This window comes from Eleginops maclovinus, chromosome 9 (assembly GCF_036324505.1).
Source record: "Eleginops maclovinus isolate JMC-PN-2008 ecotype Puerto Natales chromosome 9, JC_Emac_rtc_rv5, whole genome shotgun sequence".
In the NCBI taxonomy this organism is placed as follows: Eukaryota; Metazoa; Chordata; class Actinopteri; order Perciformes; family Eleginopidae; genus Eleginops; species Eleginops maclovinus.
The window spans coordinates 13,825,145-13,896,292 of record NC_086357.1 but is presented as its reverse complement, the minus strand read 5'-3'; the positions used below and the strand labels follow the sequence as shown (position 1 = coordinate 13,896,292).

The following is a 71,148-nucleotide window of genomic DNA, read 5'->3' as shown; positions in this document are numbered from 1 at the left end:
TAGCCGCACGTGTTGACAGCCGTGGCCCTGAACATACTTTTTCTTCATCTACCTGAGAACTGTCTCAGTGTTCAAAAGTGTCTCTCTGATTATGTTAATGTTTGCTCAGAGATGCTTTCACCAGACATAATGCATGGTATGTTGATTACATATCACTGTATCCTAACATGCAGATATGCTACTGCAGTAATTCAATTTAAGAACAGCCCTCAAGTGCACAGCTCCCTCCTGGGTTGTGAGTTGTGACCTTATTTCAAGGTTACATTACTGAACTATTTGCAGTAAGTCTTTCAAAAAGACAGCTCAGCTCTGGGAATTGTAAGGAAAAGCCTGTCATTTAACACACATCCCTGAAAGAATTGTTTTACCTTGATAGACCACATCCCAGGCATTGGGTCCTTGATGTTGACAACTTTGGCGGAGTTGGGAATGTGCAGGAGCTCAGTCAGGCCGTCACTCTTCCCCACGATCTTCCCTGGAGGCCAAACATTAACACTGAGACATATTTTCACCTTTCCTGCAGCCTTGAGTGAAACAAATCAATTCTTAACACTCCTAGGATGCTTTCAAGTTATCTTAAATATTTAACGTTGGTTGTCAACATATAGAATCCACCCAGTCCCATAACAAAGATTTTTTTCCCCCTTAGTACTCACTGTTACTCTTCCTCTCTACTGTATTTCAGCTTCTACAATTTCCTTTCTTCTTCACTCCCTAAATGGTAAAATGTTACTGTATGATTATCAAATGCTTCTCATTGATTTAGAGAGACTAACACCAAGACATTAAGTTCTGTTAAGTTCACACTAGGCTTTCATATAGTTTGTCTGCTTTCAAAATCCACTGTAGCTATACTGGATGTAGCTGCATTTTAACTTTTGTTTCAATATTCATGTACACAACATTAACAATGGGGGAATAACCACTCACTCTGTTTCTGGTAAACTGTTTACATTTAGTTTTATTTTATAGGGATTCTTTGTATGAAAGGGCTAGAACTAAATGTTGGGGTCTTTCCTTTTTAAATGTCGTCACTCTTTTGGTTAATTTTTATATATAAAAGACTGACACTTTTTGTACATAGAGTTGCTTCTGCTGCTTGTCATAAACTCTTTCACTTTAAAATGATTTACTGGAGCAAAGGAAGATACTTTTTTCAAAAAATATTTCTTCATCAGATGTTATTACAATGTGGTGGGAGCGCTGTGTTACATTATAGATGTTCAGATGGAGAGCGGCTGCACATGCCATATAACATCCAAGGGGTTGGATTCCACCTTTGGGACCATTGATTCATGTCTTAACCGTTCCTCTATTTCAACTATTTCTACCCTGTCATTTTTCAAATAAGGGCCAAATGCCAAAAAACAATCAAAGATAAATGAATAAAAGATTTTCATATGGGTTGAGATCTGGATTTTATGATGAACATAACATATGATTTGTGTTCTGTTGGTTCTATTTCTTTGTCTACCTGCTACAGCATATTTGCTACAACATACACCAATCTAAAAAAGGAATAATCTTGACTGGCCATCGGGCTTATGTATGGTAACACATATCATACCCTGAGGGTTTTTTATCTCAATGTTAGGTGCTAGGCCACTGAGGGCCACAGTGACTTCCTTCAGGCTTGGGTCAAAGGGCATCTGCCAAGTGTTGCTGGCCCCACTAACGTGATCAGTTGACAGCAGGTGGACCTTGGATGACTGCACCGCCTCCTCCACCCATTTCAGAACCTACAGCAAGGGGAGAGAACATTCAGGAAACACACATCAGTTATAAGGTGTGAAATGAACACATCTCTATTATTGTATAGAGGCTGTAGACACAATGTTAAACAAAGGAAAATAACATTTAAGGAAGTTAAGTTTAATTGATACAATAAATCTGCAGACTGAAAGAGGCACACACACAAACACACCCACCCTCAGCTGCACACAAGGTCATCCCCTCAACATGTGCAAAGCTTTTTTCAGGAAGTTTCTAAAATTCCCCCATGCCCTGCCCCCCCGTTTCCCCCCTGTACCTATATAGAACTGAACAGCTACTGTGTGAGACCCTGACCTAGACGCGATCCAACCCAAAATATGTAAAAAAAAAGGTTTTTCTGATGTGATGGTAATATCACACAGCACATGTAAAGTCTCTGGGCAAAGCTTGGTGCGGAGGGAAAAACAGTTAAATTCACTCAAATGTCATAAATAAAATAAAACACTACAAACAAACAAAACCATGGTGAACAAAACAATAAGATTAACGAGCACATGAGTGTCATGCAGATTTAGATTGTATCTTTAACAGCAATACTTCTTAAAACTTTAGGTCTTAGACTGCTGATTTACATTTCTTGGAAACGTAGAAAAGAACCACGGTTTGCATTAACTGATCAAATGTAGTCTTGCATATTTGATCTGGATTCCAGACATTCTCAGCTAACCTTCCACTGCAATTTCATTTACACAGCTTAGGAGTAGAAACCAGGCCAAGCTGAAATAATTTAAATACTGTGACCAAAGCATGTCTATTACCAGAAAATTGTTCTTCTTGAACAAAAGTGCAGCTCCAAATTTTTGTTCAGTGATGCTCTTACCTCATTGACCTGCTTCTTGTCTAGATGGAAAACCTGCCCAGAGCTGGTGGAGGCAATCTCCTCGTAAGCCTTGTAGCCGATATGAGTCCTGTCATCACAGTCCCCAGTCAGCACAAACACCACCTAAACAGACATACATAAAAAACTCTTCAAGCTATTTCTCGCTAAATCTGTGAACAATATACTGTATATTGCAATGTTATCCAAACCTGTGACTGCTTCTGCTGAATGAGCTGCAGGACTTCATGGGTCAGCTTGTAATCTTTGGAACGGGCGTCCGTGAAGACATAAATAAATGATCCTGGCAAAGATATCTCCAAAGCAATTTTAATGGCGCCAATGCTCATCTCTGGACAATCCCCACCTCCCTGAGGAAGAAAAGGATCTCATCAGAAAATGGTGTGCATGTATCCATGTATGATTGATTTGGGAGCATCTAACACAGTCTTTTGAGTTGTACTGTAAATAAGCTTAGTTAAAGTATGCAGTATAAGGTAATGCATGGCCATGTTATTAAATATACTTGAACAATGATCATTTCTACAAAAACTGAAAGTTACAGAAGTATCATACAAGTACATTTAATGGCAGTACAGTTGAATTGTATTGGAATAAATTATACAGATACTTAATAAAGTTGCCATCAAGTGTATGTCATATATAATGATGATGCATTGCTGATGAATGGCTTGGATTATTATTCAAGATTAAAACTATAGGTAAAACTATTATTTTGAAAAACTTGAAAACTCAGAAATGGTATATTCACAATTAAAATGTTAAATAAAAAGAGAGTCATTTCCAGGTAATTTAGTTGCATCCTTTCATCAGAAACCCATAACATAAATACCACCAACATTTTGTCTTTAATGCGACAATAAACTTTGTAGTTTTAAAGATAAGATGCCTACAAAATCGTCCAATAATACTGACAATAATACTACAGTCTAAAAAACAATGTGATTGTATGTTTATTTGTTGGGGTATAAAACAAATGTTGTCTGCAATATTGCAACAGACACATGAGGGGTTCAATAACCAGCTAGGATTCATCAACCCAACTTTAACATCAGGAATGGAGTGACCCATCAATTTAGGACAACAAGGGTCGTGGGGAGTGTTGAGCGAAGAGACAGGAATCCTCTGTCTCCTCTGAACCCTAACATCGCCCCTCTAGACAATACCCCACTACCCCCCACATTAAGCCTGATAAAAAATATGGCTTAAAAATATGAAGTGTTTCTTAATATTTTCCCAGATTAAAGCAATGCTCGAAGAATTTCCATTGCAAGAAAAGTGCAATGTATATTTTCCATGCTCTCGGCCTAAAACTTCCTCAGGGGTTGTCCAGGTGAAGAGGTGAAGGGATGAAAAACAGACCTAGGAATGAAGCAGCTAGTGAGAGGAAGCTGGATGTCTTCCATCCTACACACAACACGCTCGCACACAAGATTAAGCGTAGCGCATGCCAAGGATGCACACAAACTTGCCAACATTTTTTCTTCAAAGGACAGAGCGCTTCTTATCTCTGTCCGTGTCCGTCCATCTCTCTGACATACTTAGGCATGAACAGAACCAGCTTTGCATTTTTTCTGCTTTGCTACACAAAAGGGTTTCAGCACAGCTTCCTTTCTTTCTCAGAGTGATTACACAAACATTTGAACTCTGTTTAGCTGTCTGGCCATTGTATGTTTTTGTTTATACATTTGTTTGTAATGGTGCAGAAAGGCAAGTTAACTTGGCCAAAAGTTTTTTGATTTGCAACATAAGGGCAACATATGACCAATGCCAAGTGTGATAGTTGAAGCCATATAGCTACACTATATGAACAAGGAAAAAACTAGGAACATTCATACCAAGTACAGTATATTGTAAAAATAAAGAGAAAGAAATGTTGCTTGAAATGCATTCAATGTACTGTACACTAACCAATCTGGTTTGGTCTTAATCAGCTAATACATTTTTCACCCATATATCTTGAATGGTCAAGGCCAAAGTACTTAATGCTACAGCGATAGCATCCAGGCTACTACTGCTGTTTCCTTGGACGAATGTGGTCTCAGAACACACCTGAACGTACAGCTCTCTCAGCTCATACTGGAACTTCTTAGGGTCTGTTGTGATCGTTACGGGTCCAATCTCTGCAAAAGAAACAACACAAATAGGCTGTGTGATTAATAGGGCCACAGGCTGAAGTCTGCATCAGATGAATAACTGAAAGCATTTTTGTTTCCTACATTTTTGTCCTTAGCCAAATATTGCTTTTGGCAGTTGTGGACCAAACCAGATTAAAAGGTCACAACATAAACTGCAGTGAGGAAAACTTCGGAAAGGAATTATCTTTAACTAACAGAGCAAGGAAGACAAGGAAATGTGAGAAAGATGCTTATATACAGATACTGTACATTAAAAATACAAACAGAAATGGCAAGGAAAGTTGGAATTATAGTCTTAAAATGTTTGTCAATACAGATTCAGATTCACAGATTTCATTTACACAGCTACGGTGTAGTTGTGTAATGAAAAACGTGGGTCACAAGTTCCTCAAACAATGCAACATTTTAATAACTAGAAAAATAGAGCAAACGCAGGAGTTTAGCAGTCTTATGGCCTGTGGGATGAAACCGTCTCTGAGTCTGGTGGTTTAAGTCCTGATGCTGCGGTACCGCCAGACAGCAGCAGACTGTTTGTTGCTAGGGTGATGGGGTCTTTGATAATCCTTTGGGCTTTCTTCCTGAATCGCTTGGTTTAGAGGTCCTCGATGGATGGCTGCTCCGTCCTGGTGATGTGCTGTGCATTTTTACCACTTTGTAGAGCTTTACAGTTGAGGGCAGTGCAACTCCCGTACCAGGCCATGATGCAGCCGGTCAGGATGCTCTCTATGGTGCACCTGTAGAAGATCAGGATGCTCTCTATGGTGCACCTGTAGAAGGTCAGGATGATCTCTATGGTGCACCTGTAGAAGGTCAGGATGATCTCTATGGTGCACCTGTAGAAGGTCAGGATGATCTCTATGGTGCACTTGTGCAGTTGCAGAGTATCCCGGGGTCCATGTTGAACCTCCGCAGCCTGCAGAGGAAGAACAGCCGCTGTCGAGCTGTTTTGGTGATGGTGTTTGTGTGATGAGTCCAAGTCAGGTCCTCAGTGAGGCGAACACCAAGGAACCTGAAGCTGCTGACTCTCTCCACAATGCAAATGTGAACATCTGTACTGACTAAAAAAAAAGACCTACAATTCATTATGTCACCAATGCACCAAAGCTGATATCATATACATGCAATCAGACTAGATATTAAGAAGATAGAGGAGACAAAAGTGCTTATTGATTGACCACCTAACTATCCTGTTGCTGGTTTTCTTTGGTTGTAGACAAAATAATATTGTATTCATGTATTGTATTGTATTGTTGTTATTTCAAAGTCTGCTTTAGATTTTTCAAAGTGGGGCCATATTCCACTTTACCATAAAAGTAGAGCCCCCACCTCTATATAGGGACGACATGGCCTCTGACAGTGTTTCTCAACTTACTTTGTTCTTCTCCTTAATGAGCTGCTAAGCCCCTTCTTGAGTGAAACTGTGTGACTTCAGCCACTGCAGCTGTGCTGTGGAATGAGCCTGATGAGGGACTGCACGAAGCACACACACATACGCACACAAACATACAGACACACAACCACACACACATACTTCAATTTTGCACATGCAAGCAGATTGGGCAACAAGGTTTCCCTTGTTGAAGAGAGGGCAATTACAAAGGACCCCTGACTTTTCAAAAAGGATATTGAAGTTGAACTGTTTTACAACAGCGTTAAACTTTGTCTTGAGGCCAGGGGCTAAATTATGAAGAGTGCCAAAACTCTTTCAACATACTCAATGCTGAGAGCTTTTTATTTTCCTTCTGTCTTTAAAGTAAAAGATTTGAGGCTGTTGAGTTTGACATAATTTTACACCACAAGCAATGATGAATCAGAAGACTTTTCTATTTCTTTTTTAAATGAGCATCACTTCACATTTCTTCTTGAAAAGCACTCCACAGGCACCTTCAATTTCTATAATAACATACACAAAGAGGCAAGATCATTTTTCCAAATGACCCACATTTTGGCATCCTTGTAAATCCTCAAGGTGGAGTGAAGGAACATTTGCTGCGATCAGAGGAGCTTTTTAAACTAACATGGAAATGTGTCTGGCCGCTCTGAATGGAACATGAATCTCTAGCCAAACTTTTCTGAAATGGAAAATCTGACATCTCTTTCCTTATGGGAGAAGTTCCCATGGCTTTTGTAAGTATTCTTTAGATCGATTTTGCAATGCTGATCCTAACCACAGCCACCATTTTTGCACCAACACCATGGAAAACCAAAGCTAATACTTATGAACTCTAAACAGCATCAGTGAACAAAAACTTCCCACAAGAAAAGCCAGGGGTTAAGTGCCTTTCCCAAGACCACCTCATGCATTTTGTGTAAGACAAGGGAGCTCTTGTTTTTTTCCAAAAAACTAACAGAACCCTTTTAGGAAGACTAACTATTCCTTGTTTACCACCTGAATATTCTAAATTAAACATGTTTGAGGACACCTGATGCGTAGTCCTCGTACATGGCTACCCACAAAATGGAAATCATAATGCTGTTTTCTGGTTGCCACACAGGAAATAGTTGTAATGCTTTCTGTGATGACAAAGAACACATAAGTGGCATGAACATGGCCAACTGAATGAACTCAGTGAGAAAGAATGCTCTAAAGTCTGACAAGAGGGAACAACAAAAGAGAGGAACAGACCTGCACCTCATCAGTTTTTTATAATATGTTGTGTGTTAACAAAAAACGGACTTGAAATAAACGATCAAAACAAATACCCTCACTTTGATATTCCACCAGCATTCGTCCGTAATGCTGGCTGTAAAAGGACGCATCTGCACATCACATGCAAGCTTAAACACAGACAGAAAGTCTAATGGGATGGAACATACTGGGCATCTGTCCAATGGCTAACTCCCTCTTACCTCCACTGACATCGGGCTTAAAGTAACTTTCCTGGGAATCAATCACGAATTCGTAACGGAGTGTTTCTCTTTCCTCAGAACATCAGCAGCAAGGAATCCCAAGGCCAATACAATTGAAGGTCACAGCCGTTTATGTCTTCCAACCAAATACATTTGGGATTTTGGCACCCATTCATAAGACAGGAGAGCTTTGCAAGCTGCCAAATGACAGGTGATGGAAAGAGACATCGTACTGACATGTCTTCAAAGTTGTGACAATGAGAGGAAGCACTTTGGAAAAGATTAGTCTTTATATTCCCTGTGCTTCCAAGACCTTCTGCCAAAGTTGGGAGTTAGTTCAGCAGTGGCAGAAATTACACTTAGGCTACTGTCATTTTTTCATTCCTGAAGGCAAAGAGACAATTACCCTGGTTTGAAAAAGCCATATTATAAAAATCCCGAAAACCTGTACTGTAAACAACAGCTAACGAGAGTACCATTAAACTCACTCTTCTGTTCATCAATACCAGTAGCAACAGTCTCAATGGCAGTGATCTTTTTTCCCCATTTACAGGGGCAGATAAACACAATTCATATTATTTGGCTGAAGCTTTTATCCAAAGCGACTTACAATAACTCCAAAAAACATAGAGAATCAAACTCCGAACAACAACGAAAGTGCAGATATAATCACTTCAAGCAAGTCATACCATTTAGATACCAGAACTAACTAAACAGACCCATTATGACAATTTTTGCAACTGATTCAATAACACACTATGTATGGTATTAACGAAAAGATGGTCGGGTAAGGAAAGTTCTTTGGCCCCCCCACCGTCCAAAGAAACCCAACAGGTTACACAACATGTAGCTGTTACAGCACTTAACAGCAACACATGCTGTAAACACACAGTGCTTTCTGTCATTCTGCTGACTCAGGGTAAAATCTGCCAGAAAGAGAGTGGCTGTAATTCTGTCCGTCAGCTTTGAGGCATAATTCACTTAATCAGCTCAACTGAGAAAACACATGTGAAACAGCACACAGTGCTATTAGTTTGGCGCAGTAAGGAGTGTGTCCAGCACCAAATGTGCTGCATAAAAAGGGTTAGGGTTAGCCTACATGTTTTTAGACACATACTGTATGTGAGGTAAGGCATGCAAGTCCATTTACACCATTGTCAGAAATGAACACACTTACAAATGATTTGTGGATAAAAGGTTAAAGACGTTATGCTATTAAATTACCTCATTATGAGCAGCCATCACTCTTAATAGAGTGCACACATATTCCCTCTTGGGAATAAACAAAACTAAATAGGTCTCCTAACACTGTATGCAAACATGTGCAGCACTTCATTCAAATGATTTCTGTCATAATTGCTGACCTTTTATTTATAATGTTAACTAATAACTTCATTAACTATTAAGTCTTTTATTCCCAAACAGGACATTTCTGCTTTTTTTTGTTTTACCAAGCTCATGTGTTGCTTACTTAAAGTGGGAAAGCACAGTTATCACAATTGGTTATTATTCCTCTCACAAGAGAACAAACTCTAAAAATACTGTTGTTATGTCTGCTGTTAACAGTGCCACAGCCATGCCCTCACTACAACGTACAGAACACACCAAAATACAATAAAAACATGTCATTTCATCCCACCAAGCCCATACACATTTGACTATTCTTCTGCTGTTTTAGCTGTATAAGGTCTGAGATCATTTAATAATGTATTCAACATTTGTCTTAGCAGAAAATTGTGTGGACAGGGTACAGTTTACAGATTTCCATTTCCTGTCAGCCGTCTGTTGGGTATATTGTCTGCAATGCATCACAGACTGCCAATATTCCTGGAGATTGGATTGCAAATCAGTCACCAGGCCACAAAACCCGTGCTCAGTCTTGGTTCTGTATTTTCTGTCTCACAATTTTCTTTCGGTCCCTTATTACTGTGCCTTACTATGTGTCGCCCTCTTTTCTTACTTGGCCTTGCTCTTTTAACCTGCTTGACTTCAACAGCTGCCATGTAATGATGGAGGTTTAGCCCAGAGCGACAAAGCTGACGACAGGCTTCATTTCAAACCACCACAAACTGAACTTGTGTTGGAAACCAATGGAGAGACAGAGCCGGACCACCAGGCAGCTAAACTCTGTGAGCTGCTGGCTGGCTCTTGTTTCACTTTATTTTACACAATTGGATGTGTCTCGGGTAAATGTGCCCCAAACCCACAGACCTCTAATAATGGCACTCACGATTTTCAAATATCCCACAAAGCCTTTCACACATAAACATAAAGTAAAACCCTATGGACGCACAAACCATAAAGAGGCATGTAATCCCTCCCATATGGATGGCCTGATGGATAGCGTGATCCCGAGACAGCTCCAAACCCTCCACTCATCCTGCTGGCTTGATAACAGTATTGTGACAGAGACAGAACAGAGAAAAGGATGCAAACCAATAAACGTTTTAATTACGTGTGTGTCATGTGTGTAGTTCTGTGGTAAAGTCGTTCATGCCACCCAGGCAACATGGAAACCTTGCCGCAAATAGAAGACTCCTATGTTTAAGAGTGTACCTGTCTATATCAATCTGTGGGTGGTTCAAAAGTAATAATAAATACAATTCTGAATAAAGAAATGCATCTGTATGATGTGTACCATTGATGTACACTTCAAATATGAATTGGTTTATCAAAGTTTATATTGGGAGCTCATATTCCCTCCACACGGCCGATCCTTAGACGCATCTCCCCGATGAAACAATCCCGCCTAGTCCTCCTGTTGGCCCAATGTCCTTCTTCTGTCACACATATTCCCTCTTGGGAATAAACAAAACTAAATAGGTCTCCTAACACTGTATGCAAACATGTGCAGCACTTCATTCAAATGATTTCTGTCATAATTGCTGACCTTTTATTTATAATGTTAACTAATAACTTCATTAACTATTAAGTCTTTTATTCCCAAACAGGACATTTCTGCTTTTTTTTGTTTTACCAAGCTCATGTGTATGATGTGTACCATTGATGTACACTTCAAATATGAATTGGTTTATCAAAGTTTATATTGGGAGCTCATATTCCCTCCACACGGCCGATCCTTAGACGCATCTCCCCGATGAAACAATCCCGCCTAGTCCTCCTGTTGGCCCAATGTCCTTCTTCTGTCACACATATTCCCTCTTGGGAATAAACAAAACTAAATAGGTCTCCTACAGCAGGCAGGCACACGAGTCTCTTAAGATAACGTCTATACTGTTCAACTTCTAAAACAATAAACCCGGACTCCTGACAACGCAGCTAAACATAAAGCTAACTTAGCCGTTGCTACAGTTAGCATACAGTCTCGCAGTTTTGCATAGTCTTGTGAATTTGTCACCAAATGGGTTCCACGCTCTTCTCCCAGGCACTCAAACACACAACAGTACTTATAGCTTATTTTTAAGATTAGTAACCCAAAATAAATAAAATCGTTTTCCTCCGGTCTTAACTTCTCCGTACTTTGCCTCTCTCTCCTTTTCGCGCCTCTCCGACATAACTCCCCCGTCTTCTCAAACCCAGTAGGTTAGAACACTGAACTCTGACACCTCTACCAACCAATACAAATGTGAAGTTCAAGGACTTCTAAAACATAGGAAATATGACAACTTAACGAATAACTGACACTGAATGTACTCTTCTTGTAACTTGGTGACGAAACAAAACGACATGTCAAACACATGTATAACCCTTTTCATTTCTTTATAAATGAAAATGTAAACAGAATTTAGTAGGGCACTACATTTGTTTTGTATATGCATCATGAAGTAACATATTTATTATCCTGTCCCCTATCACCTTGTTGAAAGTTTAAAAGCAAGTTTGTCCAACTTTATACATTTAATTTGACTAATGTCTCTTTTACACAAATAATGATGTCCTTCTTTATTTTTTGGGTCAGGAGGGCTGACAATAACAATAATAGAAATGTGTAATAGACTGCAATGCACTAATATATTCATAAAATAGTTTTAAACATTTAAAAATATTTTTTCAAACTTCATGATAATAATTACATGACCAACGCCATACAGGTTACGTTGGTGCATTGGAGTTGGAGTTGGAGCCATGTGTTTATGAAGATATATTTTGTTACTGGACAGGTTGAAAATACGTATATATTTTGGTACATGAAGACAATCAGGCAGATCTCCAGGAATGTATGTATGGGGTATTTTGCTTTAAGGGAAAAGTTTGAAATTCCCAATCAAATCATTTGTTTGTGTTTAATTCCCAAATAAGTTTCCACCATATTATTGTACAGTTACTATTCTCAAACTCATCCACATACTATTACTCAGTTCATTTTAAACAGCAGCCCCTGGTTTCCTGTACGCCTATTCATTTCTAAAAATGTCTTTCTGATGTCAATTAATGATTTGTGTCACATCTTTGACAATTCTCTGACCAAACTATGGTCTGCAGCTTTTTTTAAACCGATGTGGTATCATGTGCTATTGAGTATGCCATTATGCAGAAAAGATTGCAAGGGCCTCTCAGTTAAATGTGTTATATGGGGCTGTAAAGGCACCTGGTGGCTTTGGTAGTGATGACATGTATGTGTTTCTTGACATGAGTCAAAGAATACCGAAAGAGTTATAATTTTCGAAAGCCTGTCTGACCTTGTCTTCATGGTTGACTTTAGACCTTGCCTGATTGTGAATGGTCTGGTCTTGACTTTTGGGGTTTCTGGGTCAAGCTCTGATAAATCTTTTGTAACGGTCTTTGACATCTTCACCCGTAAAAAATGTTAAACTCTAAAACACACAAGGCATAATCATAAGTCATAGTGGAATCTTTTAACCAATAAAAGAACAGCTTACAAAAACAAACTGATAACAAACCTGCCCCAACCTCTGAAGGGTAGTGTTGTGCAACATCTCCCTTTACCATAACGCATCACAGCAAAGAGGTAGGGCAGATACTCATTTTATTGCCTTGACAACATATTAGGGAGGAGCGGGAGGACTGGAAAAGAGGATAAAAAAGACAAAGCTGTGGCTTAGAGAGACATCGGAAAGAGTTAAGCCTCTAAATGCCTCTAACTGAAAGGGTAAAAACTGGAGCAAACACACAGAGAACGTTGTGACGATCTACAAATAGTCTCCATAGTAACACAAGCCAAAACCTTAAGACTTGGCTGAGGGTGATTCTATAATTCTCTCTTCAGGCAGAATACTTTCAATAAAATTGCAACCTCAACATTTTAACCACAACATTTTAAAGCTCATTACTCATTATTTTATTAGTGATGGTAAATCCCAGGGTGCTCCCAAGGAACTGGGTGGTGTTTTCTATTTTATGTGCTTCTTTTGTTTGACTGAGGGAATTCTAATTGTGCTTGCTGAGCAGATCAGCACTGCCGACCACACACAGATGCACACTCAGATGTCTGAGGGACTGGTTTCAGCCAGCGTGCCACAAAAGCGACTTCAGAAGTGCTGTGCATTGTGATCAATTCTTATAGATGATTATAAAAGAGGGTTACTCAAGTCTTTTGAGATTCAGATGACCATGAGCTCAGGATGTGTGATTAGGTTGAAATAGAAAACCAAGTTCCTCAAAAATAGCTCAGGTTTCACACACAATGATACTGCATTGAGAGGGACAACTGAGTTAAACGTGCATTATTTTTTTGTGTATCTTTTAAGTGCATTATGTACATTAGAATTTTGGAAACATAAAAAGTGTGTTTGGGAAAACATTTTTGAAAAACACTGCTCTGAGCCGGTCTTCATGGTACATGACTTCCGCAACAGCAGGCATAGGGCAGAGAGCACTGAGAGCCTGACCTTCAGCCTTGCAGCCTGTAATTCAGATTTAAAAGAAAAAAACTTATCTGGTTCAGACACATTTGCCTCAATTAAAAACTACACAAGCCTCCATGTCACTGAAACATTTTAGACACCTAGTGGTTTTCCTTCTACTTCAATCCCTTGTTTCTAGCTTTAAGCTGTGCAGACTCATAGACAGGTTACCAGTTGTGCAGCCTTCCAGTAAGTGCTTCAGGTTTGTCTGGAAGATATAAATAAAAGGATGACCTAAAAGGATCATTGTTTTCTTGCATACCCAGAAAGCATCGTAGAGATTTGTCTCACGGCCAAAACCGCCAGCAAGCCAAGACTGAGTCTTCTTCTACAGCAGCTAATGAGCTCATCTAGTACACACTGTCACTATAATCCTCCTGCTCATGTATCGTCCTGTGATAATAAGACCATATAACTTTTACAAGGCATAATGTCTGCGTAACAAAGCTGGCATAGTAGACAGAATTTGATTAACGCAACAAAAACGAACATTTCTGGCAACAACACTAACAGATTATCACCTTATAAAGTGGAGAACGTGTTAACAAACAGTTTCCTATCTACGTAACCAACAAAAGTAGAAGAACATTAGTATTCATTTAAGGATATGTCCCTGGCACAGTGACATACAGTATGTACCTCCAATATTCACACTCCTTAACCTCTCCTTTGGTCTTAACATGACATTTGCATGAGAATCATAAAGCTAATAAACGCCTGTGTGTGGTGAATACAGAATAACTAAAAACATTTGTTGTCTGACTGATCGTTTCTACGGAAAGAAGCACAACACTCTAGTATTAAAGGTTTGACAGTAAATGACACTAAACTAGGCAATCCACTGAATCCTTACATGTGTTTCCACTAAAATGTACATAAACAGCTTACACAGTAAAGAAAGTGAGCTCATGCCATACCGATCCATGCGAAAGTTCAACCCTGACATAAGAATCTGTTCCAAATTAATCCTCAAGGCCCTCAAAAGTATGATGTAAAACAACAAAATCATCGAATCTGCCAAAGATTTTGTTATAGAAGCGTTAAACAGCTCAGTATGTGATTGATAATTATATTAGACATATAATTCTGAACACGATATGTGAGTCAAGCCTTTTTGAGCCACTGCAACTGTTATCAAAATCACCTGACCTGCCCCTGTGATCAGCTCTTTTAGATCAATGGATATGGAGCGACTGGCTGCCAGTGGACACATGGTAAGAGTTAGGGATAGGTCAGGTAGACATGTCTGCCCCAGAACACATCTGAGACAGGCAGTAAAACGTACGTTTGTGACACAGAATGAATAGCCTTTAAATGATTGTTCTTTGTTAGCGTGTAATCTAAAATGAGAATTTTGGCAGCGTGTCGTTTCAGGTGCTAGTGAGATGAAGAAATATAATCCAACACCAAAACACTACACAATGGACTATTATACTACGAGACATGATGTTATTAGTCTGGAAAGACATCACTATCAATCCTCAGTCCTATTCTCAAAGAAATTGCCATAAAAAGATGCCAATCTTCCACTTCCAATTGTACTGTGGCAGAAGTTGAGCCAAGTTGAATGTTTGAGTTGGTACCAACAGAGTGCCATCATTTAAAGGAATGCCAAAGTGTTCCCATTGTCTACAATGCTGTCATATAATCAACTTTCTGTCTGGTAAGAGGAAAAACATGTTTAATTTTATTGCATTAACCTCCTCCTATTCTTTCTTTCTATCTCAATTAAGTCTCAATTCACTACCATCCATGAATCTCAATTTGTTCACCCTACAGCTAAGAGTCCTATAAAAGTACCGAGTCTATTCCTCTACCTTTTCACTACTGCAGTCTAACATGCCGTGGGAGATGCTGGAAAACAAACAAAAAAGCGATCAACAAAAGGTCAAGACAATATTGATGATTGCCCAGATAGTGATGTCAAAGAGCCTTGAAGTTCATGACCGGGGCACAGGCACCCTCAGGACCTCAGGATGAAGCTCAGAATTCAACAGCTGTTAAAAAAACAAATCCACAGCCTGAAGGGAAACAAACCCAACGTGGTAGAGAGTACAAAGTAACAGAAACTTTTGACAGATGGGTCATTCAGGTCAAACCCTGCTTCCAAAGGTCCACTACCTGCGACCAAACCAGCAACATCCTTTATTCATAATAGCCTTGGAGTCTCTTAATCTGTCATACATACATACATTTGTTAACCGGGAACCGAATGGGCAACATTCAAGGTGTTCCTGAAGCAGCGCTCAGGTATGTGCTGCCTTCCAAGATGAAAGGGGATAAACTGCTGAGCACCAATTACAAAGCTAAATAGAGTTAAAACTACAGCACTAAGAGCACCTCGGGGCTGTACTGCATGTACAGTCCAAAAAATTAAAGGCCATTTTAATATTCTAGGGCAGGTCTATTACAACTTGAAACACACAGACACACATTGTAGTCTGCCACACTCCTCTATCCTCCTCTAATTCTCCAAAAACCTCCACCTCTCTCTTTTGGCATTCCTGCCTAATAGCATCATTATTGACTGTGTCCAGCTAAACGCAGGCTCCTTGTAATCTCACAAGGGCGGGGAAGTTCAGAAAACTGCTGTTCTGGAAAGAAGGAAACAAAGGGAAAAGGGGATGATGGAAGAAGACGCAGAGCACCAACAAAGAGAACTCTGAGATGAGTGCCTTTGATCAGTCAGAGAAGGAAGAAGCAATCCCGTCATCTTCTCTCATCACACCACACCCAGAGCTTTGGTCCAGCTCCTTCTAACTAAAGTTTACTTGCTAGAGAAGGGTTGCAAGGCAGGCCATCAACCAATCTACAGAACTCAATGCTGAAACAACCACTTGATAGCAATTAAATTAAAGACAAAGACATCAGTGATTGAAGTCCCAATCTGGGTCTGAATTTCTTTGTGTAAGCTAGATGATCTTGGCCTGATATCACCCAGTTAGTGTCTCTCTGTTTGGCTTGTACCATTCCTTGTGCCTTTCTTTGAACACATCCAGTACAATCGAAAAGTTTTAGGATGGAAATACAGTTGGTTTTGCTATGAATGCCCTCAAGGAAAAATTGTGAACTTTTATGACTTAATGATCGACATCAAACCTAAATCATAAATGAAACTACATAATCAGTTGAAAAATACTCTTAAATAAAGGAGCCAAGTAACAAATGCATTGCCTAGGCTGTTATATAAGCCTTAGGAAGTCAAAATCTTTGTCAAGAGGGTAAGAGCGCACATTTTCCGAACCCCTGCCTTTAGCTCTAAGAGATTCTGAGAGTGTACACGTCCATTGTTATCACTAGAAATTAGTATCCTGTAGAGGAGAATGCAAATGAAAAACAACTAAAAATAAAGAAAAGTGCAATGGCTTACCTCAAAATATTAAATGACTTATTTAAGTTTAGGCTGATTAGTCCTTTGCCTTCTGGCAATTAAAATTGCACACCACTGCAAACCAATTTGGAGAAATATGAAGAATGCCACTTTGATATGGATGCAATCACCTTCAAATTAAAGGACTGAGCCAGAACAAACAACAACAACAACAACCCTATAGTTATCTTAAAATCCGTAAAGTAAACAGCTAACACAACAAAAAAGAATCACAGACCCAAGGCTCAGGTTTCTGACTCGCTCAAACGTTGCTAATTAAACACTCACACAAGCATGAACGTAAAGAGACACAAACACACCCTCTCACAGTAAGGTAGTATTTACAACGACGAGCACGTGTGTAAGTACGTCAGCAGAGCCACGAAGAACTTAAAACCTCTGAGGGCACTGGAAACTAATCTTTGGAAACCTGAACACCACACACACACACACACACACACACACACACACACACACACACACACACACACACACACACACACACACACACACACACACACACACACACACACACACACACACACACACACACACACACACACACACACACACACACACACACACTTTATTTCACGCCAGCTCATTACGACACATTCTTCACACCTTGTAGATTGTCTTGTTATATGGTTAATTGGAGAATTGCACAATTTAACATAAATTCTTGGATAAATGCAGCATGTCCTGTCTTGGTAATGGTAACAGTGTTGTGAAATAAAGTTTATTTGGTTGTAAACTTTCCAAAAAATTATCCATATATATATATATATATATATATATATATATATATATATATATATATATATATATATATATATATATATATATATATATATTTATGAACAGTTCTTTGTGATATTTAAAGAGAATCATAAAGTAATGTTATTTTGAAAAGTAACTAAGGGTATGAAATGATGACAATCAACCCTACCATTGATTCATTGCCATGCTTTCAGACTGCAGTGCTGAACACACAACCTCTGTGCCCCAGTAAAATTACTTGTGAAGTATCCTCTTGCTTTCTTTCTCTCCCTGCAGGATGGAGGAAAGGGGGGAGGCTTCCTGACTGATCTTCCCACACAAGCCTGACCCCAATATCCAGGCATCGTCCTGACACTCTTGCTTCACACACACAGACAAGCACCCACACACACAAGCAGAGGGAAACACAGATACACAAACAAACTCTCTAATGTTTACTGTGTCAGATTGCAGTGTAAATAAAGGGGAAGCTCCGGCCTCTGATTTAAAAGAAGCCAAATCAAACAGGAGGGACTGCGTTATCGCACCGGTTCGGATGTAAAGTGGAGGAATTGGATATGTGTCAGAATGAAACAAACCCTATAAAAAATTCCTAGGAAAACAAAACGAATGCTCTTTGAGGGTCTGGGATCTTTTGCAGAAGGACAAAAAGTGAGACAGAACAACATTTGGGGAAATGTTCAGCTACCCTTGCTTGCAGTGTGCTTTGCTAATCATTCCTTTATTCCCCTGGGGGTTTTGGAAAACACATTCTGACATCCTCGTAAACATTTTAAGAAGCAAACGAAATCACTTGGTTGTGAGGGACAAAGACAAAGAGAAGTCAACTTTGAATTACTGAATCAAGCCGTTACTGTTTACTGTAAGAAGAGAATAGTATATTACTTCCTAGTGACAGAAGTGAAAAACTGCAATGAATCAAGTATCAAGTAAGTATCAAGTATTCTTTCACTACTTTTGCTTTGTCCAAGATACAATACATGACAGCTTTTTAATCACCGGCTAATGATCAAAGATTTATATTTCGCTCTTGAGGCACATGATGATGAATTCACCAATGTTACAGTTGTGCATTCTGATCATATTTCTTACTCTTAGAATAATTATTATTGTAGGCACAGAATCTATGAATAAAGTATTGAGCTCCATAAGAATTTGTGACATGCTGAAATTCAGCAGGGGAGAGCAAACATCTGGAAAAGGAATCTGTGTGTCTTCTACACATCATCTCTGTCGATTCATCTTGTTTTTTTCTCTATGGAGTGTATTGAAGTTAAACCAAGTCCATTTGAAATATATATACCATGAAGTAGTGAGGGGGAAACATATGAAAAGTCTTAAATAATATTTTGGCAGGATATTACACATATACCACAAGTGTCCCTGGTAAGAAGTATTTGTAGAAGGTTATAACCTGCGTTTAGACTATAGACTTTAGAGCAACAAACACAGTCTGCTGCTCTCTGTTTCTGTTGACCTCTATAAGGATTATCCAAAGGGGTGTTTCTGTAGAAAGAGTTCTCCTGTACTTGTATCTTCTTTTTTAAACTGATGCAACCCACTATAAACTTTGCTGCTGTAACGCTTCAAATGTAAGGTTTATCTCATCTCTTACACTCGTACACACTTGAGCGTGACCTCTTTGCTCATGCTGTTAATGGAGCATTTTTGCACAGGTTGACGTCAAACGTTTCACCTTAAACCCATCACAGCAGGATTTGGTGCTTTTGCAAGCAGGTAAGTGACCTCTCCACCGTCTCAGAAAATAGTAATTAAAGGGACTTTAAAATCCTTAAACAAATTCTCTCCATCACTAAAATGTTCAGACTTCAAACGCTAGCTCCAGTGAAGTTGTGGTTGTGTGGGTAAGGATACATTTGTACATTGACACATTGAATGTATGTTCTCCAATTGCTTTGTTTGCAATGACATACTCCCATAGCACTGTCAATGAGGGATCCATTTGAATTAAAATGTGAGTCCTGAGTATTTAACACTAATTGATTAGAAGTTCTTATTTCACATAACAGTTCGCCTGCACCTCTGACCTACAAGCCAGGGTTACTGTTAAATAGCCCAATTATATATATTCTAGGCATTGTTAGCTGCTGAGAATGAGAGAGCACCCAGGGGTGGTAATAATCATCAAGCTGCATTGCAAACTTAAAGCCTCACACTAACCCTGGCGGAATGCTAATGATAGTGACCGCCAGGCTGAACATCTGTGTGCTCAGACAAAATCCCCCAGAGTCCTTCCTCTGGAGGTGTGAGGAACATTAGGCATTCAAAGGGCGGATTGTGAGCAAACTATCACATTTCTCACTTTCTGTGTGCTTTTTTTCTAACAGCAGTGTAAACTCCAAATAATCCCGAAAGTGATCAGACGTTTTGCAAAAAACTACAAATGTCATGGGTTAAAAAGTGACAGAAATATACTTTTACACCACATAATTACCTGGATCGTGGAAGGGGACCAGGGCAAAATTATACAGAGTTTTCTTCGGTCTGTTCAGAGATGTTTCCAAAATCTTGGACGCGCCCTCGATGACCTGCACCAGGTCGTCGTACATGGAGCCGGTAACATCGAAGACAAATGCCAGGGTGGATGCACCCTCCGGGATGTCCTCCTTTGTGGCCGTGGACCCTGTGTCTTGTCCGGCCAAAAACGCCACTGACAGCGAAAGGGACAGCCACAGTAGTCTGCTGCCCATTTCAGATCCAAGATGCTTCTCAAGCAAAGTTCTATATGTTCTTCTGACCAATGCGAACCTTAAGGTAGGTCTCTAGATAAATGTAGAGACATCAGGCTCTTAAAAATGGACTGAAACGCATTGGGAACAATTAATAAAGGGAAACAGCCAAATACAACGGGATACAGGAACCTCCAAGTTTCCGTGCGCTTCTTCTTCTGCAGTTTCTTTAAGCACAAGTCGCAGCCTCTCACTTCTCTGTGAACTAAACTAAGCAGTCCCAGCAGCTGCAGCTGTGCCTGTCGTCTGTTGTCTGCAGAGTCAGGAGCCCTTGTTCAATCAGCTCTGTCATACAAAGACCACCTCTCAGCTGGGCAGAAAGTCTCAAGGCGCAGACCACCCTATGCATAATAGCGCTGCTCTGATTGGACAAGATGCTTTGGGGGAATTTGAGGGATCGAGGGGCTAATTTTCTTTGCGTCGTTACACAAAGAGCTGCAGCACTGCCATGTTTCCCGTGGTCAAATACGTAAGGTCGTAAATGCACATAGTGTTGAATTTTCATGTAAATCATTTTTTTTTGGTGGAGGGGGTCAATAAGGAACCTGAAGTTATTACATGCAAAGATATTGCATGCAAATTATCATAAGGTCGAGGTTGGACTAATGTAAATCATACAATTCGGATAGAAAGGTAGCGATTGTTGAAATGCCGAACGTATGCATGAAACAAGAAGGTACGAGACCAGGACAATCAAAAAGCAGCTCTTTAGTGATTTTGAGCTCTGTAATGCCACCTAGCGGTTGCAGTCTGATCTTACAATCTAATACCAATACTAATTGGAAAAGGTGACAAAACAAGAACAACACCAATCATGGCAAAGTCATTTGCAAAGGGTTTTACATATGATAGGAGAATAAAACTGAAGAAATTAAGCCTTAGAGATGGAACTATTAAAAAGTATTGTTTTTTTATATCAATGAATGTGAATAACATCAATACAGTAGATAAAGACCCCGATCACCCCAGGAACAAACTGGTATGTCTGACAAAAACCACCAGTCGGAGTTTGATTCCACAGGTTATTCGATTAATGAACACCTGAGCTCTGTAGTGCCTCCATAAGCATTCATCTGTTGTCATATAGATACTTATCACTGTAATAAACAGTATTTAATCTAATTTTACTGTACAATATTTAATTTTACATTGTGTTAATGCACATTATTTTTTTTACTTGCACATCTTGCAAAATTATCTTGCACTATTTTATTTCTATTCTGTTATTTCTTTCACTATTTTTTATTTGTTTTATTTGTTTTATATTCTATATCTATTCATGTTGCATTGTTGGAGGAGCCCTGGACTCAAGATTTTCATTGCCATATTTACACTGAAGCTACTGTGCATTTCACAATAAGGCCTTGAACCTTTTGATTGAATAAAGAGATGTAAAAAAAAACCTAAATATGATTTTCAGTAATCAAAATCCTTACCAAATAGATGTGTATTCATGTAAGGCTTCTGGTGTTCCATTGGTGTTCCAAGTCTAATTTCATTATGCATGCAAAATGCCTTGCTAAATTATTGCTAAATGGAATGCAGCCATAATTCAAGTGAGTGCTGTGAAAAGGTACCAGCACACTGAAACCAAAATATATAGATGGAATTTCGCCATAACTAATTCTATTATTTACACATATGCTATTCAAGCATGTCAAAGGAATATTATACATGATTCTTTAGTTAATATCTGAAGTTTAAACACCAGAAAGTCCACCAAAAAACTGTTGATTGGATAAAGAAATGATGAGGGTGTGTTAAATGTATGTGGCTCATAGGATCTATCAATAGAAATCTTCTCAGTTGCTGATTTATTTTTAAAAAAAGTAATTGTTGTTCATTTCAATGAGACAATCATCAGTTACCGCAAACCATTATCCTTTTTTGGCACTAGAGGGAGCGAGTACACCACTTATAACTCATATTGCATGTTGCAGCGCTTTAAAAAGTGAATTGTGAGATAGGGAAATTTAGAATGGATAAGATTACAAGTGCAATTCAAAAGAAAAACAGACTTGGAAAACAAAAAAATAGAGCATAAAAATATAATTTCCATAGTCTATTTAAAAAACCTGGCTCTGTAAAGGGAATGGCATTGACAAGGGAAGTATCTGGCTTTTTTCAAAAGGGGATTTCAGGTCTTTACTGAAATATGGGGATTGAAAGCTGCATGGAAACATTCAAATTAGAATCCAAACCTCAGTAACCAAGACGCACTCAAATTATGTAGAAGGAGAGCATCTGCTGATGAGAATTTTGCATGGCAAACAAATAGGGAGGTTAAAGCCTTCTGGAAAATGCACCATGACAATCGAGCATGCAGGCAATGATTACACAACACATGTCTTAGTATAAATAAAACGCATCTTTTCCAAGCTGAAATAACAGCTTAGAGGTACATCTTCTTCCTAACAAGATCATACTAGACAGAAATAAATATGGATTATGAATGGCTTACACTGCTTTGACATAATTGTATTTACACAGTGTTGTTCCTTCTACTATATGTGCAAACTAGTGATTCAGTCATCCAAAGGTAATCTGCAGAAGCAGATGTGTTAAGATACTTTTCTCTGGAAATAAGGTGGAGAAGCATATCAGGAACAATATTTGAAGTGTATGAACACATCTAGGACACACACACACAAGCACATGCATGCACACACATATAAACAATGCTTTAGCTCGTTTTCAAGGAAACACTCGATTATTTCTGCAAAGGTAAAGAGATTCATTACCATGTGTGGGAGATGAACATTGCTTGAGTTTCTTGAAAGGTGGGAAATGTTTTCCACACCACAACCCATTTCTGCAGGTACACATTTAACCTTCTTGACCTGTTAACTAAAAAGTGTTAATGATTAATGACATAGAAGACATCAGTCATCATTGGTATTCAGTTAACTGATGGAAAAATATACAATTGGTGTGGAATAGAAAAGTCTGTCATGTTGTGTTCACTCCCACACAAAAACCAAAATGTAAAACATTGTCTTTCTAATTACTAGTGTAGAACTTGACAGTTTATACAAACAGGATATTTGTTCACTGGCACACAGTCCCAAGGTAACCACCAAGGCTACCACAGCTCTTTCCAACGAAAATGAATCAATGATTGACATAGTTCACTGGTTGACATGGATGTTATGCTGTGATTCCACCGGCTCCACAACTTCTCACACAATCACATATTACCTTCTGTGGAAACGACAACCAGTTTAGACTATTTTTTTTCTATGTGTAATACTGAGGAATTGCATGTACTTGCATGCATAGGTTTAAACACGTCATTGCTGCTCAAACTAGATCCACCCCTTCCTCCCACGGCTGTTATTGCAGGTACAGTTGGAAATCATGTGTTCCAGTGCAGTTTTTTTGATGGCAAGACAGAAACAAAATGGTCTGAGGCAGTTTCTCTTAAGATTTACCAAAGCTGACAATAATTCAATTGACACAAAATTCTAGTTACATAACTTTCTTTTCCATTGCGCAACAAATATCAACCCAGCTTTCACCAACATGTGACGTTATGCTGCATTTCACTTTAGTCTACCATTTGTTTAAGAAAGATGTTTTTATTTGTTTGGCTTAAACAATTAGAATCAGAAATACTTTATTCATCCCAAACTGGGAATTTTTTTCCATTGCAGCACCAAAATACAATATGAAGCACAACAAATAATTAGAAATAAAAATAAGAAATATACAGATGTAAAAATAGTGCAATGAATTGGAATATTAAATAAATTATGATCCATATGAGACCACTCTGAACACATTTTGACAATCCTGCATTGCTAGTTTTACAAAGATGCCTGCACTGCTGTCTTAATCTAGCAGTTAGTTACATCATGACCTTTCCTACCCTGCTATCTCTTTCTCTCTCTTCTTCTCAATTGTTCTAAAAGATTCCGTGGTTGGGAAACAGACTCAAAAGCACCAGAGAAAAGATGAGTTTGTACTAGTGTGAGTTGCTTTGCATTTGTTTCTGACCGTTTAGTGATAATCCTTCTATGTATGCCAGGAAAACCACATTGGCTGTTTTTCTCCTAATGTGCATCTGTATTTCTGCATATGTTGGTCATTTTTAAAATATGTTAAAGAGCTAATTACTGCAGTTTTATAGGACAGGCTTGACACTAGCTCACAACCACTATTGCTCTATCTCCCAAACACGATCCACATGACACATGGGCTCCATCCCTCCAGTGAGCCAACCAGAAAGCCCGCCCTGGGGCCTGGTGCTCTGTTACCCAACAAACCTAATCCCTGGGTTTAATGCCTCTCATCTCACTAAAGTCGCTCTTTTGTAGTGACCACAACTCATCTGGCCAATGAGGCTGGCCGGTTGTGCACATACACACCAACATATCCTTTGTAATCCCTCACCATTCTTTCTTTTTATCTCCCTCTCCCACTCTGGGTCGCTCGTTTTCATTAACACATACTGTACAGTATAGACATGGGTAACCACGCAAATACCATTATTAGTGTGCACATACAATAGTGTTCACTCTTTTACTGTCTCATCGTATCTCTCAAAGGACAGAAACACACAAGCAGTGAAAAACTATTCTTTGTTCCTTGGCTATTTTTATCAGGAGTTTGTTTGTAAATGTTCAAAAAAGCAGAGAAGAAACAGATAAGAGAACAGCATAGATAGTCAAAGAAAAAGTACTAAAAAGGGACGTCCGGCTTCTGAAAAGTTATACAAACTGTGCTTGTTCTTCACTTGGTGTAGTCAGGTGATAATGGGAAAGACAGACGAGGAAAGAAGAAGCTTCTCTCCGTCTGTCAGACACGGATCTAACTGGATTTGGCCAGAAATCAACTCACTCTTTGTCTTTACTCTGGCCTCTGGTGCTATGTGGTCTGCACATTCCTGCTTTCAAAGCTACTGTTTATGCTGATCACATAATTAAGCGTTCATTCTGGCTTTAGTTTTTCACAAACTATGAACAGAGACTCTACGAGAATGTGTGCTTATGTGAGTGTATGGATGTATCATAACGTGAAAGAGAAACAGAGAATAATGATGAGTAAGGACCTGACTTGTGACATACAGTAAGCTCTGAAGGTGTATTTGAATTTGAAAGGGAACATGTTTGTCCCAACTCTGCATGGATGTCACTGCCTGGGTTGCCATGGTCATAATTATGAAACTATAGCAAACAGGCTTATTAGTAGGCATACTCTCTTGGGTGTCTTGAGTCATTTATTTAAGTTTATATGTGGATAAGTCATGTAACCTGCCTTGTAAAACAAAGGTTTTGAAATGTGATGTATAAATACAATTTTACTTTCTATCCCCACATGCCCAACCCACCCCACCACTTAAATAAACTGACAAGCTGTTGAACAGAACAACATGATCAATACAAAATCAGTGGGTGAAAAGGTTTTGGTGTACCTATAATTCATATGCAATTGAAATGAATCTGTGAATATCAAAAAAAAAAATGTTTTTAACTTATAGTATTTTTAAATAAGCGAGCATATTTTCTCATTGAAACTGTTGTAGTTTTGAAATGATGCGGTGTTCTGTTGAATTTGGCTAACAAATATCAGTGGTCATTTCAAAGGCTGGAGATACATGATTCACCAGAAGACACAGATTTATCATCCACTGCTGATTTTGGGGATTCTTCATAAAAATCACACAAAAATCCATGAAGTTTAATATTGTAGTGGAAATGGATAAACAGTGATACCAAAACTGTAAGGAGGATATGATAATGTCTATGTTACGGTAACATGTATGTCTTTGCAGGAACATGTGGGTCAGCCATATAGTTGGATTGCTCCGTTTAGCAGAAAGGTCAAAACATTTGAGGCAACTGGCTACTTTGTGCTAATCCATCTGCAGCAAACAATAAAAGTAAAAGAAGAGAAAACTATGCTTTATACAATCTTTATCCCCTTCCCTTTTTGTATCCTATGTGTTGGTGTCACTTCTCTATTTTCTTTCAGTCACAAACATCTTCCTTCCATGTCTGCCTTCCTTATTTTTCACCCGTGCATGCATATGTGTCTAAAAGAGTGTTTTTGTAGGAATTAAGGGACATTGGAACAGTGTAATTTCATGTAAAAACTTGACAATAATGACAAGAGTGAAGGGCTGTGCCAGAAGTAATTGCTTAGAGAAAATGGAGAGGGTGGAGACAAATATGTCTGTCTTTTTCAGTGTGGTTGACAATTGCCTTGTTTCTTTGTTTTTTACAAAAACCCATGCAGATGCATGTAGGCCACCCCCTCATTCACACACACACAAGATACAAAACAAGAAGTAGGCACTCACATGCGCGCTTGAAAAATATTATGGGAAAGTAGATTTATTCTTCGCATACAACCTTTTTCTCAAAACATTTCCCTGACCTTATCGCATAAAAAGGAACTTGTACCAATACCACAGTAGATTCTCTGACAATAATAGTCTTTCACAGCCCACTAGGTTGTCTCCTGATAGTGGACCATTGTGTCTTCAGACTACCGCCCTCCCTGCATCTGTCAAAAATAGGCTTGATTCATCATTAAGTCTCACTTCCCATGGCCTTAAGGAAGATGACTCTTGGATGTTTATGTTGCAATGAGTGGGGTGGAAAATGCTATGTCTGCTTTTTGAAAATATTGGCTTTTCGCAATTGAACCAAAACTTAACAATTAAGCTCCAGCATGGAACATCTGTTCAATCAAGTTTAGCCAAGGTTTCCATATTTTGTTAAACCATGACATTTTCAATATATTTGTTTGAACAAATGGAAACTGAGGTTACTGAGATATTGGTACAGTAAGCTACATTACCAGCAACATATATTCTTCAAGTGATAAAACAGAGTCAAATATTCATTTACGATCAGAACACTTAGGTTTGGATTTCTATGGTTTGGACATAAAATGTGACAAACATTTGTGTTTTTGAATTAGCTAATCTGCTTGTTTTCTTCTTTGAGAGAAACTAAAGAATACTGCTCGAGACATTTTTGACAACTGTATAGAAATAAAATCTAAGTTAATCGTAAGCTAGTTTATGAACTTTGTAAATATCTAGGAAAAATCTTTTATTATTAACATGTTTCTGAATATGGTGTCACCTTGTTAGCAGACATCTGACACATTTCTACAAGCACAGGATCATGAAAACGATTAGGGGTCAATGTCAGGGTTGGGAAGCATAACATACATTATGGCTTTTTTTAATGGAAACCAGTGAACTAGGTCAATCATTAATAAAAATTGTTATTTTCCTGATCAAAAAATGTTTAAACATAGCAAGAACATGTGTGTTCCCATGAATTATCCTACCCTACCATTGTTTTCCACATCTATCAGTCGTAGTCTGATTCCTTCTGGTATCTGGTGTTGTGTGTGCCTGACCAATTCCAGGGAAAGAAGCAAATTGAATTGAGTCTAGTAAAAACATGCACAAAAAAAAAGACATTAATAGTTCTGATCAGTCACACACACTTACACATAACAAGCAAATACAAGCATTTAACAAACAAACAAAATAATTGCCTACAATCACACATTATAAAAACTTGCTTACATCTACCACAAAAGTATTTGCAAGACAAATTCATTTTCCAACACAGTCTACCTCAATCCCACCACAGAAACTTTGAATTTCTCGGTTAGTTATATCCTTCACCAGGGCTAGTGAGCAGATTGATATGAGGGCAGAGGCGTATTGACAAGGTCACTGAAGGTTTTCTAATCAGGTTGCTGCGCGCGTGCGTGTGTGTGTGTGTGTGTGTGTGTGTGAAGGTTGGTGTGACAGATTGAAGGATTCAGAACCTATTGATGAGGGGTGACCTATATTTCTTGTTATGTGGTCAGTGCTCTTACATTCAGCATCTCCTTCAGTTAGAGATGCTACACGATACATAATCTCAGTGACCATGTCCATCTTGTGAAATGCAAAGGTTTGTAATGTATGTATTTTGAAGTATGTCCCCTAAGGCCAGGTATGTAACAACAGAAGCAGTGAAAAGTAAAGAAGTATATACTGTATACGTATATATCCTGTATGTTTACGTTTTACAATTTTTTCTAATCATAATCCTTCATGTCTATGACTTTGGTCATGTCGTTATTCTGCCACTTAGTTTTGATTAAATTAGTGGCAGTATGCCCTCTACCACACTTACATTATACACACTCACAACCACACACTCTTTTCAGGGAGCAATTGTGCTGCTAATGCAGCATTCCAAATAGTTGAAACAGGCCTACTGTTATGTACAGTATTTTACTCATAACAGTTACTGTGCTGTATATTCTTAATTTGCATTCAACCCTTATTGAATTTGATCTCTTACATTCACACTTCCGGTAAAAACCAAAGCAGCACTCATCTGTCTCAAACATGTTTCATGATGTGTTCATCTCAGCTTTATCTAAATGCAAGGCTAAACGCTATCCAATTATTATGTGATTAAGGAAATTAACAGCAAAGGCTCTCACATATAACGCACCCTTGGTGAGCTTTGCTATGAACTCAAATGCAAATGTATATTTAATATAACTTCCATAAATCGAGTATAAAACAGTTGTCTGACAATGGCACCAGGATGTATTAAACTGGCTGAGCATAATGGAAAAACAAATACAGTTTTGTTGATTATTTCTATTCAAAGGAGTTGATGGTAACCCTGACCTAGAAAACATGATAGTTCCAGCTGGTCTCATCTCAAAACCTGTTTTCATTCTGTTTAACATCAACACAGCTTGGTGAGACCTTTACGAATGCCGAAGGACGTTTCACCAAAACACAAGATCATTGTGAAAATATAAACACTGGTCCTTACAACTGGAATGCGACATAAAAACCCCCAAAAAACAAGATACACATACAACCGAGCAACACCTCAGGAATATTTTAAACAAAGCAATTCTATTTAAGGACTACCGGTATACGTTTTATAAGTCAGATTTGTATTTACTTGAAATTATAAAACACTGACAAAACAGTATTTATTTTAATTTTGCCTCACTGCCCTCAAATTAAATATTGCAAACATTACTTATGATATGATATTTTTGGAATTGTTGTTTACTTATTCATGACTGTAATTTTACTTAATGCAGCATTGTGCCATGTTCATTCATGTACGTTTTATGCAATGCTATACAGAGCGAGACAGCGAGGGATTTGTTATGATCCAACTTCAAGGTAAATATTATTGTCTGCCATGGCTGAATATTGCTGCTGACATTTTCAGTTAGTGCCATAACCAAACACATCACAATAATAAAACAAAGGCTTCTGGAATAACAGCAGGAAGGATGATGGTCACATTTGCTCCAAAATTAGCACATGCTCTCATCATTTTATACTTGAATGAGACATGATTATGGCATATACTGTAATCAATGCTACACTATTCCTGTTTGTGTTGCAGGACAAAAAACACATTATCAACAACATTGACATTTGTTTACCTCAGCAGGTCTCAAACAGAATGCCAACTCTGTTTACACACTAACTGGATCTGCAAAGCACCCTGAAACAATACTTTCAAAATGTGTATTTTCTGAAATGCATACAGTATGCAAAGGATACAGGACCACATATTTATCCACATGCATTAGCACTCTAGTCTCTCATAACTCCACAGTTAATTGGCACTCCTGTCTGGACTGAACATGTCATGGCCTCTCCTGTTACAGCACAGCTCAGTGGAGAAAGACATGCCTGCTGAGTTAATCCTCTATTAACACAGTTATTTTGAGAAAGAAGTTGATTAGAAGCACTTACCTTGAAGTGCACTGAACTGCTAAGAGGTAACCTGTCTACAATACATGGTTAATATAACATGCATTGCATCTATGAAGCATTCAAACAAAAGGAAGCATGAAGCATTTTGAAATATTGGTATATGTGTCATTTTGAATAAAGTAATGTAGGAGGAAGCACCAACTCCCTTACTTACTTTTTCCTTAGCCCTGTGTAAAGAAAGGTAAACATTTTCTAACAATGTTTTACATTTGAGTCCCTCATGGAGGCCATCTTGTACCAGTGCTTAAAGAAGAAGCCCGCCTCCTCAGGAGTCTTCATATGGTGAATAGTAGGCGGGTGCTCAGATGTGATTGGATAATTGATTTGAGATTATATGGCAGTTTAAAATCAATGCTGAATGAAGTACAAATTATTTGTTTAGTCTGAAGGTTCAGATTTAAAAAAAACTTACCAAGCAATACATTGGGAAAACAATGTTAATTTGTTGTTAACCTTGTAAACTTTCCATTCTAGAGCACTAACCTGATTGGTCAGTTTGAACTTTTTTTTTAAAGGAGCAGCACTTATACTGTTGTAAGCAGTCTGAAGACCTTTTTTGTCACGTTTTACCGTGATACTCTGCACCTCACCTTACGACAAAACTTATTTTCCAAATTCACAGCTTCAATACAATCTGCAGCCCAAATTTACTTTCAAGGCGATGTGCATGTAATATAAACCAGGTCAACTGCCAAACAAAGGAAAGAGATGCAGATGTCCTTTCAATTTGGAAACTCCTGAAATGTTAACATATAACTAGAATTGTGGCTCTGTTCCTTCTTTAAAAATTAAAATGTTCCAGTTTATTTTGGTGCTCTCAATTGATTCTGAGTTAAACTCATTGCCCCATACACTAATAATACATGTACTGTAGGCCTACATGTGTTATACACTTCTTGCCACTGTGATCTTATAGTAAATTATTCTATGTATTTTCTGCAATCACGGTTTCTGTGTATAGTGAGGCTTTAGAAGGTTCCATTAGTTTTGTGACGCTGGTGGTGGAGTTGCCAATAACTCCTGCTTTAACTGGATAAATATGACTGGGGTCAGAGTGATGTAAGGCTTCCACCTGGTTAAAAGTTAAACCGCTTGTCCGGAATATAACTGGCCAATAGTCAATCTGTGTGCTGATGAGTGTGATTGTGTGTGTTTGCATGTGCACACAACATGTACGTACTTGAGTTGTGTACAACTGTTTCCACTTATTCCACTTATTGTATTTCAAGGAGGATAGCAGGACTAATAGAACAATCATTTGACAACATCAGCAGTTATGCTTTAAGACAATTGTTGGCACTCTGAGGAAATAGCTCACTTAAAATGTGGGAAATTCCCTTCATTAACTTTGGAGTGACAATCCAAATGGTGTCACTATATATGTGCCAAATGCAGTGGACATTCGTGTATTTGTTTTAAAGGATATTAAAATAAGATTATATTCTCCGACTGATGTTTTTAAAACTGTTCATCTTCCATGCCCTCAATCACAGGTCCTTGGCTTTTATTGTCAACAGTTCAAAACATGAATGTGTTTCACTATACTATTCCTCAAAGGGGACATGCTGCTAACTAGCTCATTATGGAAAACCCAGTGTGATCAGCAGGCCGTTGGTACACAACTCATTTTGTATTTTCCGGCAGCTTTTCTCAGCACACCACCGTCACTATAGGTGAAGCTTGTTTTTGTTTTTAAGTCCTCTCCCCCCAGCTACTTGTTCTGGTGTAAACACAGACCTCAGAGGAATCTGCAGTCCTGTGATGTGGATTTTAATATACATAATTCATATCCACAGATTTATTTAGTTGAGTTTTTGTATGATGTACTCTGCCCCTTTAGTTTTGGTTTGAGGCTTTCACATGATGTTTCTGACACTGATGCAAAGCTTTTAAAATATAAGGTTATTTCTTGTGATAATGCCTGATCACAGAAAGAATTGCTCCTGCCTCTGTATAAGGTATGAATGAGGTTTTAGGAGTTGAGTTAAGATAATTCTGTTACAAAAGTCACAAGGAAAAGAGAAGACTGAAAAAAAGATAAGAAAAGCTGGCTAATGATGTAAAGAGTAAAAAGAATGACTGATGTGTTTAAGGTGTTGCAAAATTAATATCTAACAATTCATCAACTCAAAAAAAATGGAGGGAAGAATCACAAGACAAAACAGAAGGAACACACAAACACAGATTTCACAAAAATTGCATCAATCAATCATTGGATGTTGATAGGATATTTGATCATTTGACCTATTGATCTTCCTCGGTTCATGTTGCTCTTAAAAGCTGCCAATTGAGTGAATTATTGACATTTCCAGAAAAAACCTGAACCAGCTTGGAATGTAAAAAGCAGGTAAGACACACATTTTGCACTCCTTGTTTTATACAAAGATAATTGTAGGTATTTTCATGTGGCTCTTTTCATCAAAACATGCTGAAAGGGTGTATTGGCCTTAGCACCATATGTAATTTTTTTGCTATTTTCTTTTGGGAAATTTGAAGTGTCTTGTTGTGCATTGTGGATTTTCCTTACATAGGAGAATTGATAAAAACTGACCAAGTTAGTGTTGTTTAGCTGGCATTTATTAAAGTAGCTCAAATTGATATGGTAAGGCTGGTGCTGTTACTAGCGTTGCAAATAGAGAGATCAGAGGAAAACTCATGATGCAAGTGGCATTCATGGATCAATACCCCTGGACCTATCTGTACACTGAACACTTATGATGTACCACAGTCCCATGTGAGTGTAATGAAGGGTGTTAACATGTAGTCCCTTCACTTGAAATTCACTCAATGCAGAACAATTCTGATGTTCCTCTATGTTGGGTGGAAGTGGAAATAGTTGACGAAGAAAACTTGAAAAATGAGTCTGACGACAGGTGGGTTCTAGCAGACTAGAGAAAGTAAAAAAAGGGTAAAGCTATGCTGCATTCAAATCAAGAGACACCAATTGTCTTCTAAAAGTCAAAATCTTGCTTGTGTGTGTTTTTTTGTGTGAGTATGTGTACTTGCCTTCTAATCACTAAACTGGGTTTAGAAAGAAAGTGCTTCAAAGAGATTTTTTGTCCTAACATTGGACTACACTGTCTCGTGACCCTCTTGTGACTCTGCCTTCTGTGGGGACAAGAGACTGCAGGGCACAGGTCTGTGGGAAAGACTATAGAGAACGTTTGACAACAGAGCCTTTGTAGCTAATCAGTTCCAGCTGAGGTTGTTGGCTGTAGCTTATAATTTAACAGTAACTAATAGCTCACAGTGTCTCCTGTTCATGCTAAAGATGTTTAATTGATTGAAGGTTGTAAAGTGGTGCATGTTAAAAATGTCAGACCAGATTTTGCCACAATATGTTAGTTATGTTTTGGCTGAATGTCACAACTGATTTAACATACAATATGGCACACCAAATGTTATGTATTATTCACATGCTGACACTTAACAGGTTAGAAAAAAGTATTCCTCTTCATTATATAGTTAATCACATACTGACACTTTTGTTACTCAAAGAGTGCTAGGTCTGATGGATTTCTTTCTTTCATACAATCAGGCTGCCAATGTGCTTCACAGGGCCAGGTTAAAACAGTGCAGAAAAAAAATTGTGAATACACATATTACAAGACTAAACATTACAGTAAAAACAATCAAATATGGAAAAGTAACTAAAATAAATAAGAACAATAGATACATTGGTATGAAAACCAATGACCAAGACTTCAAAAGGTATGCAATAAATGAGAAGGCAAAAAAGCTATGCAAAATGTCCTATGGTTTATTTTAATCTATAAATGTCCACAGAGGTGGAAAGACAAAGAAAACATGTGTTGATGTCCAACAAATGCAGCATGCATCTAAATTCAAACCTCTGTGAGTTGCAAAAAACAGCCTGATTTAGCAACCTGACATCTCAAATTGAAAGGTTGGTTCTTAAACTAGGAAAGAGTACTGCATGTTTATTAGAGTGAAATTAAGTCCTGGAAGTAATCTAGACAACCTGAGGTTAAATAGGTATTATGTTTTCTCAAACCTGTAGCTACAAGTTGGATGCCACTAAACTACAATAACATGACATTCTCTTCACCTTTGAGCACCCCCCCCCACCCCCCTACCCCAAATGTGAATGGGTTGTCATGAAGTTAACTTTCAAAGTTTATCAGTACCTTATCAGAGGACTATGTAACTCCACGCTCACGTGGGACTGCTTGATTTTGCAGTGCCCTGAAGAGGTAGAGAAGTGATGATATCAACTGTTTGTGACAGCATAAGGCACGTACATCTTTAATACTCAGACTACTGTTTTAAAATTAATTAAAAACTGAAAAATTAAATCTTTCCCCTAGATTGAGTCTACGTATCATATTTTATAATATGTAGACTCAAAAAGACAAGTTAACTAAATATAAAATCAGTAAATACATGATAGGACAATCCTGGCTTTATAGTGTTTCGATTAAAAGTAAAATAATCAAAGTTTGTAATGCTACCACTCCAGAGTCTAAAGACCTAAACCTCCTGCTTGCATCAACTCAGTCCACACATCAGTGCCAGCAACGTGTTATTGCTGGCGCAGATACCTAAAATATTCATAGTGTTCTTGTCAGAACACATTTCTGCAGCCTCACTGCACAAATCTCTGTAGAATGAAAGAATGAATGGGTCACTAGTGTTTACAATATGACTCAGCAAAATGAGGGGTGCAACCTTTGTCTTGGGATGACTAAGTACACATACACACACACACACACACACACACACACACACACACACACACACACACACACACACACACACACACACACACACACACACACACATTGGATTTTGTTTCAAATTCAGCGCTCGATGAAATAAGTTATTTCAGAGAAGATGTTCACCTTCCAAATGATCTCTCGATTTTATTGTCACATACGACAAAACTGAGAGATGTGCTGACTATTAATTCCAATTTGTTTATATTCCTGTAGAATTAAATAGTTCTATTAAATGGTATATGGCAAAATAATTATATTTGTATTTAATTTGTCAATTTTTTCAGTTACATGAACAATTTTTGGTCCCAATCCAATTCCTAATACCACCTACTTAAGTTAGGCTGCTGATGGTTGGACTCACTCCATCAGTTGTAATCACCACTTCGCTGTCTGAATCTCCAGACGCTGTTCTGAGGAGATAGACTATCTTTATGCCAGGGATCTTTACTCCACTTTGCTGACAGTCAGGAAGATGCTGAAGTCAGAAAGCCTAAAAGAGCTTTAGTAAATACAAAACTAACACTGTGAGTAAAGGAAAGACACATTAGAGGAGGGAAGCTTTGCTGATTTGGGGTGCGCAATTCACCCCTAAAAGTGTGGAAGTTGCATTTTGATGCATCCGTAATGGCACTCACTGTATGTAGATGAGTTTTATTGAAACCATCCTTGGTGATATCATATGACATTAGCGCTGGTTGGTTTCCTGGCCAGTCTGGAGGCCCTCCATCCACAACAGGCATACATTGACATGGCTATAAAAGAAATAGGGGTGAAATATGATACAGGTGGCAAATCTAGGAAACTTGCCATTTATTTTCTTGCCAGTAACAACTTCTTTCACCTTGTCTGGAATTTCACCCCCACATGTATCGAAACACAATGTGTCAGGGAAATAATACCAGTACAAGAGCTGATATAAAGAGATTACTTTGTGTTGATAAACCTAATCTGTGTTGACTGGACCCCTGGCTTTGGTTGTTAACGCAGTGGCTTTCAACACAATGGTCATAGTGCCTCTCAGGCTATAGCTTAATGCTCTTGTGCTTTGGTACTTATTTTATTGTATTCCTTTATTTGTCTGTCCAGGTGAGACAAATATCTCAGGGGAAAAGGCCAACAATTAGCAGCCTCATAGAGTTTCGATGAGCACATATTTGAACATTAAAAATGATCAAATGTGCACACAGAGCACCAGGACTCATTAGATTTTGTCAAAGATTTAATCTTATTAAAGGTTACTTTGTTTTAAAACTTAATATCAGTTTGTACTTTGTTCCATGCAGAATAGGTGCAGAAATTCCTAAAGCTTTATTTCCTAATGAAAAAACCATATAGGTAATAAAAAAACGATTACCAATAGATGACCATTACCAGTTAACAACTTTCTATTACATTTGGTGGCAGGCTTTCACAAACCAGTTTATAGTCAGACACATACAGTCATGCACACAAACTCCCCATGCAGGTATATGGCTGGCTGACGCATTGGCAGTGAAATGATTCTTATCCTTTAATCTAATTACTGACGTACTGAGCTAGTACATTCAGTTAAGGCAGGTGAATGGGTCCTTCTTTCTCTAGATAACTTTCTTTAGATAGTGCAATCATGGAGAGGGTTTAACCTGGATGTTCCTTCATAATGGACATCAAAAAACTTATGTGCTGTCATGACTCACAGAAAATAGGGGAATATGACTCAACGGAAGTAAATGTGGCTCAGTGGCAGCATTCATTAAACGGCTAATGAATTCAAAAGACAAGAGATGCACAATTTAAAATAGAGATCTTCATAGAGAGATGATGAGCTAAGTCAGAGGAGCAATTCTGACCCAGCTTAGAATTATGACCAGGTTGGATTTAACTCAACAAGCATCCACCGTGTGTTTTTCTGTATTTGAACTACTGAATCTGACAGGAGCGCCATTTTATAGATAACCTGCTCCCTGACTTTAGTCTTGAGAGCAAAGTTGAGATTTATTTAATGCTAATATATTTAGTCAATACATGTATACTCAAGTGTGAGGACCCTCACTCAATATTGTTATCATGTACTTTCATTTCTTTGTGATTTCCATCCTGCATCCTTATCTCGTAGTTTATAACTGTAACGACTTTTATATTTCCTGAATATCTCCCCCTCCTATAAAGCAATAACCAGGGACAGGGGGAAAATAGCAATCTGCAAAACCCTGATGAATTACACCGATCCTTAAATATAAGGTCCATGTGTTTGTGCATTTATATGTTTTGTTCAAATAAATAATAAAACAGAACAGAAAAGCACATAACATACCACTCTAGTATTGATTAATTTCATATATACATACATATATATATATATATATATATATGTGTGTGTTTTGCTTTGCCTATAAGCCACAAAATAAACTGCACTTTGCATTTCATCATTTTCAGTGGAGGAGTGGGCGTTGTAGGACCGCCCACCATTGGCTACCTCACGAGCAGCGTGTCTGCTTACAGCTTTTGTCGGGAGCGCGCTTTCCCGTCACCATCCGGCCATTCTGTCAGAGCAAATCCGGAGCAGACCGAATGAGGACGTGTTTCTCATACAGAGCGGATCAGACATCTACAACCAGCCCCTCAAGCCTTGCCTATAGTCGCGTTGCGTCTTTGCTTTAACCCGAACCAACCAACTCTGAATTTGCATTAAATATGTCTAATATTGTTTGCTGTCAAACGCCTCAGGTAAGACATACTTCTCTAAAAAAAAAATCAAAGATGAAATGCTGTTGTATTTTCAGAGTAACGTTACCGTTGTTTAAATGTGACCGTTAAAACCCATCGTTGGTTACAGCGGATGGTAATGTGTCCGTCTTTCTTTCTGCTTAATACTCTTTAAATGAATGTTAGATGCTGTCTTTGCTCGGAGGGTGGACATTACTGGAAATGACAGTTGTTACGTTACTTGCGCAGACAATGTCACAAACCGCAGCTAGCTTTTAATATCATTACCCGTGTACGACTTATTTTGCAAGTCAACGAAATCATGTAGCCCGTTCTAGCGTTGAGCACTGACACGTGCACATGACCGAATACAATCACCACAGTCCAGTTTAAGGAAATCAACCGGTGTGGCTGTCTCATGGCTTCCCATCCTAGCTAAGCAGCAGGTTGTCTAGCTAGAATGCTAACATGCACTAGCTTTCCAGCCTGCCAGACCTCTCCATCTCTCTTCATGTGCTAGCTGCTTTCCCAGAACTGCATGCCAAACAATATCTCGCTTTTAAGATAAAGTATAACTGCTTTTGTAATCCGTATAATAGTCGAGATAGTAGTGTTCTTCGGTGGGCTCTCCTTCCTGACCCAGTTTCTGGTGGCGGGATTGTATGTAGCTGTATGATTTCTGGCCCATCGCCAGACGCCACGGCCCTGGCACATTACTCCACCAGAGGAGGAGGCATCAGCGGGAGAATGACATTGCTTTGCAGCGAATGTTCAAACACTATATATTCGGTGGCCAAATGTAGACTCGCCCATTGGGGGATGGCAGGGTGGGTAACGTAGTGGCATGGGTACACCCTGTCCTTTACCCACCCTCCTTTAGTGCCATCCGTCAGATGATATGGGCCGTGACCAGTCTTGACATAAAATCGAGTATCTGTCGATGTTGTTGTTATTGGCTGTATTTGACTGATTTTCTAGTCAACGGAAGTTGTCCTTCCGATTCTTAACGTTTTATTTCCTTAATTGCTTCACTGTCTTCCGACTGCAGGTTGTCCTCTGCCATTGTAGTATTTTACCTACTACGCTTTTAATCCAGATCTGAAGCTGGAAACCATGTGGGAAATGTCCAAGTAGCTTACTATGGATTAGTGATTTAATGTAAAAAGGTATGAAAAAATTCAAATGTTTCATCATTATTGTCTGAGTGGTCATGCTCAGAAAAAAATCAACATTTTACTTCCTATAGACACACGACCTTTGCATACTTTTGCTGTCTCCACTTTGTTGATCTAAAAAAAAAAAGTCACAATTTTAAGAGCTTCTTCAAGATGGGTTACATTGTAGCTCTGTTAATTTCCACGCCATAGAACTGGGTACAATATCCAGAAATGCCTCTCTTCACCACTGGAGGGGTGTCTAACAAGCATTGATTGTTCAGTGTCAGGCCTGCACTTTTGTGACTGACTAATCAGATGGAAAAATGGAGAAGGAAAAACATTCAGGGCTACCCTCTGTGACAAAGTTGGGAAAAGGCTAACTTTGGTTCCTTTTGTTCTCTATCCTGTGTTTCCAAGAAAATGTCCAAATAGCCACATTTACAGCTCCCCTACTGTAGTCTGCATGCCTTTTTGGTCTAAATATACATTTCTATATGTCCGGTTACTGACCTGATCTCATACAAGTTATTTTCTCAGATTTTTGGACTGAAATATTGTGTACAAATAAATTAGAAAAAGTTTGACAGTTTCTCTAGAAGACAACAATTTATTAGTCGGTATGTAATGCTATATATAGCAGTCATGATTTAGACAGAGATAATTCCGGAATTGTCCTTTTCCGGTTTTTCACCCACTGCACACCAGCCATGGTGTAAACTTGTCTTATCATTTTACAAAAGCTAATTCTTTTAAATCACAGCTGAAATTTAGGTGCCAACTCTATTAAATAATTTTCCAGATAGCTGGGGGCGAGGCTTGACTGGCAGAGTGTTTTGTTAGGTGGGGAAGGAGGCAACAGGCAAGCGTAGAGAGCCCAACCATGTGGAGGAGTCGAGCTTTTGAGCTTTAACAAAGCGTCTTCTGCCAGATGTTGCATAACGACTAAAAACTGGGTCAGTGTTTCCTCCATCCACACACAGTGTGAATTATAGCTTTCAATGCTCTTGAATGCAATATGAAAAGACTGTATTCTAGCATGTGCCATCATGCTTGAACATTTACCCATAAAATCTCTGGCATATTTCCCAGCAGTCTGGTAGTTTTTATACATCCGACTTGTACTTGTCTAAGCAAAGCGGGATGTTCAGTGTGTTTAACTTTCACCCACTGCACATGAGTAACAAAACAAATGCTGATGGAGGATAAGTAATCGGATCCGAACATAATTCCCCCCTCTGATTCTTTTATGATTACTGAATTCAAACAGTGTGGTTTTTAGTTTAGTAGGTCACTGGCTTTAAGTGTTTTGTTGTGTTGTTGATTTGGCAAAGTACACACTTATTTGTGCATTGTGGGGGATTTTAAGTATTAGGTTTGTCAGTTTCAGATAACAGGCATTGCATTTAATTTGGGGAGGAAGGTTAGCTTTTGGTGTCTTATTCGTGTACAAAGTGTTTAATTTAATAATAAGCCATATCTCACGGTAGAAGAAAACGACTGTAATTCAAATTGCGTATATTATTTTTCAGCTGAAGTTACAACAAACTATTATTTCAGTGTAAAAGAGCCATTCAGACATGGCCTTCCAAGTTTGCAAGATGTTCCTTTAAGACATCTGATTGTGGATAGGATGATTATCCAACTGCATACACGATCATGGTGTTTTTCTAGCACTGCAACTACGTCTTGAACAGTCGTAAACCAAGCTCCTGCAAGGTTAAATATTACTTCAACGTTAAAGGGCATTTACACCAAGTTATTTACAAGTACTGGATTCCTATAAAAAATGCATTATATACTTGTGAAGTAAATCACAGCCTTTCGTAATGAATTACAATCACAGGAGAGTTGGATACAGAACACTCGTATAGATCTAGGAAAGCCTCGTCACATGCAAAGAGGATACAATTTCAGACTATGGGCAGCTGCTGTCGTCTGTCTTGCCCCATTTGGTATAGTGATAAAACTGTTGGGCCTGCAGTGTAATTTATTCACTGAGCCCCCAACTGCAGATGGTGTAGCAGTGAGGAAAGGTTGTTAGGCATTGGATTACGTCATTTGTGTTAATTTTGACTGAACATCTGATTGGAACAAGTGAGAATTGTGGGTGTGTTTTTTTTTTTTTTACGGCTGGTGGAAAATAGATAAAGGAGGATCTCCTGTCTCTTCTAATGTGACATGAGGTGTCACTATACTGCATTTTTCTTACAGGTTAGTGCTTGAGTAATATGGTTTCTGTTGGGAGGAACCAGTCGGAGGGGCTTGTCATATAAGCTAGAATTTGAGTTGCTTTGCTTCAGGGAGAGTGGAGACAGAGCTCAAGGCACAAGACGGATCAAATGGTCGAGCTCAGCCTGTTTGGACGCATCAGCAGGTGTGGAAAATTAAAGCGCTAAATGAAGGGAGGGGAATCAAAGGCCTGGGATTAGCTACCCATGCTGTACACCTTTTTGGTTTACAGTATATTGAGTTAAAATGCTGGATTTCATTTTCTTTTCTTCCTAAATCCACCATGTGGTCAGAAGGAGAAACTACAAATCCTGAATCAGATCATCTGTGCTTGTGTTATGTATGCATGTCGGGAATATGGAAACATCTTTGTACTGTATGTTCGGAAAATAACTGGAAGGACCCTGGAATGGGGGGGCTGTGTTCTCAACTGTGATCCTGTGTGCAAGGTTGCTTTGATATACCACATGGTAGAACTGACTCATGCTAGCATTGCATGGGTGCCAAGAATAGGCTGTCTGACCACTTGGAAAACATAATTAAACTTGTGTACCTCTCTCTCTTTTTTTCTCCTTTTCTTTTAGGTTATAATGTATTACCAACACAGAATAAGTACAACTCTATAGCCAACGGGATCCCGAGGACTTGATTACAGTCGCTTCAAGCCTGATAGTTTGTCCGTGCGGCTGCTCCCCCTCTCCCTTCCGCTCACGCCTGTTTTAGTCAACTGGCATTTCTTCTAACAACGTCCCCTCCTTCTCCTCGGATAAAGAAGACTCGAGTTCCGCTGTGATCTCAGTTTGCTTTGCCTGTACCCTACTTTTGACTCCACTTCCCTGGATTTGCATTGTACTCTATTCGGTAAGGCCATGACTAATGCATGGGACTGATTTATAATTCACATGCACATTACAGGAAACTAATCCTAATCCTCTTTTTTTTGTCATCAATTAATAAAGACTGCTATTACAATGTTCCACGGCTGAAAGCACGATGGATAGAGATAGAGCTTACCTTTTAAAAAAAAAAACCAAACATTTATTTTGCTCTACAGGCATATCATTGAACATTCATCAAGATGATTCCCAACGGTTATTTGATCTTTGAGGATGAGAGTTTCCTGGATTCCACCGTGGCTAAAATGAACGCTCTGAGAAAGAGTGGTCAGTTCTGCGATGTTAGACTGCAGGTACGGTCAATGCTCACACACACACACACATACATATATACACACACACACTTTTCTTTTTGCAACACCGTAGTGAAACACCAGAGGCTATAGTGCAATGTAAGATATACAATGACAACACATTTAAAGGAATACAGAACCATTTGTAACGCAGGAGATATCCTTACTACCTGTTAGGCTAAATATAGTGTGAGTGTATATTGTTTGACATTGGTAAGTTCACTGGGTTTTTTGGGCGTGCACATCTACACATTTAGTAATGACAAAAAAATGTGAGTATTTACTTCAATGTTTCCTGTTATGTTTCCGTTGCTCTACTTCAAGTGTGAGAACCTGTTCCCACCATTTGTATAGTTCAGAACCCTGACAGACTTATGCAGCCAATGAGAAACCAGAAAATCAAATTGCTTTTATTAACTATTAATCGTGTTGATATCAATCAATATTGGGTTTGTTTCTTTAGTTTACTTAAACACTAAAATGGTAGCAGTTGTTTACCTTTGACACATCCTAATTGTGAAAAGTGTCATCTTCTCTCTCCATTTTCCAAGGTGTGTGGTCATGAGCTGATGGCTCACCGTGCTGTTCTGGCTTGCTGCAGTCCCTACCTGTTTGAGATCTTTAATAGTGACATTGAGCCTCACGGAGTCTCTCATGTCACTTTTGAGGACTTGGACCCAGAGGCTGTGGAGATCTTGCTCAATTATGCCTACACTGCCCAGTAAGTAGCCTCTGATCTTACCATATCAACGTTCTCAACTTCTAAAAATGATTGAAAACCTCCTAATTATTTTTGTCTTGTGTGTGTGATACAGGCTAAAGGCAGATAAAGAACGAGTTAAGGAAGTTTACTCTGCAGCCAAAAGGTTCAAGATGGAGCGAGTCAAACAGGTATGTTTATTTACTATTTGGATACCCGTTTAGTAACACATGATTTTTCTACAGCTTACAAACAAAGATGTTTTCATTCCACCCATTGTCACTCATTCCTCAGATTTGTGGTGACTACCTGCTGTCTAAAATGGATTCCCAGAGCGCCATCTCTTTCCGTAACTTTGCCAGCTCTATGGGAGATGCCAGAGTTTTGGCCAAAGTGGACGCCTTCATCCAAGACCATCTACTGGAAGTGTCTGAACAGGAAGACTTCCTCAAACTCCCCCGCCTCAAGGTACTAGCTTAATGTACCCTTGTGTCATTTACACTGGCCTGGTCTTGAGTTGAATAACGCACACTGGAATAAGCTCTGTAATTTTACCATTCTGACTCTTGAGATTAACAATACTTATAGTAGGAAGGTGTGCCTCTTATAGATTTCCCTTCCGCTAAAGCTGCTGAGGATGTATTTAGGGCAGGGGACTTATGGGGGCATATGCAATAGTAAGGCCTAGTCCAGGTAGGTTGGTGTACATGCTTTTGTTAAACATGAGGATTGTTTGAGGTACAACAACTCCAGTGTTGAGGTTGTGCAAGTTGGATAAATCAAATATGGTTGCTATTCATTAATATTTCTGATGTCCATGTGTAAATATACAATGTTAAACCTGACCCTATGGCAACGTTAAGGGATTATACAGGTAACATCAGCCAGTAAGATCAAGCCCATTTGACAATAGGGGTCATTGTGTTAACTTATTCTGCCACGCATTGTCTTTATTCTTTCTGTGTGTAAATCCAACTCTGGTTCCGTCCCCTTTGTGTGTTTACAGTTAGAAGTAATGCTAGAAGACAACCTGACCCTGCCCAGCAACGGCAAGCTCTACTCCAAGGTGCTCAGCTGGGTGCAGCGCAGCCTTTGGGAGAACGGGGACCAACTGGAACGACTGATGGAGGAGGTCAGTACCAGGGCGAGAAGTCTCCACTCTCAGACTGATCTTCTTTCCCACCCTGCCCCTTCCCTTCCCTCTGACTCCTGTTTTTGACATTAAGAAGTCATTAAGGGGGCTGAAGTAGAAAAAGCATGCCCTTGTCATGCTGCTATGTCAGGATTGTTCTTTTTGTTTCCTCTGGTTTGTTGAGGTTTTTGCAGTAAGAAACTCTGTACCCCTGAACCATACTACAAATTAGAGGTGAGCCCAAAAGAGCTGCTGTTTGCTCTTGTTTTTTGTTTCCACTGTTCTCTTTTGGGTCTGTGGTTGGTTTATGTGCAACCCCATCTGAGTACGAGTATCACGGTGCTCTTCTCCTCTGATACACCCAAACACAGGTTTAGTCTACTGTCTCACTGCCACTTTACTATATGAACAGGTTTGTCGCTCCAGCACTAACAGACACTCCTCCCCGTTGATTTATCTCTCTTGTAGGTTTATTAGCAGCAGCAGGAGACCAGACTGAAGAGCCAGGACTGAGCCACCAGGGTAATGAGTCAGAGAAAAGAGAGGGAGGAGAGGAGCACTACTGCCTCTCCTTGCAGCCAAGCAACACTGGGCTCCCATCTGTCCGTGCCACATATACAGATGCATCCCTTTTCTGCATTTACTAGAATACCTTGCCTCGCAAATCTTTGGGATAAATACAACTCATTTACTGGCCCTTTGGCACATAGCAATATCATCTCATTCAGGCCGACTGGAACAACCAAGAACCAGTCAAATTGGGCATTAGACAGAAACCAAAATTGTACTTAAGAATTTAAAGTTAAATATTATATTGGAATAAAGGAATAGTTAACCCTCCAGGTGAAATAACAATGTTAGCCCTTTTTAATAAATTAGAGTATCCATTGATTATTTTAATTTTTTGATATAAGTCATTTGTTGTCCTTTCTCAAGATAATGTGTAAAAGTGACCACACAAATTTTCATTCTATAATTTTATTATGCTTTCATTTCCTAAATTTAGTCCATGAATGGGTATAGTTAAATGAGCTTGAGGGCTTTAACAGCACCACCGCCTTTAGCCATCTGGATTTGACCTGGACATTGTGGCTGCCTTCACAATGACCAACTTGTTCAGCTAGAGGACCGCTTCCCCAGCAGCAGAGGTGGAGAGAGGGCCACACGCAGCCCCCCCTCCCCCCCCCTCCTCCTTCTCTTGATTCTTCACAGAAGATCTTTCCAGATGCAGCTTCTCATTCTTCATCAGCTCCCTATTTTTTAGATGCAAACTGTCAGACTCCTTCATGAGCTCAAACACTTATTGCAGCAGCAACGTGTGTGTCTTTTTAAAGGAAGCTTTCCATCCAAGCTACAGAAGATCCAGGCCTTCGTCCCTTCCCCCTCTTCCTCTTCACAGCACTGCCCCCCATTCCTCCTCCTCCCTCCCCCTTCCTTTCCCCGTTATGCTGGGGTTATCAGTGTGTTGCCATGGAGACAGCCACATGGGTGTGTTGTTGCTGTTTGTGTTTCAGGTGCAAACGCTGTACTACTCACCTGACCATAAGCTGGTGGATGGAGGGCTGGTGATTGATGGGCACAGTGAGGTGTTTGGTGGCGAGGAGGACCACCTTCAGTTTGTGCAGGTACTCAACAGCTTGTGCCTGACTTCACTGTAATGAAGTCTCATTTTGCTTGGCAGTGTGTGTGCCTGGCCATGCATAAAATACTCGCAGCCTGTGCCTGGCAAGAAGTAGATATGGCTCATTTAATTCCACAATGTGAAGACAAATGTCAGTAAATAAACAAGAAATGAGCAATGATGCCTGCCTAGCTATGCTGTTGAGCATATATTAAAACAAAACAAAATTGAACGTAAATGGTAATCTCAACCAGTGGAGAACGGGCAGATTGTACCCTCTTTGTGACTGAACCGATTGCAGTGTGGTCTGAGACAGTAGTTTGCAGTACTGTGTGGTTGGCTTCAGAAGGCGTGAGATATCAAAACAAACGTCTACCTTAGATCAGCTGGATCAGAGCGTAGTGTGGGGTATGATTACCTGGTGTTGTGGCCACTGGTGGGCCTGTGGTGCAAGCTTGGCTTCTGTAGCTGCACTGTGCTCTTGCAGAAGAAACCCGTACGGGAGAGCACCCAGAGACAGATGAGCTGCAGCTCCTCCGGAAGCCTGTCGCCCTCCAACCAAGCAGCTAATGCGCCCAAACAGACCGGCAGGAGAGAGTGGAAGTACATCGCCTCTGAGAAGACCACAAGTAAGTGAACAAGAACACATTCAGAAATATTATTTTCTATAACAGTATGCACGATTCAGGCTCCACAAGAAAAATCTGTTCAACCCTCAAATGGCTCTAACGATCTCTAATCAAACCTCTAGACAACACATACCTGTGTCTGGCTGTGCTGGACGGCGTGTTGTGTGTGATCTTCTTGCACGGTCGCAGCAGCCCCCAGACCTCCCCCTCTGCCACCCCCTGCCTGATGAAGAGCCTCAGCTTCGAGGCCCAGCCCGAGGAGCTGGAAGAGCAGCCGCTCTCTCCCATGCATTATGCTCGCTCCGGTCTTGGCGCCGTAGCCCTGAACGGAAGACTGATCGCAGCAGGTTAGCACTAAACAGTTTTATGTCAAACCACTAAAGTGTATGTAATGGAGCTAAAAAGAGCTTGTGTTTCTTGGGAAGCTCAAGGCTTTTTTCTTGGCTTAATTTTCAGGGAAACATTTTTTTTAATGTATTTTTTGTCTAGCTGGGCATCCAGGACTGTCCAATAAAAATGAACACCACAGAAGTCCACTTTCTTAACTATGATGCATTTTCTTGTTCCCACAGGAGGATACAACAGAGAGGAGTGTCTGAGGACTGTGGAGTGTTACGACCCCAAAGAGGACCGCTGGACCTTCATTGCTCCCATGCGGACTCCAAGGGCTCGTTTCCAGATGGCTGTGCTCATGGTACAATTCACTTTTCATCCTTATCTCAGATACATTGGCTCTACAATGAAGGGACATATTGAACATTGAGTCAGAAATCCAAATATCCACTGCATGCTTCCCTACTCGCGGTACAATTAGTGGGGCTTCTAAATTCTGTTAACTTAATGTCAGCAGGTTCTTATAGTTAGTGCAGAAGGAAACCAAATACAAATGTTGACAGATAAAGATAATCATAATATAATGATTTGGATATCTCACAGGGTCAGCTGTATGTGATCGGAGGATCAAATGGACATTCTGATGAGCTGAGCTGCGGGGAGATGTACGATCCACATGCTGATGAGTGGGCTCAAGTGCCAGAGCTGAGGACAAACCGCTGCAATGCAGGTAGGTCCCTCCTGCACTGCTTCATTACCGGATCATTGAATTTTAACCAGGACAACTCTTAAATAAAGTAGCCTCCCTGTTGCTAAGCTAGTTTGGCTTTTTGTTAATTCCCGTCTTTTCTGTTTTTATAGGTGTCTGCTCATTAAACAACAAACTCTACGTTGTGGGTGGGTCGGACCCCTGCGGGCAAAAGGGACTGAAGAACTGTGATGCTTTTGACCCTGTGATCAAAACCTGGTCCAACTGTGCCTCCCTCAACATCAGTATGTTTCCACATGCACTAAAAAAAAAGTCCTGTTGGATATTTATAACGTGGTCTATCGTCAAGCATAAAGCTGAATCATATATTTTTCAGAGATCTAACAAATTCCCTTCTTGCATTCACTCTAATTATTCCCTCTGGGTGTTGGAGCTCAGAGAACATTTTATTTAAGACGGAGACCAAAATTAGGATAGCAATTCATCAGAGACTTGCTTGTGTGATAATTGCAGCCCGAGGAACAATTGGAAAGTTATATTCATTAATCACTTCTTTCTTTTTTTCCCAGGGAGGCACCAGGCTGCCGTGTGTGAGTTGGATGGCTTCATGTACGTGATAGGAGGGGCGGAGTCGTGGAACTGCCTGAACACTGTGGAACGCTACAACCCCGAGAACAACACCTGGACCCTGATCGCCCCCATGAACGTGGCTCGCAGGGGAGCCGCCGTTGCTGTCCATGCAGGTAAGCTCACGACAACGATGAGCAGTTAACTCAGCGGCTGTTCTATATGTGCATCATGTGCATCATGTGCAAAAATCAACAGCAAGCAAACAAAGTTATTGTGTCTGTCATGTTGATCGTAATGTCTCCCATCTATCCAGGCAAACTGTTGGTCATTGGCGGCTTCGATGGCTCCCACGCGCTCCGCTGTGTGGAGGTGTACGACCCCTCCCGCAACGAGTGGAGGATGCTGGGCAGCATGACATCTTCCCGCAGCAACGCGGGCGTGGCCATGCTGGGAGAAACCATCTACGCTGTGGGTGGCTTTGACGGGAACGAGTTCCTCAACACCATGGAAGTGTACAACCCCGAGACGGACGAGTGGAACGACTGCACCAAGGCCCCGTCTCCCCTCTCTGACTGAAGAGGGGGGGCGCGGAGGAGGGAGGGCGGGAAGGGGGTTTGGGAGTTTCAGTGCTTCACCTTTTTCCAAACTAACAGGCTTAGTGACGTAATCGTGTTTCGTGATGTTCTGTGTGTGTGTATGAGCGTGTGTGTGGGGGTGGGGGGTGGGGGATTGATGTGATGAGGGGTCTTCAGTGAAGACTGGCTTGTATTTGGTGGGTGGTATAAAAGGGTGGGGGGGTTGCACAAAGCAACATGACGCCTTTGCATATTGCATACAATGTTTTTCGTGCTGTATATATTTTGTTTCTTCCTCATTTTGTCATATGCCAACATTTAATACACATTTAGTGCTTTTCTTTTTAACTTAGAGTTGAAAGGTTTGTCACTAGAGGGTTTTCAGATGAGCTAGCAGTTATCAGTCATTTGGAAGGTGGCAGTATGGAGTGGTGACAATTGGCTTATGAAGGTTTTATTTAAGAATATTTTGTGGAAATGTATTTTAGCTCACATTTAAAGTTCAGTGGTTTGAAGCCTTACTCAGAGAGTGCGAGTTAAAAATAAAACACCTCATGGCTTTTCTGTCATTTTAAACAAGCTGGATTGCTTTTTTGAATCTTAAATGGCCTTTTTTATATTTTTTATACACTGCTGATTTACTGATAAAAGTAGTAGCAGACAGCTTAAAGTCAATGAATCTAACCAGTGCCAGTTTTAGTAATACTTTTGTGCACACACCACACGCGCACAACCATGCTTCTGCTAACCAAACTTTTGTTATTGTGATTTATCTAATCAATGTATGTAGCGATGCGGTTTTCTGAAGATTCTTTTTTCTCTTTTGTGTTTTAAAGTGTCAGGCATTGGCAGATTCTTCTGGAGGGAATGTTAAAAACGAGAATTAACACATTTGTAACATTTCTTAATTAATAAATCATTTAAATCTGATGTTTGTTCTCCAGCCTACTTTGTGAATGCAAGTCCTTAAGCGATCGACAATAACTTGGCCACACCTGTTTCCATGGTTTATTTCTAATTTAAGAATACCTATGCCAGGACTGACTGAAAGATATGCCTTGTTGGGACTGCTTGAAAGGTTTCAGCATTTTTAGTCTAGTTTAGCAGCTGACCAAACCTGAGTATCCAACAGCTGATTTGCTGACTCTAAATTTAGATTTTACTATCACCTCGTCTTCCCCATGTCCTGCTCTAACTGTCGAGTAACTAAGTAGCTGTCCAAGCTCTCAGGGCCTACCACACTAAGCCACGTTTTTTTCTGCTCCTCTAAGTGTCTTTTAGGAGAGATTATACTAAGCCGGCTAACAGACCTCAGCAGGAAGTGACGCAACGTCACTGAGCTGTTTAGAGGGGAACCAGCATCTGCATGACCTCAGACATCACTGACGGTTTATTAAATCACTACTCTGCAGTCATTCACAAGTTGGGCCCTGATAATCTCTGCTGATACACCTCAGTCATTGGGAGGAGGGGCAGCAGATGGACCATGTGCTACCGGAAGCAGAGGCTTGATACTTGGACACTGAGTCTGTACTAACTAGATGGAGCAAGGCAGTAAATTATGTCAGCTAACGTCCATCCTGCACCGTTTACTGGGAAAAAGCTTTGCTGGCTTCCTGTCTGTTTGAAACAAAGAAGCTGGAAAAATTCCCTAAAGCAAGGACATAGTTTATTGTAAAAATGTAAAGGCAACTAAGCATGTAAGCAGTATTGCATTCATTTATAAAGCTAAAAAATGACTAACGTTATGAACTTCCTGTCCTGCATTATTCATATTTACAACCAGTACAGAAAAACCTCAATTAAATAATGCAGCGGCGATGAAATATTAATATTAAGAAATATTACACCACAAATAACAGAGTAAAAGCTGTGTCATGGTTAATAAACAGTATTTAAAGAGAGAAAGGGTCCAAGTGATTTGAATTACAAGTTCCTTTGGCACGGGCTGTGCTGGCATGAATATGGCTTGTATTTAGAAATTGAGTATAAAAGGATATTGAAAAGTCAATACCTATAATGCAGGAAACAAACATTCAAGGTCAGTCCAGCATTAAAACTGAACTAAATGTTAAATTACAGCTGCGTGTGCATAGCGCCCAACTCTGCTTTGAGATAAAGAGACAGGAAGCTCAATGACTTCATCATTGGCACCTGTTACCTTTCCTCTCTCCTGAACCCCCTGTGTGTATGTGTGTGTGGGTGTGTCACAGCAGCAGCAGGTGTAATCTCAGACTGTCACCTGTGACCTGATCCACTTAGTCATTACACACACATGGCCACATGCACTCACACTCAGGTGAGCCTCTACTAACTGACGACAGCAGGAAGTACCACAATGATTGACGAAAGCATATGATGCATTTAAGGAAAGAAACAATGCCTCAAAACATTTATTTATTGTAAACATTTAACTTTCACATAAAATATATATTTCTGTTCTCATATTAATTACATTTCTACTTAAAAATCACCCAAAAACCTTCAAAATCTGAACACTCAATGGTTTCCAAAGTAGACTCGTATAATTTATGACAAAATGACAATCTCTCCAATAGCTTCTGTGGAAAATAAAAAATAAATAAATTGCAACTTTGGTTCAGCTTTTTTACTAGATCATTGCTTGGCCTTGAATAATCATCATTTTAGAAGGAAGAAGCTCAGGCAGTTCACAACGTAAGGTGATATCAGGATAAGGTTTGATACCTTTGTTTTATCCCTTAGCTACTGTATCATTAGCAGCTGGTTGCATTAGCATGGTTTGGGACCATTTTTCTTCAGGGAAAAAGGAGGACACTCAATTTTACAATTTGCTTTTTGATCTTTCTCCCTCATATTAAGCTAAGCTAATCATATCTAGGCCTAGCTTAATATTTAATAACGGTTGTATCTCCACATATTTAACGAAATGTCGTATTATTACTTTAAGACCAGTGAATCAAAGATTTTTTTGAGGTTTAAAATTCAAAAGTAATATGAACCAACTGTTTAAGTAGACCAGTGTTTAAAAAAAGTGAACAAATATTGAATTTAACTACCGTCAAATATATAAAATAAGTTGTCACAGTGGCTGTGGGGTAAACCTAGAACTTCAGAAATGCGCATCATCATACCTTCATATGATGCAGGGTAGGGCTGCGTACCTAAACGTAACATCAGGTACAGGTACAGAGGTTTATGTACAGGTGCGGACCTGTACCTGTACCTGATGTTACGTTTAGGTACGCAGCCCTAACCTGAAAGCTTTGTTACGTGATCCCAGACCTTACTGGTCTTCCCTCGTGGCATGACAAACAAATTCACTCCGCGCAGTCCGCGGCCTTTAACTTTCGCGGCAAAATTACACAAAGCAACAAAGGCCGCCAATGCCAGCAAAGGAAAAAGGCTGACCTGCTTTTGAGTCTTTTTGACCAATCAGAACGCTGGATCAGCCAAGCTCTCGCAATGTCTCTTGAGACTGTGGTGAGAGGATCTCAAATCAAAAATGGCTCTGATTTCAAGTTTCAGCGTGGCATTTTAAGTCTTTTCCAGTGCTAAATTTTCGTTTTTGTGGTAGGATTTGCACATCTTCAGTCACAAAATAAGCATATACTTGGTGTAAATGTATATCGGTACAGTACCGGTACCTCATGATCCGGTATTTTGGACCTGTACCGAATCGATTTACACAGTACCGGTATGCAGCCCTAATGCAACTAGTGAACTATGTAACAAACTCCAATCAAATGTTTGTATAAAAAGTAATGCCAGGGCTGTGACTAGTTGCAAACGGATCAAGTCTAACAATAAAAGGAACATGAAATGAGGAGAAAGGATTGCTCAGATGTGATTTGACAGGTAATATGTATGAAAACCATATGTAAACTAGCTGAAGGAATCTTGGAGAACATTGAAAGCAACACTTGATGTAGGCGGGCTCTGAAAACTGTCAGGAAATTACAAGCTCTCTTAGAAAAGGTATTGCACTTTAGAATGATGGAGAAAATCCATAGACATCCATCCCTTTGTGTGAAGCAGAATGTCACAAAAACATTTTTACGGGAATAAAAACAAAGGTAAACAGCTTCAATCGCCAAAGTATGAGCAGACACTTCTGCCATTGACAGTTTTCCTTTCAAGTAAAGGATATAAGTTTATTTATTTCATCTGATAGGCTGATGTGCAGACTCTGTAATCCTGGATCAATCAGGCCCAAGATGTGTTGAAGGTGATGTGTTGACAGGTGACCCCAACACAGCGATCCAGGACCTCTTTGACACTCAATAACTGGTTCCCTCCAATATTGAGCTTCTCCCTGGAAACACAGATTCAAAGACACATTAGATACAAACACTGGAGAGTATGCTTGACCAATGGACAGCCTTAAAGCCTATTTTCAAACTCCTCTTGTTACCATTAAACATTTTCTGTATTGGAGTCTGTATTGTCTTCTGCTGTGATTTAAAAGCTGATGTCCCCTGCTTTCATGCACAAATCTACATGTTATCTAACCCTTAGCAATATCAATCAAACATTTTAAATGTTACTTATTTAGTCATAAATGTTTAATACCATCAAACCTCTCTGGAATTAGTTAATTGTTGTTTTGATTGGTTCTATCTATTTGGTGTCTTAGAAAAAGACAAACTCTGTAATTGGGGTTTATATACCTTGGTTTTTGTTCAGTGTTTTTTGTATCCATTGGTATAGACAGGAAAACATTTTAGGCTTCAAAATAAATGTTCCAGTTAAGAATTGGAGAATTTCCCTTGGCACTATGTGGTTTACTCCACGCAGACAGCGTGCTGGGTAAACTTTGTCTCTGCTGATTATGTTGGCCACAGAATGTCCAGAAACAAACAAAAGAGCTTCTGTGTCGGCTGCAGCTTCCAGACATTCTGGAGCTCAACGGCAGCTATTTACACACACTTTTCCCATTGAATTACATTTTTATAGTTGCAACACGTTTGCATCTATGTAGTTACAAAAGCACAATTAAAACACACAACGAGTATTCACCGTGAGCACAAACACAAATTCGCTATGAGAGCCTTGGCAACGGCTGCCTGGCAGCAAAGACACTGGGGAAGCTTGTTGCTTGTTTGTTTCCTCCTCTGCTTTGTTTCCATTGGACCATTATGTAACAACAGAATGGAGAGAAGGAGGAAAGAAAGAGCAGTATTTGCCGGATGTTTACGCCCCCTGTTTTCACCCTACATCCATCCATCTAGTTCCCCTCCTTCATCCAATGGCGCAGCTGTGTGTTTTCATAACCAGTGGATGTTGCTGGTTGTGTAAGCGACTCTTCACTCTAGCTGGGACTCAGACACTCTATCACAGAGTAATCTGATTTTACATTCCAGCATGCTCCATGGACATTATTGCTGTATGAAAGGTTTCTGTTCAATGTGTTTACTTTGCTGCAGCTACGGATTCATGAGTGTGACAAGTGAAAGTGCATGGAGCATTTTGGAGGGAGGATCTCTGAACACAGTCACACAAAACTCAGTGATGCACATAAACTGTGCACGGAGTCACTGACCCGGATCGACAATGTACACACAAAGAGGGAAAGCTGTGCTGCTCCTGTGTGTTACATAACAGCCTATACTGTATGTGTTTGACAGGTTATTCATTGATAACCCCGGGAGACGATAACGATTTCCAGGGAATTTAATACACAACCACATGATGCATTAGGTAATGTGACTGATTACTGTTCACCCTCAGCCAATCACATTATGCTGCTATGGACACATGGATCATCTCCATGGGGAACAACTGTTGGTCTCCACAATCCAAATTAAATTACATTTATCCAAAGTGACTAACAATAAGTGCAATCAACAATGAGGGTGTCGTTTTCAGTCTACGACAAAAGAGTTAAAGCCTTTCTGCTGTCCTTGTACCAACAGGGAGCTACTGTTCAAAATCAAAACAACAACAAAACAGATACGGAATATTAACTCGCTATAAATCTGAAAATATATGCTGTAGTTTGGTATTTTTGTCGTCAGACTCTTTTTCTTCATCTTTCACTGTGCGCCAATTATGCTGTGAAGGCTCTGAAGTATACATAAAGCCGAGCCTTTTTTTAACATTCATTTGACTTGCCTTTGAAAGCAGAACATTGACCTTTTCGAGACTGACTCACTCCTACAGAAAGGCTTATGTAGGAATGCCAGTTAATGATAGCAAGGTGGCACTGGCTTTGCTTATACAACGGAAGAACAACAAAGACTGGGGAAGGCTTTTGGTTCAGTAGCATTAGTACAACAGAGAAAAGGTTAATAGTTCAGCAAAATTATAGAGAATATCATCAATCAAAGTAAAGTTACTATACGTTTGCCTCTTTCAGAATGTTATTGTTGGAAACACAACTGAGAGTGAATGCTGTTTTATGAAACACAAAGCATGTGAGGCCTCACCTTTTCTTCAAGTCAGAGTAACATCAACATAATATGTGAAAATATGTTTGACATAAGATAATGATTATAATGGATAATGAAGGTAGTTAAGGTTGCGATTTGACGGTAACACACAAGCTGGTCTTCAAACAAATATAATGTCAACTGTTTTAAAAGCGCATCAGGAACAGCCCTGACGACACATGAAGCACAACCAGCATAACCAGCATTAAAGAAAACACCACCCACAGGTAGAAAGAGATTTAAAGTACATATAATAAAATATGTATTGGATCTCAAGTATGTAGCAGAAGGCTATCTGAGCTCATTTGTTTTGTTTGCTACATGTCTCCCTCAACTGTGCTGCAAATAATTTATAGGTAAAAACCATAAACTATATCTTTCTTTTAAACACATTGCATACTGCATGCATATACAGTATATAACAGCTAAGCATTGCAAGGAACATGCACATAAACACAAGTATCTACAGACAGTTAATCTTCACTCAGACTTTCCTCCACAATGTGAGAAGTGTCTTTGTTCTTTAATGATTACTGAGCAACTGGTGTTGCTATGCTAGTAGTTTAAAAAGTATCTATCGCGAAACCAACAGAGGAAACATAGAAAATATTTTTTAATCAGACATTACTAAATGATTGTCTGCACTTGACGCCCACTTGTTTTGAGAGCTGCCTGCCAGTGAGCTTGCTCCTGTGACTCCCTCAGGCTTTATATAACTGATGACATCAAACCACCGCACTGAGCATCAAAATCAAATATTTAACACCCCAGATAATGCGTTCACTAAGTAAAGGTCTACATCACTTCTCAGTGAGGGTACCAAATCAAATATTTACAATCACAACACATCCAGCTTAACTGTATCTGTCAGCGGTGACCTGAAGTGTAACAAAAGCTGCTATGAGGTGACTGGTGAGTGCCTGCAAAGCTCTTCCACGAAGTGACAGAGTAGATGTGTTCTTTAAGACTGAATAAACCTTCATTTTTATCATGGTTTCACACCACTATTCTAAGCAAGAAAGTTCATCATCACAAGGCAGTCAAATATACTTTTAGTCATCCTACTGTATGATCATACTTGTTTTGTTTTTTATTCTATAAGCATAATCAATACAACAACCAAAGTGCTAATTCAGGGTCATCTCTTTCAAGTTACCCATAGCTATGCAATTATTATTATTGTAGGGGTTATGAAATCACAAGGAACAGCTGACAGTGAGACAGCGGCATTAGGAGATGACACATAATGACCGTAAAACAGATACTCTGCTGAAAACATGAAACTGGTCCCTGTTTCCATGGAAGCAGCTGAGTTCATATAAGCATTAACAATTCAGATACATATCATGAGGGACCTGGAGTGGTGTGATTTCCTGATTCATGTATGTGGGCATTATGTTACTGACCTCTTCTGTAGCTGCTTAACACAATACTCTAATGTATTTAGAGCAGAAACTAACTTTCATATTCATAATTCACCCATCAATTTGTTTCGAATAACTGCTAATTTGTTAGGACTATAAAATCTCCAAAATGTGTGTGTCATTTAACCAAGATATTAACATTTCGAATGACATCAACCTAAGAAAAACAAGAAATGCTTGAATAAGCATTTGTGTTATGAATCTTCTGATATTAAGAGAGTATTCAAATATTATTATTAAATATAAGAATAAACCGCAAAGTATGCATGAGTGCTAAATCATGTCAGGGTTAGAGTGACAAGCTGAAAAATGCTGCCAAGAATAAGCAGGATAAGTAGGATAACTGTATTTGTATGGTTTAATATTTATTGTATTACGACAGGCATAATAATACTCTCAGAGAAAGCTTTAAAATAAGCTGCATACAGATCCCTCACTCCAACATACACTGAGAAATTATGACCTACAAATAATAAAATGAGGGCGTGAGATGATACATAACAAACTCCAGCGGTGATCCTGGATATGCTCGGTAAATCAACACTTCCTTCACTTTATTAGAGTCCATTCAGGAGCAGTCCAACCACTGTTTAATCCTCACAGTTTAACTAAGGTCTACTGGTTACTTAACATGTAAATTACGAAGTACAAAGATATAATTGTGTTAATAACCAGTGTCACATTTGTTTTGAATTGTTTACATGGCAACTGTTATTGTCAGAGCTCTGCTGGGGTTACCTATGAGGCACACAGACATGCCCGGTCATGCTTTGACATAGACATATAGGGAACTTGAGAATGTTTGATAGATGTGCGGCATGAATTTCAATAGTTTTTATGCGCTTATCCTCCAAACCATATGGATTTGAGAAACAAAGAACAAAGCAAGTATAAGTTATGTCTGTGAAAGACCTTACGTATCAAATAAATAACAATAATTAGTGAGAGTGCGCGTTTGCCCTACCTGTTGTCTTGTTGTAAAAGACAGTCCAGAAAGACTTTGGCTGTCAATCTGGAGTCCACGTCAACAATCTGAAACACAATGCATATAGATAGATCTAAATATTGACACAAAATGAGCTCAACATGACAAAGAGCATTGCTGCTGCAGAGAGAGGTCAGATGAGTTTAATTAATGGCACCGATCTAATTACATGCCAATAACTGTGAAATGTCACCAACCTTATTAGAGTGAATGAAGCTGAGCAGCGTCTGGACTTCCTCTAAACACGGGGCTGACGACACAACACTGAAGAAACAGAAACACACCCTTTAAAGATGACCTTTCTTCCATGTGAAGCCTGAAATATATATTTTATTCATAACTGGGCAGCATTTTGTCAGAAACTCTTATTCAGTTATTCTGAACTAATCAAAGCCTTTGTTTTTAACATGCATTTAGAGAACAAATGTGTGTTTTGCTTTTTATTTCTTCTGGCCTGCTACCCTTTCCTCGAGATTTAACCAAGTCAAGACGCTCTAAAGCTTTAATACATGAAGCTCTTCTTAGTTTATATACAATAGTTTGGCACACATAAAGTCTGAACACATTGAGAGCAGGTAACAAAACAAATACACAGGCTTTACCATGCCACTCATCGAAACGCTCACATGCAAACACAACACCACTTAGAATGCTAATTTTTAAATAAAGTAAAAGAGAAAAAGAGACCAAGTAAAGACAGTAAACGAATGGAGAGGAAGAAGAGAGAATGATCCTTTGAGCAGAGACATACATTATATATTTCTGGTGTCAACAGAATGAGAAAAATGAGTGAGACAGACAACCAGAGATTGCCTGTAAAAAATGAGTCACAGCTCGGCTCAAACACAAGAAAATGAGTCCGGCCGTCTCCAAGGCAACTGTACTTGAGAAGCCCAACACATACACACACACAATCACACACATGCAGGTGCAGACCGAGACACAAGGAGCGTTTTACTCAAAAGCTTATTCAAAGAACATTCTGTTATTTTCAGAAATATGACATTACTGCTACATTATTGTGTGTGCATGGGTGAGCGTAATGTTGCTGTGTTTTATATCTATTGTTCATGTTCTAATGTAACAAACAAAACCTAAATAAATTCACATTTTCCAGCAGAAGAACATCTAGGTGAAGTGAAGTCAAATGTAACTGTGTAGCATTTATTAATATATGAATTACCATATGTGCTTCACTTCCACCCAGTCCATCTACAAATACATAAACACTTTCACATTGAACTGCAGTATTTGACCCCAAACAACTAAATCTGGAAAATAAATCTGCTTTTGAAAGAGAATGCAGCTGTGGTAAAAGGTTTATTCGAGTGAAAATCTGCACCTTCAACTGGTCATGGGATTAGGATTTCAGTGTCAGAGCGACAGAGTCTGCAGACTTAAAGCAACATGTGCGAAAAAAGTATTATCAGTACAAGCAGTGTTTGGAGGATACTGCTCTTCTTCTGACTGATTAAATAAGACTTCACCAACAAAATAAGAATGACATATATCAATACCCTCTCCATGTTGATGGTTCCATAATGAACGACTAATCAAGATAGACAAAAAATCTTGATGAATTGAGTAAATTAAAAACTCTCTCACCAAAATGAGTATAATCCAAAATGAGACTTCAAATGCTGCTCCCATTTACTTGCATTTATTAAGAATATTTTCAATGTTTTGATTATTGGTGTACTGTGAAGACAAGATAACATGTGAATTGACACACAAATAGCAATTTTATAGTTGAAGCCTTACTTTAAAGGTACCTTCCTAAGAAGCTACAGTTGTGCTGCCTGTACAATGACATGATGTATAGGAAATGATGGATTAAAATCTCTTGGCTCCCTAACACATATACTAAGTACTTGCCATAAACTCAATATACTGTCTATATTCCAGGTATGAGACAACCTCTGGTAATGAAGTAGCACTGTACTGTTCTCATATACTAGCAATCACAGAAACCAGGGGATCTTCAGAGGCCTGGAGGGTTTAAGTGGTAATAAAGTGCACTTTGGACATATACTTAGGTGTTTAATGGGTTATGATCTGAGAGGGCTGTTTTGACTGTTTTATAGCTACTCAGCTGAGAAAACATTGCATCATTTTTCATCACCACATAGATAATATAAAATCCCGTTTGTCTTGTTCAAATTCTTATCGCTATTATTAGTTGGTTGTTTAGGTTTCTTCAATATAAGATGTTTCCATTATGAAGCAACATATTAAAAACTCCAAAGGGTGTTCAACATGCCGAGAAATAACAAAGCAGAGCAGACACAGCACAAGATCTAAAGCACGTCTGGGAACATAGCATCAAAAGTGTTATGATAGCATGAGTAAGAGCACAGCCATTTACCTGTAGTCTGGAGCAGGTAAGGAGTGCAAAAATAAATCAATAAGCCTTGCTTAATCTAAATATGTGAAACTTCATTGAAGATTTTCAGTAAGATTTTTTATTTCAAGGCAACTAATGAAAAAAACATACATATGCTGTACTGGTTTTTTAGACCTACAAAGAAGGAGTTTAAGGTTGAATGAAACAGGGAACACAAGACACCTTGCCCTTTTGATGTGAGGAGTGTGTACCCTTTCCCTCAAAGCGATCCAAATGTCGCGGAGAACCCCAGCCAAGGGATAAATAATGTACTGACACCTCACTGGCCTCTGTAATCGTGTGGTGTTGGGATCATTTGTGCGTTTAGAGTGAAAACAAAGGAACAGGACACATTTTAAAGACCTGGGTTACGAAAACATTTCTTCGTCGAGCCAGCTTTCTTAGTAGTTGTGTAAATGTGAAGAGTTCTGTGATGACGGCTGTGCAAATCATCACCGACTGGGAAAACAGGTTGACTTCACGCAACTGATGTCAGCTAGAGAGAGGACATTTATGATGATTGATGAAAGTGTCAAAGAAGAACGACACAAACCAAATACAAATGCTCTAGTGATGTTATCTCACAATGGTATCAATTCTTTATGGTGGACATTCTTCATTGCCTTCAGGCAAAGATCCACTCAGCTTTCTGCCTCTTTGTGCAAATATGTGTGAAATATGAGCAAGTATATCATTATTTTTCAGATGGGGGCACCTAAAGGAGTTAAATAAATGCAGAATTGTGAGCATACGTCTTCTTGAAGGCAGGGTAAGAAACTTAACAGAGTTGCAGGGTAGAGCCGACTTTAACGTCACGGGAAAGGCGTTAAGGCAAAGCTACAAGGTCAAGCAGATTAACAATAGGGCCTGAGGGCTGAGAGCATAAAACACACACACACACACACACACACACACACACAAATAACCAGGAACCAGGAAGGTCGAGGCTGGTGAAGGACAGTTCAAAGGGGTTGACAGGCTGCCGAGACAAAGGTGAGACAAACCTGAGGGAGGCATGAGGGAGGTTAAGCCGAAGGGTTTAGGGAAGGGGGACATGTGTGGGGGCGATAATGGAGAATGACACAACAGTAATAGAGGGTCACTGACATATCATCACTTTCTAAATTAATATGGTAAACTTGTGAGCAAATAGTTCCTATTTTCACCTTCAGTTCAGACTTTATGGTCACTGGTTGAATGAAAGAAAAATATTCCCCGTTTATCTCTCTTCTTGGTCTGTCCTGAGGAAATGTGAGTGGTTTTGCAGCTTATTGCTCTACTATGTTCACCAGCCAGTCACGAACTTCACTCAGCAAAAAATTGTGTAGTGAGAATGAAACAAAACAATACAATTACAGGACAGAAAAATAAAACAATGAGCTTAAAGTAGTTGTAAATCTTGCAATAAGTACTTGAGGGACCCTCCTTTCACATACTATCATGTTTTATATTTCAAAAAACTTAAGAGGATAGTTTCTTTAACAGCAGCGGCTTTCAGACTGACAGGCAGAATGTGTAGAGGTATTTTTCCCTGACTGCAGTCATATGAGTGGGCGGACATACCTTCTGAAGATTTGGAGCAGCTGTAAGACTATGGAGGACAGTTTGTGCAAACAGTCCACGGCGTCCTGTGGTGGTGCAGGACCTCCCACCGGCTGAGTGCTCTGCATGGTGATTGGGTCAAAGCACAGAGCTTTGAACACTTCGGGGCTGAAACATGACAGAAAAAAATGACCTCAGGGGTCAGTCCAATGGAATAAAAAACAAAAGCTTTATCAAAATAAACCTAAAGTTTTGTTTTTGTTACTTCAATGAAGGCATTTTGAAGAGAAAATCTGTAAGTAATCCTCCAATGTTCTCTGCAGTATAAGCATCCCAAATCTCTGTTACACCCACCTCATTTGAAGCACATAAGACCAGAGGTTATTAAACAGGGCCCACACTTCCTGGTGCGAGAGCGGAGCAGGCGTGGGTTGTTCGTGTTCTTCTTCATCCTCATACTCATCATCTTCATTCATGACAACATCAAAGGCAGGAGATTCCCACTACACACATAGACAAGGATGATAGAGCTATAAAATCCAAGAGTGGGAAAAAAATCTATGCATGAAACAAAAATGCATGCGGCTGTCTGGGTAATTATTGTTTTAGTAATCATTAACATTCCTTCACGTCTGAAACTGAATATATTTACACATGCCTAAAGCCTTAAACCTATGGTATAAACAGAAAACACATTATCATATATTGTTTGTATTTCTGTGCATTCCAAAATACCACAACATCAAACACAATTCAGAGATTGAAGTCCTAGAAAAGTGGTCCACCCTTTGAACAGACAGGAAGTGGAATATGTTTGAGCTGTGATTGCATTACACTTAAACTCTAAATTAGCTCGTAGCTTACCTGTGGTTGTCGCTGATTTAAAATGTTGTCTATTCTGGAGATGGCCCCGGAAACGCATCTTGACCTTTTCCCAAATGCTTCCACAAGCTCCTTTGCATCTCGGAGAACTGCTGATGCATCTCTACAGTTTGCTGTGTCACCTGAACAAACACAGGATAGAAAGATATAAGCACATATGCACCAGGACATTTCAGTAAAAGGTACATTCAGTTGCTGGTTTTTTACAGGTACATCTAGGCAAAAGTGGCAAGGATCTGTTTGGAGTGTGTGTATGGGAAACGAAAGAGCCAGGCAAAGAAACATTGTGGACGAAAACAGAATAGAGCTGCAGCTATTGATTGATTTTGTTATGGATTAATGTGCCGATTAGTTCCTAGATCATTCGTGTACCCTAAAAAATGTAATAAAATGTAGAAAACGTTCCATTCCAGTCTCTCAAATCCAAGGCGATGTCTTTAAATGTTTTGCTTTGTCAACAGAATTTTGTGCAATTTCTGTTGACAAATGTCTAATCTTGATGATTAATCAACTATGAAATTGGGAATGTGCTACTATTAGTCAAGGCTTACTGTGAGCATGTGTGTGTTTGTCTTGTGTCCAACTCGGGTATTTCTTTTCCTGAATATCTTTATAGTGTGCAGCAGTGTTATATAGTGCAGAACTTATGTTAAATTATGTTTTGGCCCATTACTTTGTAGTGGAAGCAGGCTGCATCCTTTCCCATTTACTGGACCCCATGATAGGTGACACCAGTCTCTAGCCCTGACCTAACTTACCTTTAAGCAAATCTCAATCTACCCCTAAAGCTTTGAAACTTTTTAGTAGGTTGTAAAAGATTTGATAAAACTGACTCCAAACACACTAACAGTCTGCTTAAGGGAAAACAGCAAGAAAAAAAAACAAAATCACATGCAGTACTTTTCCACTCTGAGATTTGTTCGTAGCCTCACATACGGTTTACCCCTCCCTCCCTCCCTCCCTCCCTCCCTCCTCCTCCTTTCTTCCTCCTTTCCTCCTCCCCCTCCTTCTGTCACAGTCTTGGAACAGAGCCAGGCTGCGTGGTACCAAGAAATCCTGAATAATGTCAGCGTACCAAGGATACAGAGAGCAAGGGCAAAACTCCCTTGTTTTCCCTATAAACATTCTTGGAAGTCTTCAAAATAATTGTGCCACAGTTCAAACTCAAACAGGTGGACGGGGAGATTTAGACATACACACACAAAAACCCACACGCACACGATTACATGTGATGTAATTAGGTCCAGTAATGAGGTCTGCAGCAGACAACTCAGCATCTTTTTGACACACATTTGAATGTCCTGTTTTAGCGGATGACCTGATTCTGCATGTAGTTCTGTAGGGCTCTAGCGCAGTGCAGGGCTTACCACATCATACCCTAGTGGAGTAAGCGTTTTATCTAGGGGATGACTCAGTAAATCAACTCACTCTCCAGAGAACACAACAAAAAAAAGCTATGCTTACAGCCTTGAAACTGTCACAGTGCATTATCACAGTGAAATATCTTTGCAGTTAGAGACCACTGGGAGCTTTGCCTTGTTGCTTCAGCAGATGTGAATGTTTATGCTCTTGTGTGTTACATAATGCCTTAAGTTATTTTAATTTTTCCCAAAATCCATTTCAAACATCTAAATGAAGATTAAAATCAGCTCATAGGATGTTTTCATCTACATTGTATGACGTTGTCTAGCCTTCCAACAGAGAAAAATGCTTAGTAAAACTACCTCAACACATTTTGAGTTGAGTGACTCAGCATATTTTAAATCACAGTTCATGGCAACACAGTTAAACTGAACTGAATTTTCAAACCACTTGGAATAGATTGCTATGTTCATTCTTTGATCGAGTAATATATTAATTTTTACAATACTCTATAAGTTATTGTGGTAGACTTATTGTACAACTTTACAATGCATGATTAAGTGGTCTATGGTTAAATGGACAAGATTCCAAAAGACTGATAATATTTAACTTAATAAATATATTGCTGTTTTTTAAAATGCTGTTGAATAAAACTGAAATACATTTAGCTGTATCCTTTCTTTCAGCTACATACCTGAATTGAAAAAGTTGATGAGGGTTGAAACAATGTGTTGTTTCCTCCGTGGGACAATGTTCCCAAAGACGGCAATCCAGTGCTTTTTGAAACATTTCAGGACATCTAGAAGAGTCCATGGAGGTTTTATGTAAACTATCTGTGAAACAACAAAAAAAAAACACAATAAGTATTAGCTATTTGAAAAATGATTGCAATGTTCCAACATTTTTAAATGCACGTTAACTAAAATATAAGCTAAAAGGTCAAGTGAAATTCCAAAACACAATCTTACATCTAGCCAAATGTCTTCGAAAGCGGCCTTCATCTCCACCTCCAACACATCTGACAGCACCTCGAGCAGACACTCTTCTAGCTCAGAAACACTGCTGGGGTCCCACATTGTCCTTTCATCCTCTCGCCTGTTATCTGTTATTCATTGAATACATAAAGTTTGGGTATGAGAATAAATATGAAATAAAACATAATGCAGGACAGCAGTGATTATACATGTGTGTGCAGCAGCAAAGAACAACAGCACATGTTAATGTCCTTTGATTGTGTGATGGTGAGAATTTCCCTCTTTTTTAAATTTCATTATTTGTTTGTTAAAACTGCATAAATGTTACCTGAAGAAAGCATGGAAAAAAAGTGGTATGAGATTGAAGTGAATGTATGGATGTTTTGCTGAAACTGTTACAACATGACGCCATAGAGCAAGTCATTCCTGTTTTGCAAGTAGCGCACATTAATCCTTGGCTCACCATTCTCCTCTACAGTAAGGGGTACTGCCTTTTGCCTGCGTGGCTGGACTGTTGCGTAGCTCCTGCTCTGCATCGCTGATGAGACCTGAGGGCCGACGAGAGGCAGCATGGCAGTACTAATGTTTTGAGGAGGAGGAAAGCCATGTCTGGATCTCCCGAACTCTGCCTCCAGATCAGTCTTGCACAAGGCCTTCACTCCACTCAGGAGGCCCTTACTGCATAGGTTCTTATCATTACTAGAGAGGAAAGAGGGGTTAACATGTTTTTTTGATCAGGAAAGTCTATGTGGCAGTGTTAACACAAACCACATTAATAACAACATTAAATCACATCTATTTAACAGCAGCCTAATTGAATTTCTGCCCCCTTTCTATATTCATTTTGTGTCTGTAAATATTGGCAGTCAGAGAAATCAGTCAGAAGGAAAAAGAAGGTGAACCAATACAATGTCCTCCCACTCTGTAAGCCAAAACAAAAAGGATCTGAACTAAACATTACGTTCTCAGCACATCTATTATTGACCAATTACTCTGCCCCTCTCTTTCTCTCATCCCAACTGGAACTATCTGGCTAGACCCACTCTCAGTCACATGCATGTGCATTATTGCAGAGGACACAGACTCTGCAGCAGCAGCAGTATAGGGTAGGGGGGAGGGGGAACTCACGTGCATAGGATGTGAGCACACTCTGGGTACAGACTCTGGTATTGCAGGCAGCACTGCAGCACCCGGTCATCATTATTCTCGGCATTCAGACCATCTGAGGACAAGGAGGTACAATAAGAAAGAGGAAGAGGAAGACAAGGGCGACAGAGAGAAACATGACAGTCTGTGAGGGGACAGATGTTTATTTCCCAATACTGAAAGCTCACGGTAAGCATGTGACCACAGTGTATAAGAAAGTATTTTAAATAAAGAGAAAGAGTAAGATTCAAACATGAAGAACACAAGAAGGAGATTTAAGGTGCATTTCAAGAGACACACTCCTAAACTCTTATCAATAGTCAACAATATCTCGTGTAAATCTCCTCTATCCCATGCCTTTTCGAAGAGAATTTCCTACCAACGTTGAAAAATGTACGTCTGATCAATAATATATACCGCTCAGAAGTGGGTGACCTCATGCATGGGTGAAACTTGCCCTTGAGATGCTCACAAGTATGAATAATTCTGGAGGACAAGCTATGTGTTAGTGCCATCTAGTGGTAGATGTGATGCATGGCAGCTCTGTGTCCGTGTGAGAAGAATTGCTATGAATGAAGACCACATACTCAGTCTATAGTCATTTAAATCATTGCTACCAACTACAACAAAATAGTGAATTGAATTAATTAATTAAAAATCAATGAGCGGGCTTTAACAGAACTTAGAAATGTTTACAGTCTACCAGGACCAAAGTTGTAGAAATATCCTTCTAGGTGCTGCTCTTGCTCAAGTGCTTTTGTTTTGCCTGCAATCACTGTAATTATTATTTGGTAACTAATGCTGGCATTTATATTAGCCTGCTTCTTCTATCAGGCTGTTGGATAGAATCCAACAGTACTCATTATAAATCTAAAATACTAACAGGTTATGGGGACATAACCACTTTTACTTCACTGACAATTCACCTAACTTATTAAATCAGCACTCACAGTTGCCCTCCCTGGCCTGCTGCATAGACTGCCCCCACAGGAAAGGTTCCCGACTCTTCAAGCTGTTGTAAATGTACGAAATAGCAGGAGTAGCAAGGTGGGCCACAGACCCTGACAGGCCTCTCCCCCGTTTGAGGGAATCCAGCTCCTGAAGCACCACCCAGGGGATCAGGACTATAGGGATACCCAGGTCTGAGAGTGGGGAAAAGAGTTATTAATCAAAATGTCGTAACAAATTTGCATTTCATTATAAACAGAAGCAAGCTAAAAATAATTCGAAATGGGACTTTTTTCGGGACTACATTCCTGGAAAATTAGTTTTTTTTTTCTATTGTATTGAAGTGGAAAAAGACGCTTTGTGTGCTGTGATCATTGCATCACGGCTTCACATGCTCATTATCCCTAACAAATCAACATATTATTTAAAAATAAGAAATGTTAGTATAAGGTCAAGGAGGTTGAGGACTGAGGAACATTTAATGTTATATCCATTGAAGATGCAAACCCATTGAGTTTGAAAACAATTCACATCCAACTGATGTGGAATATCTTTACCTTACAACTGGAACAACTTGTAAGTGAAATCTAACTTAATAACTTTGATAAAAGCATATAAATCATTCTATAAGAGACATCCAGTATTTAAAAAACAATAAACACCTCCAAGGTCTTTTGATCTGATCTTTTTCACATAATCCAGGTGACTGAGGAGAATGTTGGTGTCCAACACAAGGATGAGGTATGGCTGGGGAGCTTGTTTACCTGCAAAAAGACAAGTTCATGAAAGGTAATTTGCTTTTTATTAAAAATCCAAAAGTTCCCAACTGAATACAAGGAATCCAATAAATAACCAAACTATTTAAGCAAAAGGGTCAGTGTGAAGTTATGTGTCAGAAGTCGGAACAGCAATTTTGTGATGTTATGTTCTGATCAATATACTGTGGAGTTACTCTATGATCGCAAAATGTATGTACAGCATTGTAAGAATTTCCCCATTAATTAATACAACTTACAGTGTGTGTCTACAAGTCCGTCTTCTGGAGGGTCTATGTCCATACAGGTGAGATCCCCGTAGCTTTGCATTACATTCACTTCCAATCTCTTCTCAGAGCGAGCAAGATGAAGCTCTTCAACCAACTGCATCTACAGAAAAACACATTTTAAAAACAAACAAAACAACGGACATTCTATTTGCCATCTTCAGCCATTGTAACAACAACAACAACAACAACAACAACAACAACACATTGATGTTATTAGAATAAACTACCTCTCAAGATGCTTTGATTATAATTGTTTCTGTCATGAAAAAAAGGTGGTATCAAAAATAAAGAATGTAAAACAAACATCGACTCTTTATTACCTGGTTGTACCACGGTGCTGTGACAGTAAGTGGAAGTTGTTCTGCCAAAGGCGAGCCTTCATCTTGTCCTTGAGATGAAACACTAGGTGTAACATCTGGACGGCTGGGAGCATGCTGGATGCGTTTCTCCTCTGAGTTGCTGCTTGATGCCCCAACGTCTGGAAGCCCAGGCACATGATCAAGATCTTTCTTTGTAGATTTGGCTTCTTTCTTTTCACCAGAGCTTTCCGCTGTAGTTTGTTTTACTTTTTTTGGTATCTTAAATTTAAAAGGCACAAATGATGGGGCTAGATATACTTGTTCCTGAGAGGATGATGGCTTTTCGGACCCTGATGTGACTTTCTTCAGCACATTTGAGCTACTAACACAGGTAGAGGTAGAGGTAGTGTGCTTGGCTGAAGTGGATGGTTTTGCTGTGGTAGAGGCAGAGGGAGTGTTAACTTCTTTCCACATGCTCTTTTTGGCCTTGTTTTCTACATGCTTCTGGCACATCTTCTTGAAGACATCACTTTTCTCCTCCCACGCAGAGTCCTTGGAGACAAAGTGGGTCTTGCTTGGTTCCTTGGTCTTGACAGAGCTGCTGTCATTTTCTGTCCTCTGTGGTTCCTCGGCTCTGCACTTCTTCTTCAGTTCATCCTTCCTCTGTTCTCTCTGTTCAGCAGGAACCAAACTGGGACTCATTAGATGCTGTTTTAATTTGGATGTGCTCCTCTTGGAAGACTTTTCACCTAAGCTGCCTTTAGATGTCTTCTCTGTCCTCTGAGGAACTGCAACTGCAGTGTGCAAGTGTTTTGACTGTCCCTTTTCCTCAGTCTTACTCCCACTGACAGTTTTATCTTTCTGTGAAATGTAATTTCTTGCATCCCTAGAATATTTTCCCCCATGGTCTGGCGGTGGGACATGTTTTTGATTTGTTTTTTGTTCTTCTTTTTTAACTAGTTCCTGGTATGTTTCTTTTGTTTTTGCCAGCCTGTAGACAGGCTTTTTGATCTGGCGGGTGCTTTGGGATTCATTTTTAACAGAAGGAAAGGCACCTTTTTCCTGATTTGCTTCACATCTTGATGCAAAAGAAAAGGAATTAATGTCACAGTCACGTACAGTATAATTAACAACAGTGAATCATGTGTTTAATAGGCAACATAATATCAATAGAAATATGTTGTTAATATTAAAAAATTCAAATCTTACCTCTCCTGATCTTTCAAATCTTGGTTCCTCCTGCTTTTGTAATACTTGGTAAGATCTTGTTTCTTGGATTCCAGAAAAACATAGAAAACAACATTTTAATAATCTTGGAAATAGCTTGTCATGAGTACATCAAAAATAATCTGCTACAATTTTGGTAATTATGTTATTATTTTCAATAATTCCAGAATGCTTTTGATGGACTAGCCAAATGATGATTTTTACACCATTTACTTGACATTATGAAATGTAATAAGAGGATTATGTTCATATTGGCTGTTGAATTCCTTCTTACCTTCTCATCTTCTTCACGTGACGATGACAACACCCTCCGCCTTCTTTTCTTTGGCTTTTTAGACATTTTCCTGTAAATTTGATATGTAATAATTATTTAGTGACTATAAAATAAGGTTCTTCCTTCTTTTGCTCTCAATATAAAAAACAGTAAATGTGCAGTTTTTAACTAATGCAGAACGAGACTTCTTTTAAAGAGTGATTGAGAAAGTAACATGGAAATATCCCCTAAATCTGACATGCTCTGTCTTGAGCTGTGGAAAATCATTGTTTGTATTACCGTCATTATCTTATAATGAATACTGTGCTGCTTATTTTCACTGCTTGATCTAAAAAATCTAAATAAAAAAAATGGAATACCGTGATGTTCATCTCAGATTCTCCAAGGTGTCCAAGGTGATAAGATAGATAATATATACTTTATTAATCCCAAAATGGGACATGTTTTCGTTAGAGCAGAATAAAAAACAATGCATTGCAAATAATTAGAAATTGATTTTTTTTTTAAATAAACAATTATAGAAACATTTCGTAAACTGAAATAATACATAACAAAGAAGTAGAAAATATACAAATTGACTGAAGATACACATCTTTAGCTATCCGACAAATAGAGCACTATTGACGTGTTTAAAACTTTTAAACATTCCCCCATTTGACAGGCTGAAAAACAGCGTTTTTTCTGACAGTATTACTTGAATCATTACATAACGTTTTATCGATTGTCAAGGGTAGCGATAACTTTTCAGGCTGTCGAATAATCGATGAGTGCAGCTCTTTGTCTACGACCCCATCAGCATTTTACAAAGTTACTAAATCTATGTATGAGTTCAAAACTCCAAACCAGCTGTACTACATGAAGAGCAAAGTGGGAGTACGGCGTAATGACACAAACATTTTTTTAAAATCCATATTGAAGTAATGTCAAAAGTAAAAACTATAGAATAAGTGTTGTTCTGACCTTTAGATAAACGACACACATCCAAAGATACACCTTTAGCTACTTTAAACAGAAGCTAGCTGAGGAGACTAGCATCAACAAAGCTACTGTACAGCTAGCGTAATATCTTAATGCAGGCAGAAGTGTCCACGTACAGTTTTTCAGTGGTTAAAAATATTTTTAGTAAATTAAGAATAATTTATCATTTAAAGCCCAGAGAGTTAACATACCTCAATGGCTGTGGGTTTCCAAAACATCCCTTTCTCTTCCTCCACTTTCTTATTCCACTGTTTCTGTTCTTGGTCGCTCGATTACCGCCCCTCACTGGACTGGAGTGGATTTTCTTCTTGAGATAAATGAAGTATTTTCCCTGTACGAGAGGAAGAGATATACAGCATGCAAATGAAGCCATTTCGTCGGAAAGATAAATGCAGCCACGCCTGTTGTGGGAGTAGGGCAGCACAACGTCAGTCTACAGTCAGAATCTGTGCGTTATTGTGACCACTTCGAACAAAAACATTCTTACACCAAGGTTACAAAAACAATATTTAGGTCTGTGCAGCAGACAGTGGGAGAAAGATAGCAACACAGAGGACAGCTGTTCCAAAAAGAATGTCGAGGTTAAAAAGAAAACATTTGAAAAACATAGGAGATTAGTAACACAGTCTGCATATAAACATTCCAGTTTAAGTCTTTATTTGTGTACAGAACACAGTATAGCACACACACACACACACACACACACACACACACACACACACACACACACACACACACACACACACACACACACACACACACACACACACACACACACACACACACACACACACACACACACTCAATGTAACCTCTGCATTAAACCCATCCTAGTACTAGGAGCAGTAGGCAGCTATTGTACAGCGGTGATTTGGGGGGTTTGTTGCCTTGCTCAT

The 71,148-nt window shown here is 39.2% G+C and overlaps 3 protein-coding genes across 4 annotated transcripts in view; 1 reads left to right on the top strand and 2 right to left on the bottom strand.

Annotated features, from left to right (window-relative positions):
* The window catches only part of hmcn1 (hemicentin 1), a 76,014-nt gene extending 55,693 nt beyond the window's left edge, over window positions 1–20,321 (bottom strand). Inside the window, 6 exon segments of the mRNA XM_063891957.1 lie at window positions 369–475; window positions 1,568–1,739; window positions 2,594–2,716; window positions 2,803–2,961; window positions 4,664–4,734; window positions 20,030–20,321. Coding sequence (XP_063748027.1) covers window positions 369–475; window positions 1,568–1,739; window positions 2,594–2,716; window positions 2,803–2,961; window positions 4,664–4,734; window positions 20,030–20,285 — 888 coding nt within the window. The 5' untranslated portion in view covers window positions 20,286–20,321.
* Window positions 20,322–37,307: 16,986 nt separating this feature from the next.
* ivns1abpa (influenza virus NS1A binding protein a) lies at window positions 37,308–49,303 on the top strand. Its single transcript, XM_063891070.1, has 15 exons — window positions 37,308–37,550; window positions 41,500–41,776; window positions 41,970–42,104; window positions 42,656–42,825; window positions 42,920–42,995; window positions 43,099–43,272; window positions 43,811–43,936; window positions 45,451–45,561; window positions 46,045–46,186; window positions 46,309–46,533; window positions 46,759–46,880; window positions 47,123–47,249; window positions 47,381–47,512; window positions 47,798–47,971; window positions 48,112–49,303. The coding sequence occupies exons 3-15, from the start codon at window positions 41,994–41,996 to the stop codon at window positions 48,372–48,374; spliced, it is 1,953 nt and encodes a 650-aa protein (XP_063747140.1). The 5' UTR covers window positions 37,308–37,550; window positions 41,500–41,776; window positions 41,970–41,993; the 3' UTR covers window positions 48,375–49,303.
* A 1,433-nt stretch (window positions 49,304–50,736) lies between these two features.
* swt1 (SWT1 RNA endoribonuclease homolog) lies at window positions 50,737–70,552 on the bottom strand. 2 transcript variants are annotated; one of them, XM_063892038.1, is made up of 17 exons: window positions 70,444–70,552; window positions 69,275–69,344; window positions 68,983–69,044; window positions 67,795–68,851; window positions 67,445–67,574; window positions 67,092–67,193; window positions 66,432–66,623; window positions 65,464–65,557; window positions 64,799–65,034; window positions 64,330–64,463; window positions 64,056–64,194; window positions 61,982–62,121; window positions 61,472–61,620; window positions 61,139–61,285; window positions 57,390–57,456; window positions 57,172–57,239; window positions 50,737–52,667 (listed from the first exon to the last, which is right to left on the bottom strand). In XM_063892038.1, the coding sequence occupies exons 2-17, from the start codon at window positions 69,338–69,340 to the stop codon at window positions 52,559–52,561; spliced, it is 2,892 nt and encodes a 963-aa protein (XP_063748108.1). In that variant the 5' UTR covers window positions 69,341–69,344; window positions 70,444–70,552; the 3' UTR covers window positions 50,737–52,558. The 2 variants fall into 2 exon arrangements, with proteins under 2 accessions (XP_063748108.1, XP_063748109.1); XM_063892039.1 differs by lacking the exon at window positions 70,444–70,552 and adding an exon at window positions 70,235–70,428.
* Between the last annotated feature and the right edge of the window lie 596 nt (window positions 70,553–71,148).

Excerpts from the sequence above, each read along its gene's own strand:
- swt1 (XM_063892038.1), bottom strand. The coding sequence starts at position 69,340 with ATGTCTAAAAAGCCAAAGAAAAGAAGGCGGAGGGTGTTGTCATCGTCA. Across the intron at positions 67,194-67,444 it reads CGGACTTGTAGACACACACT|GTAAACAAGCTCCCCAGCCA; the intron begins GTAAGTTGTATT and ends GTCTTTTTGCAG. Across the intron at positions 62,122-64,055 it reads CATCAACTTTTTCAATTCAG|GTGACACAGCAAACTGTAGA; the intron begins GTATGTAGCTGA and ends GTGTTTGTTCAG.
- ivns1abpa (XM_063891070.1), top strand. The coding sequence starts at position 41,994 with ATGATTCCCAACGGTTATTTGATCTTTGAGGATGAGAGTTTCCTGGAT. Across the intron at positions 42,826-42,919 it reads AATTATGCCTACACTGCCCA|GCTAAAGGCAGATAAAGAAC; the intron begins GTAAGTAGCCTC and ends TGTGTGATACAG. Across the intron at positions 45,562-46,044 it reads ACCACCTTCAGTTTGTGCAG|AAGAAACCCGTACGGGAGAG; the intron begins GTACTCAACAGC and ends GTGCTCTTGCAG.